Source organism: Quercus robur, chromosome 8 (genome assembly GCF_932294415.1).
Source record: "Quercus robur chromosome 8, dhQueRobu3.1, whole genome shotgun sequence".
NCBI classification, from domain to species: domain Eukaryota; kingdom Viridiplantae; phylum Streptophyta; class Magnoliopsida; order Fagales; family Fagaceae; genus Quercus; species Quercus robur.
Genome location: NC_065541.1, coordinates 14493704 through 14565792, shown reverse-complemented (window position 1 = coordinate 14565792; position 72089 = coordinate 14493704). Strand labels below are relative to the sequence as shown.

At 34.5% G+C, this 72089-nt stretch overlaps 5 protein-coding genes and 1 long non-coding RNA gene across 37 annotated transcripts; 1 reads left to right on the top strand and 5 right to left on the bottom strand.

The window, feature by feature from the left end:
* Positions 1-12330: 12330 nt before the first annotated feature.
* On the top strand, positions 12331-30866 carry LOC126694726 (polyubiquitin). 19 transcript variants are annotated; one of them, XM_050391207.1, is made up of 4 exons: positions 12332-12494; positions 13173-13525; positions 13754-13832; positions 29685-30866. In XM_050391207.1, the coding sequence occupies exons 2-4, from the start codon at positions 13173-13175 to the stop codon at positions 30624-30626; spliced, it is 1374 nt and encodes a 457-aa protein (XP_050247164.1). In that variant the 5' UTR covers positions 12332-12494; the 3' UTR covers positions 30627-30866. The 19 variants fall into 19 exon arrangements, with proteins under 19 accessions (XP_050247169.1, XP_050247164.1, XP_050247165.1 ...); XM_050391208.1 differs by lacking the exon at positions 13754-13832 and adding an exon at positions 29378-29456 and having other exon boundaries at positions 13173-13753; positions 29913-30866; XM_050391202.1 differs by lacking the exon at positions 13754-13832 and adding an exon at positions 29378-29456 and having other exon boundaries at positions 13173-13753.
* Positions 30867-31680: 814 nt separating this feature from the next.
* LOC126695913 (2S seed storage albumin protein-like) lies at positions 31681-32145 on the bottom strand. Its single transcript, XM_050392708.1, has one exon. It carries the CDS (start codon positions 32143-32145, stop codon positions 31681-31683), a length of 465 nt encoding a protein of 154 aa, XP_050248665.1.
* Positions 32146-34804: 2659 nt separating this feature from the next.
* On the bottom strand, positions 34805-39885 carry LOC126694722 (receptor-like protein EIX2). Its single transcript, XM_050391194.1, has 2 exons — positions 36997-39885; positions 34805-35102 (listed from the first exon to the last, which is right to left on the bottom strand). The coding sequence occupies exon 1, from the start codon at positions 39003-39005 to the stop codon at positions 37980-37982; it is 1026 nt and encodes a 341-aa protein (XP_050247151.1). The 5' UTR covers positions 39006-39885; the 3' UTR covers positions 34805-35102; positions 36997-37979.
* Positions 39886-40161: 276 nt separating this feature from the next.
* On the bottom strand, positions 40162-48791 carry LOC126694720 (receptor-like protein 33). 14 transcript variants are annotated; one of them, XM_050391181.1, is made up of 8 exons: positions 47601-48791; positions 45170-47511; positions 44701-44819; positions 43712-44002; positions 41950-42050; positions 41650-41712; positions 41451-41525; positions 40162-40472 (listed from the first exon to the last, which is right to left on the bottom strand). In XM_050391181.1, the coding sequence occupies exons 1-2, from the start codon at positions 48688-48690 to the stop codon at positions 45611-45613; spliced, it is 2991 nt and encodes a 996-aa protein (XP_050247138.1). In that variant the 5' UTR covers positions 48691-48791; the 3' UTR covers positions 40162-40472; positions 41451-41525; positions 41650-41712; positions 41950-42050; positions 43712-44002; positions 44701-44819; positions 45170-45610. The 14 variants fall into 14 exon arrangements, with proteins under 14 accessions (XP_050247138.1, XP_050247149.1, XP_050247142.1 ...); XM_050391192.1 differs by having other exon boundaries at positions 41650-41675; XM_050391185.1 differs by lacking the exon at positions 43712-44002 and having other exon boundaries at positions 41628-41712.
* A 9566-nt stretch (positions 48792-58357) lies between these two features.
* LOC126694724 (receptor-like protein EIX2) lies at positions 58358-62176 on the bottom strand. Its single transcript, XM_050391195.1, has 2 exons — positions 60444-62176; positions 58358-58589 (listed from the first exon to the last, which is right to left on the bottom strand). The coding sequence occupies exon 1, from the start codon at positions 61332-61334 to the stop codon at positions 60447-60449; it is 888 nt and encodes a 295-aa protein (XP_050247152.1). The 5' UTR covers positions 61335-62176; the 3' UTR covers positions 58358-58589; positions 60444-60446.
* Positions 62177-63617: 1441 nt separating this feature from the next.
* On the bottom strand, positions 63618-65006 carry LOC126694725 (uncharacterized). The gene is made up of 4 exons (XR_007645866.1): positions 64829-65006; positions 64529-64591; positions 64330-64404; positions 63618-63928 (listed from the first exon to the last, which is right to left on the bottom strand). It is a non-coding gene; the product is annotated as an uncharacterized LOC126694725 (long non-coding RNA).
* Between the last annotated feature and the right edge of the window lie 7083 nt (positions 65007-72089).

Here is a 72089-nt window from a genome sequence, read left to right as displayed (position 1 = left end):
CAGTAACTGTTTTGTCTACTATAAATAAAGATTAAAGGTATTATCACAAAGGACAACAACAAAAATCTGAAAAACTTGATTCACAATCCCAGTCAATGGAAGGATAACTTCATGTTTGTAAGTGCATTTGCCTCACATGAATTATCTAATTATAGTTTTTGTAATTTAACTTAGGAGTTTGTGTGATTTGAATCTTTCTTATTTGTATGAACTTGAATTAAGATATCTACATATTGTGATTACATTGCTTGTTCCCTTATTTTTCTTAGTTGAATATTTTGTACTTTTGAAGTCCTATTAGTTTAGGTAGTGGCAGAGCCCATCAATTTGGTGTGAAATCTTGTCTTGTAAGTAGTTCTTTCTAAGAAAGTTTGTATTCTCACAAACACATTGTGGCTCTGACTCTAGCCCACTCCCATCACTTTCAATATTAATTAGTTTTTTTTTTTTGGTTGATGAAAATGCACTTTTGGTCCCTAAATTTTGGGCCGATTCTCGATTTGTTTCCTAAATTGATTTCACTCCTAGGTCAGTCATTGATTTCAAAAAATCATTTCTACTTTGGTCCCTGCCATCAACCCAATAACAGAAAATGTATACATGGCAAACGAAATGCATACGTAGCTAATAAAATAATAATAAAAATTTATATTTAGCATTTTTTAAATGCCACATCAACATTTAAATTAATAAAAAAGCCAACTCAGAAAATTTTAAAAAAGAAGTAAATTAATTTTTTTTTTTTAAAAAAACCTTAAATCTAATTTAAACTAAAATCATTTCTTTAAAAATCAAAAATCATTATCTTTTTAATTCTTTTTTATTTTATTTTTATTTTTCTTTAACCTCATCAGCTTTAAAAAAAAATCTCTACACTGAAAGACTAATCTCAAATTCTCTCACTCTCTTCACGCTCAATGAATAGAATCTCTCACTCTCCACTATCCATGGCCAGAGCTCACTCAGCCTTCTTCTCCACCACGCGCCGGTGCTCACAAGCTCACAAGTAGACCAACGGCAAGCAGATCAAGCTTCTTCTCCCTTTCTTTTTCTACAAAAATCTGGTCTGAAGCTCCCTCTCTCTCTTTCAGATTTTCCTCGAATCAAGATCTATCTCTTTCGGCTTTCCCTTTGGGATTTGGGTTTAATCTAGGTTTAGAGAGAGATGGGCCGAGATCGGTGGTAGTCGTTGTGAAGTGGTGGTTGGTCCGGTGGTGGGTGGGGTTGGATTGTTGGATGGGTTTGTTGTCGGCATGGGTTACGGTGGCTTGATGGACTGATTGGTGGTAGCGGTGGTGACTGGTGGTCTGATTTGTTCATGTGGGTTTCGGATTGCAGGATCGGTGGCTTGATTTGGCTTGATAGGTGGGTTTCTGATCTATTCACTTATTGCTGTGTTTATTTTAAATTTCTAGGTTTGTCTTTTTTCATGTGGATTTAATGATTTTTCTGGGTTTATGGGTTTGATTTGTTGGAGGTTTCGGTGGAGGATAGGGATTTTGTATGTATTTTAAGCATCGGTTTGTTAAGATTTTCTGGGGAAAATGTTGATGATTGTTTAAGGAAAATTTATGAGGTTGGTTGGGTTTGTTGTTGTTGTGAGCCGAATTGGCTGGGTTTGTTGTAGGGAATTTAACCAAAATTCCCAACCTGTGAGAAACAAAACAAATAGAGAAAACACACGACAAAGAAAAATAATCACACGCACAAGACAATATTTACGTGGTTCGGAAATTTGCCTACGTCCACAGAGTTGCAGGGATTTCACTATTATCAGGAAAAATACAATAGTGCACAAGAACACTCTCAAGAAACCCAAATCCCAATTACACCCTAGCACTCTCTCACAGAAAAAATAGAATAGAAGCTAACTGCCTCTCTTTTCTCTATTTTCTCTCATACGGCTGCTAACTAGGTTAATTGGAATTACTCCTTTTCTTTTTAAATCTCACGGCTGCACATGCTTGCACTTAATACAATATATATATATATATATATATATGTATATGTTAAAGTCGGCAGAGACAAAAAAAAAAAAAAGGTTTCCTATTACAAATAGGATTTGGTCAACTAAGGAGAATTTAGACTTGACTTGGGCTTGTGGCAATTCAAGCCACACACGGGCCCAACTCAACAAATCTCCACCTTGGCTTGAATTGATCAAGCTACACTAGCAAACTCCTCCATCAGCTCCACCTTAGCCCTTAAGGGCTCACAAGCTGCAAACATCAACCACAATCCTCCATAACACAATCCCTCATCCCTGCAACTCGTCCTCCTGTCCTCAAGCTAGAAGACCAATTGAAGCTGCGCACAGCTTCAACTTCTCAATAGTGACACCCTTAGTCAACATGTCTGCCGGGTTCTTAGATCCACAAATCTTCTCAAGCATTACCAGTTTATCTTCAACAAGGTAACGGATAAAGTGGTATTTTGTTTGTATGTGCTTCGACTTTGAATGAAAAGCCGAATTTTTGGCAAGAAAGATTGCACTCTGACTGTCACTGTGTAGAATGCCCATCTCTTGCTTCTTACCCAATTCATCTAAGAAACCATGTAACCAAATCATCTCCTTTCCAGCTTCAGTTGCTGCAACATACTCAGCTTCTGTACTAGACAAAGTAACAATCTTCTGTAGATTTGAAGCCCATGATATAGCTGTACCACCCAGAGTAAAAACAAACCCTGTAGTACTCTTTCTACTGTCAATATCACCAGCAAAATCAGCATCTACATAACCCTGCAGTTTCAAACTTGCACCTGTGAAGCAAAGACATGTATCTGATGAACCCTTCAGATATCTCAGAATCCACTTGACTGCCTCCCAATGCTGCTTTCCAGGCCTACTCATGAATCTGCTCACAACTCCCACTGCATGTGCAATGTCTGGCCTTGTACACACCATAGCATACATCAAGCTGCCAATAGCTGAGGCATAGGGCACCTTGCTCATGTGGTCCCTTTCTTCTTCTGTCTTCAGTGATTGTTCTTTGCTTAGTTTGAAATGACTACCCAAGGGTGTGCTCACTGGTTTAGCTTCATTCATGTTGAACCTGCTGAGAACTTTCTTCACATACTCTGACTGTGAAAGCTTCAATGTACCATTAGCCTTGTCTCTAATGATTCTCATACCAAGGATTTGCTTTGCAGCTCCCAAATCCTTCATTGCAAACTGTTTGGACAATTGCTTCTTCAGATTATTTATCTCCTTAATGCTAGACCCTGCAATAAGCATATCATCCACATACAACAGTAATATGATGTAAGAATTGTCAAAAGACTTAACATAGCAACAGTGATCAGCTTCACATCTCTTGAACCCAATTCTATGCATAAAACTGTCAAATTTCTTGTACCACTGTCTTGGAGCTTGTTTTAGGCCATACAAGCTCTTTTTCAGTTTGCAAACTAGATTCTCTTGTCCTTGAGCAATGAACCCTTCTGGCTGAATCATGTAAAGGTCTTCCTCTAAGTCACCATGAAGGAATGTTGTCTTCACATCTAATTGCTCAAGATGTAAGTTTTCTGCAGCCACCATTCCCAGTACCAGTCTGATTGTTGACATCTTCACAACTGGAGAAAATATCTCTGTGTAGTCAATGCCTTCCTTCTGCTGGAACCCTTTAACAACTAATCTGGCCTTATAACGTTTGCTACCATCATGCTCATTCTTTATTCTGTATACCCACTTGTTGTGCAAAGCCTTCTTTCCTACTAGCAATTCAGTCAGTTCCCATGTCTGATTCCCCAACAAGGAATCCATCTCATCCTTCATGGCTAACTCCCACTTGCTTGAATTCTCATCTTGCAAGGCTTCATCATAACACTCTGGCTCACCACCATCAGTCAACAGGAGATAATTTAGAGTAGGTGAATAACACTGTGGAGGTCTAATGTTCCTGGAAGATCTGCGGACTTCAGCTACAGGTGTACTCAGATCTACCTATGAATTTACATTCTCTTTATCTTCTTCACCCCTTTTCTGGACAGTACCTTCAGTCAATTCATCTAAGTTGACAAACTCAGATTTCTTTTGATCTATCTCTGTAACATCTGACACTACAGTTGACCTGTCCTTGTACATAACCTGTTCATTAAATATCACATTTCTACTTCTGATGATTTTCCTGTTTTGTTCATCCCAAAACCTATAGCCAAATTTCTCATCACCATAGCCAATGAAAAAACATATTTTAGACTTTGCATCAAGTTTACTACGAGCATCAGAATCAATATGAACATAAGAAACACAACCAAAAACTTTTAAGTGTGAAAACTTTACCTCTTTACCGCTCCAAACCTCCTCAGGAAGTCTGAACTCCATGGGAACTGAAGGTCCTCGGTTTATCAGGTAAGCTGCAGTACTAACAGCATCAGCCCAAAAAGTTTTTGGTAGTCCAGCATGCAACCTCATACTCCTAGCACATTCATTGAGAGTTCTATTCATGCGCTCAGCCACACCATTCTGCTGTGGTGTCCCAGGAATGGTCTTCTCCATTCTAATTCCCTGTGCAGCACAATACTCACTGAACCCTCCATCTATGTACTCTCCTCCATTATCTGACCTCAAACATTTTACTTTCAAACCTGTTTCTGTCTCAACCATGGCCTTCCACTTCTTAAAGGTTTCAAATACATCTGATTTATTTTTCAGAAAATAAACCCATACCTTTCTACTTGAGTCATCAATGAAAGTGATGTAGTACCTTGAACCTCCAAGGGATGCAACCGGAGAAGGCCCCCACAAATCAATGTGTACTAACTCCAATTTTCCAGTCTTCGGTGTCCTGCCAGTTTTCAAGAAGCTCACCTTTTTCTGCTTTCCTAAGATGCAACTTTCACACATGTCAAAATCAATGGACTTCAATTCTGGTAGTTTTCCTTTTGACAGCAGCATCTTCATCCCTTTCTCACTCATGTGACCAAGTCTGCGGTGCCATAGGCTTGTATCAGTACTTGCATCAGCAACTGCAATTGTGTCTCTTGGACTTGAGGTCATGTACAGAGTACCAGTTTTCTTTCCACAAGCCAATACCCTAGCTCCCTTTGTAACCTTCCAAGTACCACCAACAAATAGTATTGCATGTCCTTCATCATCAAGTTGTCCAACAGAAATCAAATTCCTCCTCAGGTCAGGAATATGTCGTATCTTCTCCAGTAACCAAACAGACCCATTGGGCAACAATATTCGAACATCTCCCATACCCACAACATCCAAGGCTGAACCATCAGCCAAATACACCTTACCAAAATCACCTGCAACATAATTCTGTATGATTTCTCGGTGTAGAGTGGTATGAAACGAAGCTCCTGAATCCAAAACCCAATCATCAAGTGGACTGTCTACTGCAAGAAGTAATACATCATATACCTCTTCTGTTACAGCATTAGCAGAATCATCTTCATTCTTCTTCTTAGGACTTTTGCATTAATTCCTAAAGTGACCTGTTTTCCCACAATTCCAGCATTGTACTTGTTGGCCTGATCTAGATTTACTTCTGTTCCGATTAGAATTTCTGGATTTTGATCTGCCCCAATTTGAATTTCTGTTATTACCTCTGCCTCTTGTCTCAAGGTTTAGGGCAGAACCAGATCCTGAGGTTTCACCTGCATCTCTTCTGCGAATCTCCTCAGCCAGAATTAAATCTCGTATATCATTGTACTTGAGTTTTTCCTTTCTTGTAGAATTGCTTACTGCCATCCTCATTGCCTCCCAACTATTTGGCAAAGAAGCCAAGACGATCAGAGCACGAATCTCATCATCAAAATCAATTTCTACAGACGACAATTGATTTGTGATAGTGTTAAATTCATTTAGCAGTTTCTTCATCAAGTGCACTTTATTGTTTGCTGACGGCTTTTCATACATACCAGACAAAGCCTTCATCAAATCTGCTGTGGTCTTCTCCTTTACAACATTGTGTGCAACAGACCTAGACAGAGTTAACCTAATAACTCCCAATACCTGTCTATCAAGAAGAGCCCATTCCTCAGCCTTCATAGCCTCAGGTTTTGTCCCCAAAAGAGGCAGATGCAATTTCCTCCCATAGAGATAATCTTCAATCTGCATCCTCCAATATGCGAAGTCTGTGCCATCAAACTTTTCTATTCCAGACGCCTTTCCTGCTTCCTCTGCCATTGCTCCCACTCAAACCTAACCCTAGGCTCTGATACCAGTTGTCGGGGAGATAAACACCTTAGGGAGCTTTCTTGAATAATTAATATAACATATTGAGACACACTTTAACCCAAAAGGCCTAAGCCCAATGGGTATGTGCTCAATTATGTTATATTAACCACTCATTCTTCTCATATTTATTCAATGTGGGACTTCACTCACACGTATAACCCAACAAATCTCCCCCTCACGTGTGAGTCTGCCTCTTTATGGGCTTCAAGACCTCTTTGTGGGCTTCAAGACCTCTTTGTGGGCCATGAACAAGTCCTACTCACTCCCCCTTGCCTAATGGCTTTTCACTTCATCAGCGCATCATCCATGGGTCTCTCGTACGCCATCTATGGGAATCATGTGTCAACCCCGCACGCACATCCATAGGAACCCCGTACGTCCATGTCCATGGGAACCTCGCACCACACCATTAGTTAGCACCATTAGGAATATTCCTTTGTTGGGCTTTTTTTCTTCTTTTTTTCCTTCTCCAGGATCTTTATGTGTGGGCCATTTAGGTTTTCTCTGTCCCCGCTGGGTAGGGACCATGAACACCTCACCACCTTCGCCGCACACCACCATGGGCTCTGATACCAGTTGTAGGGAATTTAACCAAAATTCCCAACCTATGAGAAACAAAACAAATAGAGAAAACACACGCCAAAAAAAAATAATCACACGCACAAGACAATATTTACGTGGTTCGGCAATTTGCCTACGTCCACAGAGTTGCAGGGATTTCACTATTATCAGGAAAAATACAATAGTGCACAAGAACACTCTCAAGAAACCCAAATCCCAATTACACCCTAGCACTCTCTCACAGAAAAAATAAGAATAGAAGCTGACTGCCTCTCTTTTCTCTATTTTCTCTCATACGACTGCTAACTAGGTTAATTGGAATTACTCCTTTTCTTTTTAAATCTCACGGCTGCACATGCTTGCACTTAATACAATATATATATATATATATATATATATATGTATATGTTAAAGTCGGCAGAGACAAAAAAAAAAAAGGTTTCCTATTACAAATAGGATTTGGTCAACTAAAAAGAATTTAGACTTGACTTGGGCTTGTGGCAATTCAAGCCACACACGGGCCCAACTCAACATTTGTGTGTGTTTGTTTCATAAGAAAATTTCTAGTTTTGGGTGGAAAGAAAATGTTGTGATGAAAATCTTAGGCATTGGCTTTTTAGATGTGAAATTTTTTGGGAAAGATGTTGAATGCCTAGGAATTTTGTGTTCTTGAGTTCTTGTGATCTAGGTTCATGTTCTTGAGTTCTTGTGTATTCACGTTCAAATCTAAAAACTATGTATTTTTATGTTTTTAATTTTGTTTTTATGTTTTTTAATTTCTTTTTCAAATTGATAAATTAATTTTTTTTAATTAGATGATGACATGGCATGTTAATGTGGTTTTTTATTTTATTTTATTAGCCACATTAGCGTCTAATATGCCAACGGTGCATTCTATTTGCCAGGTATGCATTTTCTATTACTGAGTTAACAGTAGAGACCAAAAATAAAAACAATTTTCTGAAATTAGGGATTGACCTAGGGTTGAAATCAATTCAGGGACCAAATTGAGAATCGGTCCAAAATGTAGGGACCAAAAGTGTATTTTCACCTCTCTTTTTTTTCCCCTCTTTCAACTCTATTCTCTCAATCTCTCCTTTCTCTTTCTTTCTCAAGTGTTTGGCTTTTAAGATCGGTAGCTTGCGGTGTGGGCATCGATGGGGGTTGAGATCGGTGTATGACAGCATGCGATGGTTATTGAGATTGGCATTGACATTATGGATTCATAGGTTTAGGTTGTGGGCTTTGTGATTTGTGGCTTATTGGATTTGGTATGATAGGTGGGTTTTTGTTATTGGTGGTGTGGTTGTGGTATGGGTGGTAGGTTTTTGGTCAGTGATTGGGTTTATGTTGTGGGTTTATGGCTGTTAGGTCTATGGTGGTTGTGGTATGGATGGTTGGGTTAGTGTGGTGGGTTTGTGAGAGATGAGTTTGTTGTGATTGTGGTATGGGTGGTGGGTTTTTGGTATGTAGTGGGTTTGTGGTTGAGTTGTGATATGGAATTTTTTCGGGGGACGATGGGTTTATAGCCATGGGTTATGGCGGCTAGTTTTGCTAGTGGTGGTTGCTCTGGTTGTTATTGCTTCCAAGAAGAGAGAGAGAGAGAGAAAGGAAGAGAAATAGATTATGAATTAAAAAAAAGAATAAAGAAAGAATATTTAAATAAAGTGAGAAAAAAATAAAACATTTAATGTTGGGTGTATTATAAAGTGTAGTGTTAAAATAGATAAAGTAAATTTTTGAGTTGCTAAAAACTAAATTTTCTAAAAGCACTGCTTGAATGCTTTAATAAGGTTGAAACTTTGAATTTTTAAATCTTTTCAAACGAGCTATAAAGGAAAAAAAAAAATTACACTCTTTTCAAATATTTGTCTTAACCCAATACCAGACAGGCCCAAAGACACGAATTGAGCCAACATCCTTGTTGATGTGGGACCCTAGGTAGTAACTATTAAGATAAAGAAAATGCCAAAACAAACCAACGGCAAAACCAACCTCCACAGCTCTACCGAGTACCGACTCATTTGGTCTCTCCACAATGACAATATATATCTAATCCCTTCTAGAGTGCCTAGTTTATTTAGATTTGCAATAGCAATGTTGCAATTACACACCCTAATTACATGATTTGCGTAGATCATGCTAACTATAATTTTTTTTGAATGGTCCTGATTATAAATTTAAGGTTCAATTGAAATGGTAAAGAAAGATGATATGACATTTTCAAATTTAATAAATACAATCTAATTATCTTACTAATTAGATTGTTTTGTTAATCTTAAAAATGGGTTATTTAAATAAATGAGATACCACTTTGTTTTTCTTAATAGGATGATACCGCTATATTGGATATATCCTACTTAAAATTTCAAAATATAAAATTAATATTTATTAAAAGATTAATAATTCTAGTTTTAGGCCCAAATTCCACTAAATTAAAAGATAATAGGAAAAAAATTCTAAGTCTTAAAGTTCTATTGAAATCAAGTTCTAAAACCTCCAAAACCCTTCAAGAATTTCAACTTTTAAAAGTTTATCAAACCAAGTTCTGAGACTCTGAAGAACTTCTATAGCAAAATCTTCAAATATAAAGAATATTTGAAAAACATATGTTCAAATCATTCTTTCAAATCTCAGAGTTTTACTAGAATCAAGTTTCAAAACCTCTAAAAACTTGGGAACTCTAATCAATTGAAAATTTATCTGATTCAATCTTTAAAGCCCCAAAGATCTTCAACCTACAAGCTTTCGAATGTGAAGAACATTTGAAAAACACAAACAAAAAATCCTTAACAAGCACACAATCAAATATTCATCTCAATTATAGTTCAAAGATGTTTTAATCTGCTTAATGATCAAAGCATAGAATACTTTATGTTCAAATTAAGATCGCATTAATACTGATAAGGGTATTTTTAGATCTACAAAGCTGACAACACGAAGCATAAGTGAACGAACCAAATGTCTGATTGTTTAGCCTGACAAGACCACCTTGCAACATAGTAGATGGTCTTATTAGGCTAACGACATGATAGGACTAATGAACACATTTACGTGGGCAGACGGATCCAGAGGAAGCAAACCTCAGTTAGATGGACCTTAATATGGACAGACCAACAAAGTGGACGAGCCTCAGGCGAACGGACCCAAGAAAGGGGGACGCACGATACTCACATGACTTCCACGTGGCTGGAAGTGCTCATCAAGAATCCTAATATGGAAAAGCCTTGCACTCTACGCCCAACCATAATTGAGGGTCATCTACAAGGAAGACCATCCCGAAAAATCCAAAAATTTGATGGAGAGTTCTCCCCATAAGGAAAGGCCTTCCTCCTCAAGAAATTAAGGTCAAATCTACACCACTATATAACCCCCAAAACCCTCTCTCACAAAGGTACGCATAATTTACCCCAGCTCCCGCTCTCTAGAGTTGTGAAGAGTTCTCTAACTTAACTTTCGGAGGGTATTTGGCCGGTACCACACCAATACTCTCTGTAAGGTCTTCTTTTTTTGTGTTGTGTAGGTCTAGTATCGAGTACGTGAGGACCGTGTGACTTACTGATGATTTTTTTGGTATCATCAAATACAATTATTAAATTAGTGATTTTTTAAAAGAAATTGAATTAGAGAATTATTCTTTTGTAATAGAATAAAACTACAGAGATTTATATCCACCCATTTATAAATCAAAATTTACAGTTATGAAACACTTTCAAATATTTAATTTCCAAACTTGAAATTTTATATTTACAAGTAACTCTACCAAGAGTTCTTAAAATCTTATATAGTCATTTAAAATGAGAAAACCGTATTTTACCACATCATCAATATTATAAAAAGACATCAAATTGTTGATAGCCAACATTTAATGTTATGCCAAAATCCAATACACTTATTTCAAAATAGATTAGAGAGTGTTTTAGGCCTCGTGCTTATCTCATGTGTGATTACAATTAGATGATAATAATCTCATACATCTAACATATACGCTATATTTCTTATAATGTGTGGTCCTTAGAGAATTCAAATCACCCTCTACACGGTTTTAGCCAAATTAATCCAAAAACATCACTTTTGCTATTTTAATAAACATACACTTACATTAACCTCAATATTTATTTCTCTACTTCATTTAAATATTATTTTTTCCTTTCTCTTATCTCTACCCAAGTTTCATCCAAAAATGCATAGTCACCGCGATTGTACAATTCATCCTAAATTACCACTCACATAAACCACCCCAAAATGCCACCTACACCCCCAATTGCCACCCACACAAATCATCAAATTGACAAAAGGCTTAACTTTCTTGAGGAGTTAGTGCAAACCCAAAAGAAAATCAAAATTTTTGCTCCCATAAACCACCCCCAAACAGCCATTGCTTGAATCCATTGAAGGTAAATCCTGGGTTGGAATGATGTTGAGTAGATTCAAATCCCAAAGCGCCACTTGCATCACCGTACTGATCGTCGCTCACCATTGCTTGAGGAGCATTCTTGAAAAGCATAGTTGTTGATGAACAATTCTCAATAAGTGTATTAAGGTACTATTCATTTATTAGTACTATACAATGAAATGGTGAATCTGATTTGTGGTTGTTTAGAGGGAGTTTTTGTGTGTTTCTGTGTGGCTCTAATAAGATGCTTGGCGGTGCTCTAAAAATTATATATGTGACTCATATTATACGAAAAATGAAATCAAGGGTGTAATAGTTCAACTAGTATCTCTTAGTATGCATTTGGATGTTTCAAGTTTTTTTTTTTTTTTTTTTTGGAAAAGCCGCATTTTTATGGCTGTTTTTAGTTTTCAGTAGGTTCCATGTACTGTTCATGGGATCTACAAAACTCTTTATTTAGCAACTTTTTCATTAAAAATTGGTCTTACGGTATTATTTACATATTTAAAAATTATTTTGCTACAGTATTTTCAGTTTTCAACAAAATAAGCGGTATCCAAACAGACCCTTAGTGTTTTTAGTTAAGTGTTCAAATTGAACTTTCCCAACTATTGGGACTTTAAAAAAATGTGTTTTTAGTTAAGTGTTCAAATTGAACTTTCCCAACTATTGGGACTTAAAAAAAATACAAAGAGGCGATGCATACAAGGGATTTATAAGATAGTTTCACGTGTATTTGGACAAAGTCACTATTTTAAAAATTGGACTGGACTGGTTAGTTCAATCGGTTGAATCAAAAATTGAACCTAAAATCGGTCCAATCAAAACCAAAAAAGGCAAAAAATCAATCAAACCCAAAAAAAAAAAATCCATCAAGAACCGAGTTAAACCTAAAATCGATCATTTTTTTGGTTCTTTAACCGATTCCGTTTTTAAAACTATGAACAAAGCCCACAGTTTAGAGTGCAAAATGATGAGAAACATTAAAAACAAATAAAAATCAAAACAAAAAACAAAAGAAACCCACAATATGAAAGAAGCGCGTGGTGGAAGGTGCGTGGCGTGAGGAAAAAGCTATCCCAAAAAGCAACAAGAGAGCGGATGATTCGTGAAGGAAGTAGAGGGAATTCAATCTTGGCGTGTAGTACGAATACCACGTGGAACCACACTGTTGGCTGAACCGTTCAACAATTCCTTAGTCTAATCAACAATCCCATTCCCACCTATAAAAGCACCACCTCCAAGTCCCTAATCCTTCACAATACTCACAAAAAATTCTCACAAATCTACAAAGCGTAGCCTTTCATTCCCTTTGATTCTTTGAAGAAGCTCTCTCTCTTTCTCAAGGTATTTTCAGATCCTCTTCTTCATTTTAGATTTATTCTGTTTATCTATGACTTCTAGATAGACAATTAACAAACGTGACTTCAGATATATAGGTGTTTTGTGCGATTTCTTGAATATTATAGTGATGTTTACCTTTTTGCTTGTGGGGTTTGTTTCCATTTGATTTATATGAGATGGTTGAGGAGTTAAGAATTTTCTCTCAATTTTATTGGTTGATTTCTTCTTTGGATTGTTTAGATAATTAGATCTTTGCAATGTTATACTTAAATTTTGCTAAGTTTACTTCGGTGCTACACTCTTTGGGTTTAGGTTTAGGTTTTCACTAATCGTGTTTGACAATTTGTTAAAAGATTTTCTCAAAATTTTATTGATTGATTTCCCTTTTGGATTATTTAGACAATTAGATCTTTGCAGAATTTAGACTTATTTTGGTAAGTTCACTTTGGTGTAGTGAATTGTAAATATATCTAAAGAGATACTTAATTGAATGTTTTAAATTGCAACAGCAGTTCGCTCTTGTACATAAGAATCACACCCCATTAACCTTTATGAAGCGTTGCCTATTATTCTTCAAGTTCTTGTTTTAATCAATTTTCAATGTATGTATGTGTGATTATTCTTGTCTGACCCAGTTAGGATAAAATTCGTTTCTAACTTATATTTTGAATAATTAAACAGATGCAGATCTTTGTTAAGACTCTGACCGGCAAGACCATCACCCTCGAGGTCGAAAGCTCAGACACTATTGATAATGTCAAAGCTAAGATCCAAGACAAGGAGGGTATCCCACCAGATCAGCAGAGGTTGATCTTTGCTGGTAAGCAACTCGAAGATGGTCGCACTTTGGCAGACTATAACATCCAAAAGGAGTCCACACTTCACTTGGTGCTCCGCCTCCGTGGTGGTATGCAAATCTTTGTTAAAACCCTTACTGGGAAGACCATAACTTTGGAAGTTGAAAGCTCAGACACCATAGATAATGTTAAAGCTAAGATCCAAGACAAGGAGGGTATCCCACCAGACCAGCAGAGGTTGATCTTTGCTGGCAAGCAGCTCGAAGATGGTCGCACCCTTGCGGACTACAACATCCAAAAGGAATCCACCCTCCACCTGGTGCTCCGGCTCCGAGGTGGAATGCAAATTTTTGTCAAGACCTTGACTGGAAAAACCATTACTTTGGAAGTTGAGAGCTCTGACACCATTGATAACGTCAAAGCCAAAATTCAAGACAAGGAGGGTATCCCACCGGACCAGCAGAGGTTGATCTTTGCTGGCAAGCAGCTTGAAGATGGTCGCACCCTTGCCGACTACAATATTCAAAAGGAATCCACCCTCCACCTGGTGCTCCGTCTCAGAGGTGGAATGCAAATTTTTGTTAAGACCTTGACTGGAAAAACCATTACTTTGGAGGTTGAGAGCTCTGATACTATTGATAATGTCAAAGCTAAGATCCAAGACAAAGAGGGTATCCCACCGGACCAACAAAGGCTGATTTTTGCTGGCAAGCAGTTGGAAGATGGAAGGACCTTAGCTGATTACAACATTCAAAAGGAGTCAACCCTGCACTTGGTGCTGCGATTGCGTGGAGGAATGCAAATTTTCGTGAAGACTTTAACTGGGAAAACCATAACCTTGGAGGTTGAAAGCTCGGATACTATTGACAATGTGAAGGCAAAGATACAAGACAAGGAAGGTATCCCACCAGACCAGCAAAGGCTTATTTTTGCAGGCAAGCAGCTTGAAGATGGAAGGACTCTTGCAGATTACAATATCCAGAAGGAGTCTACCCTTCATCTGGTGCTTCGCCTTCGTGGTGGAATGCAGATTTTCGTTAAGACCTTGACTGGGAAGACCATAACCCTGGAGGTTGAAAGTTCTGATACAATTGATAATGTGAAAGCAAAGATTCAGGACAAGGAGGGAATTCCTCCAGATCAGCAGAGGCTTATTTTTGCAGGCAAACAGCTTGAAGATGGAAGGACTCTAGCTGATTACAATATCCAAAAGGAGTCTACTCTGCACCTTGTCCTTCGCCTCCGTGGTGGTTTCTAAGCATAGGTTGTGGTTCTGTGGTATACGTGTGCTGCTATTTTCGTGGATCTGGTTTCAGTGTACTTGCCATTGTTTAATAGCTTCTAATTATTATGTTCTGAGATTGCTTTTAATTTACTGTTGTTTGGTTATGTAGTATCCTAAACTCGTTGAATGGCCTTATCATGGTCATTTTATTAAGTCATTCGAATAAAGTTCTCTCTTTCATTTATGCTTATCTTGTCTTTTTTTATGACACACGAAAATAATAATAATATTAGTATTTTAAATCGAGTTTATAATATATTACATAACTAGAGTATATTTACAAAATGACCTAATTTTTGTAGTAGTAAGCTGAAATTATAAGCAGCAGACACTAGACACACTTAGGGATAAATAACATTATATATATTTTTTGAGTAAACAGTAATACTTATTAATAATACTTATTAGAATACAAACGAAAATAGTAATATTAATGTTTTAAACTAGTTTTACAATTCTTTACATTCCATTCTCCCTATATTGTCTATCTGGTATATTTTTCTTTATCATTGTTGTTGCTGGTAGCCTCTGCATTTGGAAGTATAGCGGCACCTTGAAGTTCGTCTGAGTTTTGTCACGTGTGATTAGCCTAATGCTTTGCTTCATCCTATACATTTACGAATAAGAAATACATATGGTGGATTTTTTGGATGGATAGTAATGCATTGTACTCTTATATATACGGCCTATACTGTATAGGCTAGCCGAAGCACTTGGGCCAGGGGATTAGGATTTGTGGGCATGCTAGGGCTTGCATGTCTATGTATATATGGTTAGGACCTAGGAGCTTAATTTATAATAGGAAAAAAGGGGAAGAACAAGGCTGATGCGACTTTAGAGTTTAGATTAGAGAGGGGGTACAGTAGCATCATACTGGATGATTTATCAAACAAACGTCTGATTGAGGCTTTTAGAGAGAGCTTATTGGCCTTTTAAGATTTTAAGAAGCATGAACTTTGAAGCGAACCCAATTCTAGAATTTGCATTTTATTTATGGCTTTTATATAAGAATAAGAAGTGTTAAGTCCATAATATTTTCACAATAAATTTTAGGTTGTAAGTTGTTATTAATTCTAATTTGAAATCACCACTAAAATAAATTTTTTAATCACGAATAACAACTAGTAACAACTTGCAACTTGGAATTTTGTTGTGAAAATATTATGAAAATGTTGTAGACATAGTACTTGTCCTTTTATATTTTCCTTAATGGATTTTGTTAATAAATGACTTAAAGCTAGTGGTTAAGATGCATTTAATACTTTATTAAATAATTTTTTTTTAATACATACATACACATATCAAAAAAGCAAACACAACCACAATAAATTTTTTTTTTAAGCCAATGAATTATTAACATTTGTATTTTATTTTATGAAAATTGTGCATTACAATTCATAATTGAGTATTTATTAATCTTTAATATATGTCCTTAGTACATTAGTTAACAAGGTCCTTTATTTATTAGTTCAGTATATTGAGTGATTATAGTGTTTATGAACCAAAGGATTCAGCATCATCATCCCTTTAATCCTCCTCCCTATCCTTGAAATAGGTCAAGATTTTATACTTGTTCTTTTTTTAAGAAAACAAACCAGATACCATTAATCAAAACGTAGGAAAATCTACATTATATATATATATATATATATATATGGAGAGATTTTAGATAGAAATATCTCTCAACTCATAAAGAAAAGAGATGTTCATAAAATAAAATCAAAAAAAAAAAAAAGAAGAAAAAAGAAGAAGAAAAAGAAAGAGGCAAGGAAGATGAAATACCAAAGAAGGAGAGTAGATTGGGCTAGGCACGACAAGATGATGCTTCTTGTTGCTTGTGGCGGTGCCGGCATGGCATCACTTTCCAGGAAAAAAGGAGTTGCAACTTATGAGACACTCTATCACAGTCTCACTTGCTATTCGACTAGTATTTTAGGGTTTTCCTTTTTGTAAATTTGAAGAGATTTTATAGACTAGAATCTGGTTCTTATTTTTGTGTTTATATTTGTTTATGAAAGGCTTAAACCATGGTGTAGGGTCCAATAGTTTATGGGTCCGGCCCACGCGCTTATGGGAAGCCCACCGGACCTAAACTGAAGGAGGCCAGGGCCCAAGCTCGAAACTAGGAAACATAAAAAGTGGCCCGAAGACACAGCCGAGGACGGTTTCGTCCTCGGCAGGTCCAAAACCTCATGGATAGAAATGGAACACGAGTAAGCTATAAAGATCAGAAAATATCCTGGGGAAGTTGTCTTTAATACCCTTCCCTGACATGACACTGCCCCTAACAGAGCCGGGATCTTAGGCTTTATGGATCATCTCCAGCAATTTTGGGATTAGACTGATGGGACAGATATCTGTCCTGGAAAGATCGACCCTACACGTGGACGAAGGACAACGAACGTAGGCTAGTATAAAAGAGAATGTTAGGTGACCAAAAGGGGGATCTCTCTCCCATCTAGCTTCTTGAGAAAGACTTGATGAAAGAGAATGCCTGGATAATATACGCCAGACACCACATAAAAACCCTCTGACGGGTAACCGGGGACAGCACCATCGCTCCTCGGACATGATCCGAGGAGCCAAATCCTCCTAGATACAAGATTGAAGGGCCTGAATATCCAGCCCAAAGCTCTTTCTCATATTGGTTCACCTATAGTCCGGCCCGAAATGTCGCCCTGTGATCCAACGCTGGCCTTTCAAACCCACTCTCTACAAATATTATTGTGAGGGACTTTCCGTGTGCGAGCCCAACATCGTTGTTGGGCCGTTAAAGATTTTGTGTCCTTACAATTGGCGCCGTCTGTGGGAAGGCTTGCGCGTTGGCGCAGGAGGCGTTTGAGTCAACTCTCTAGCCAGCTGAGGTTTGTGGGATTTCCTCCATCTCCGGCGACATGCAGTCGTTGCTCCGACCCGAATTTTTGCTAGGGGCTACGCCCTGCAGTGTCAACAGCGCGGGCAGCTCTAGGGGCTTCCGGCTTCAGGCCAAATCCCCCCGCCATGGTCTAGGGGCTGATCTTCGACAGTTTTGGACAGAACCAAGGCCTTGCATGGTCCTCGGACTCAAGCCTATGGGGAAACCAAGTACAAAAAAGAAATCTTACAAGTTTTGGACAGAACCAAGGCCTTGCATGGTCCTCGGACTTAAGCCTGTGGGGAAACCAAGTACAAAAAAGAAATCTTACAAGTTTTGGACAGAACCAAGGCCTTGCATGGTCCTCGGACTCAAGCCTATGGGGAAACCAAGTACAAAAAAGAAATCTTACAAGTTTTGGACAGAACCAAGGCCTTGCATGGTCCTCGGACTCAAGCCTGTGGGGAAACCAAGTACAAAAAAGAAATCTTACAAGTTTTGGACAGAACCAAGGCCTTGCATGGTCCTCGGACTCAAGCCTATGGGGAAACCAAGTACAAAAAAGAAATCTTACAAGTTTTGGACAGAACCAAGGCCTTGCATGGTCCTCGGACTCAAGCCTATGGGGAAACCAAGTACAAAAAAGAAATCTTACAAGTTTTGGACAGAACCAAGGCCTTGCATGGTCCTCGGACTCAAGCCTATGGGGAAACCAAATACGCAAATGAAAAACCAGATACACAAAAGCACGATCGGAGTACCCTACTTCCCGTTCGATAGATCGGATGGATTGTGAGGAGGTCATCATTCTTGGGCGACATTTGCGCGTTTATCACAAGAGTAGTCAACGGCTACCCCGGTCAGTTTCCTAAGTTTGATTTATTACAAATTATCGATATAATGCCTGATAGTGCTGATAGATGAGAGTTGATTAGATTATGCTTCAAAGTAGCTTTGTTACAAATATTCTCAAAGCAACACATACATAGAGCACATTCGTTCACAAAGTTGTATTGCCCAGTAGATCAACGCTGAAAACATGTAAATCAATTTCCATTTTTATTACAACGAAGAAATAGTACAGTGTACAATGAAAAGCTGGAATCAGCCTACGTCAAAGCTTACTACATAAGCGAGAAAAAGAAAAATACAAGAAAGCTGGAGAAAGCCGAGGAGGTATGTCGGAGGAAAGGTTGGCTACAGCTCCGAGACCTTATTCTTCCCCCGCGCTCTTACATGCCCATAACTCAGGCAGCCAAAGAAACCCAACTTGAGCCTGACACCGTTGAAGGAAAGGTGCAGGGAGTGGGAAACTGAGGGGCTTTCTCTAAATATTCGCCTGCTGCTAAGCAGAGGCGCTGATGGAGAAGAATCTTTCTTCTGACATACCAAAGTGCTGGCATGAACAGAGCTTGCTTCGGATTTTGACTAAAAGAAGGAGAGACGCCGTTCCCCCTCGGTGGAGATGGAGTACTCTCCTGAACTTGTGCTTCCTGTGCCCATACCTTACTGTTATAAGCCTTATGAGGACACGGCGCTTCTGCGGCGGAGAAAGTTCTTTCTTCCCAACCCTCGCTTTCAACATGTTATGCCAAGAAAGGAGAACTCCGGATATGGGAAGCGTGATGTGAGAGAAAACTAAAAGGATGGGTGTATATATAAAGCAACCCTCTCTCCCTCCTATTTAATTGAAAAGACAAGATAATGGCAGTCAACTCACGCGGCGTCCCAAGGAGCACTACAGACAAAGTGGTCTTGGCTCAACTTCCAACGTCAACTGCAGCCAAGAGACTCAAGGAGCCTCGTAAAGGCGCGCCTCGATCCTTGGGGCGTCAGAGAAGTACTGCATGGCCAGAGATTGCAGAAATATCTCTTAATCCGCGGATTCATTGAATTCGCAGCCCAGGCCCGCTTTGCGTGAAGGCCCAGGGACACCCTGTTTGGCACCTCGGGAAATGCTCAATGAAAGGGAAAATCTGAGCTCAAAGTCTTGGACAGAACCTAAGGCTTACATGGTCCTCGGGCTCAAGCTAAAAGGGAAAACCAAGTACTGATGCAGACATTGGTCTTGGACAGAACCTAAGGCTTGCATGATCTTCGGACTCAAGCTAAAAGGGAAAACCAAGTACTGATGCAGACATTGGTCTTGGACAGAACCTAAGGCTTGCATGATCCTCGGACTCAAGCTAAAAGGGAAAACCAAGTACTGATGCAGACATTGGTCTCGGACAGAACCTAAGGCTTGCATGGTCCTCGGACTCAAGCTAAAAGGGAAAACCAAGTACCGATAAAGACACAAGTCTCGGACTCAAGCCTAAGGGAAAAATCAAGTACATAAGATAAAACGCATAAGTCCTGAACAAAACCCAGGTTTTGCAAAGTCCTCGGACTCAGGCTTCTTGGGAAATCAACTGCCCGAATGAAGAAATTTCTCAGCTTAAATACTGGAAAAGGTTAAGGCTCGCGTATCATGGAAATGGCAGAACAACCTAATGATCGTCAACCTAAGGAGGCCATTCATCCGGTGGGTAACACGTCCTCGGATAACTACTTCTTACACCTTATCGAGCATTTAATACCCATCACGGCTAATTTTAAGATAAGTCTCATTCCTCATTGGTCGGATTGTTATGTTGAATAATAATTTTGTTAAAGTTATCGTGGCATCTTTTTATCAACGATTACTTTGGCCTTAGTTATTATTGATTCAAATGCTATACTATTATGCTGAGCAGCGCTTTCACATTTGTTAGAATATATAAACAAGACATACGAAATAGAGTAACAATAACTTTTATTAATATGAAAAATTGTTACAACGTACAAGGAAGGGCTTAAACAAGCCTATACAAAAAATGAACTGCTAAAACAGTAACAACATCCGTAACACAAATGAGTAAACCATCAGGTGTCTTCTGAACTCGCCTTCAAAGTCTCTCTGAAATCTATGCCTCAGTACTGCTCATATCAGGAGAAGAACCTTATACAAAAATAATGAAGGAGAAGGAAGAAGAATTGGAACACATGGAAGCACTTCAGCAAACTCTTGTCGCTGAAGAATGCAAGGGAAAAAGAAGATGGAGGACATGAGCGGGAAGGAGGAGAAGAAGAGGGAAGCAATGAAAAGAAAGTAAAAGGAGCAAAAGAGGGAGAAGGGGAGCCATATTAGGTATGCTCATGAGAGAGCAGATGGAGATGACAAGGGAGGTTTTCGACTCAGTCACACCAGAAATGGGGTGTGACGAGTCCCTGCTTCGGATTTTGGCTAAAGGAATGGGGAGGCAAATCTTAAGCCTCCGCCATCCTTGCCCCGACCGAGCCATCTCGAGTTTTGTTAGGACATGGCGTTTCTGGGAAAGGAAGGATTTGTTCATGGTGGATTACTATGAGAGAGGTATTATTGAATAGGGAGTAACCGGATGGAGGAAGTGGATTCTGGGAGGAACGTGAGGGATTCGGATATGAAAAAGTCACCCTCTGTCTTCTCTCTTTATATAGGGGACGAAGAAGAGGGTATGTAACGCACTCAGATCCCCAGGGAAATCCAGAGTCTAACGCGCCGCTTCGTTCTCCCACACCATCAGTAACCGTTATATCTGGGAGGTCTCGTAAATGGGAAGATATTAAAGACACGTTGCAGATAACCACGCGGCATAACGGCAACGTACGCAAATCCAGGAAAAACGGCTCGTAGACCGGTACGTTCCTTGGGGAGGGGAAGAGTCGCCAGTGTTGATCAAGATCCGAAGAAAGTGAACGGCAATAAGGGCTTGACATCATCAAAATCCACCTGTCCTACCATGACGTTGGACAGCAGGATTTTGAGGGGCTAATGTGGGGTCCAATAGTTTATGGGTCCGGCCCACGCGCTTATGGAAAGCCCACCGGCCCTAAACTGAAGGAGGCTAGGACCCAAGCTCGAAACTAGGAAACATAAAAAGTGGCCCGAAGACACAGCCGAGGACGGTTTCGTCCTCGGCAGGTCCAAAACCTCATGGATAGAAATGGAACACAAGTAAGCTATAAAGATCAGAAAATATCCTGGGGAAGTTGTCTTTAATACCCTTCCCTGACATGACACTGCCCCTAACAGAGCCGGGATTTTAGGCTTTATGGATCATCTCCAGCAATTTTGGGATTAGACTGATGGGACAGATATCTGTCCTGGAAAGATCGACCCTACACGTGGACGAAGGACAACGAACGTAGGCTAGTATAAAAGAGAATGTTAGGTGACCAAAAGGGGGATCTCTCTCCCATCTAGCTTCTTGAGAAAGACTTGATGAAAGAGAATGCCTGGATAATATACGCCGGACACCACATAAAAACCCTCTGACGGGTAACCGGGGACAGCACCATCGCTCCTCGGACATGATCCGAGGAGCCAAATCCTCCTAGATACAAGATTGAAGGGCCTGAATATCCAGCCCAAAGCTCTTTCTCATATTGGTTCACCTATAGTCCGGCCCGAAATGTCGCCCTGTGATCCAACGGTTGCCTTTCAAGCCCACTCTCTACAAATATTATTGTGAGGGACTTTCCGTGTGCGAGCCCAACATCGTTGTTGGGCCGTTAAAGATTTTGTGTCCTTACACATGGGTTTATTGATTTTTTTTTTTTTTTTTTGTGTTGCTTAGTCTATTTGAATTAATTTTTGTAGTTATTATTTGGGCTATTTTTTGGTTTTAGAAATTGTATGGGCAAGTTTTATTTTGTTGGGTTCAAATTCTAAATAAACCTTAATTACACCAACTATTTTAGAAAAAAAATGAAAAAGTGAGGGGGCAATGCCAATGAATAGGTCCGTCTCTGCATGCCAGTACTTACTTTTAAAGAAATTACATCTTTAAATGTGCTTGAAATTTGTACTTACTTGAAATAAAGCACTACTTTGAAGCGACGGGAGCATTACCTAAGTTTTTTTCCCCCCACAATATTGGGACTAATTCATATTTTTAATGTGATAGTGATAGACGTAGCTTCTCAATGTATTTTATTTACTGTATTTGAGGGAAAGTGTTTTTGGGTAAAAGAAAATATGTACGACTCCAAACAATAAGTTAATGAAGCTGAACACCGGAAAGAAATCGCCTTATATAAAAATATAGGTCAAAAGTACAAATGGTCCAAAATTCAATATTGCCCTTTCGTTCACTTCTCTTATAATATATATATATATATATATATATATATTTTTTTTTTTGACATAAACTTCTCTTATAATTGATTCTTAAAACTTGATATTTTTGAATTTCCAAAATAGCGCCGTCTTTAAGACAATGTGGCACAATGTGCCAGAATTAGATAAAAAGAAAGTAAAAGTTATAAATCATAGGCGGAAACCATAAGCTAGCTAGGGAAGGTTCTAGAGACGTCAAAACTTACTAGTGATAATACCAAGGTATTTATATATTCTCAACATCAATTGTATCCTCAATAGTAAACGCCAACTCAAAACAAAATTGTTATGAAATATTGTAAGATTTTATCATTGATATATATCATTGAGTTTTTCAAAACCTTTTCTAGTTGTTCATCCAAAAAAAAAAAACAAAACAAAACCTCTTCTAGTTCTACAAAAAGCTTTAAGAAAATGTCTAAAACGAGTTTTTGACAAAGAGCTTTTGGGGTTAATGAACCCTCTCAACCCAATGCCAGACAGGCCCTTACACGAACTGACCCAACAACTTGTTGACGTGGGTTAGGTAGCATCATCCAATGATCCGACGTAACTGGTTGCGACTTGCGAGGTAGAGAATACCTCATCAAAAAACAAACAAAAGATAAAGAGAATAGTAATACCGCCAAAATAATCCAACGCCAAAACTGACCTCCACGGACCACGGCTTTATGACTCATTTGGTCTCTCCACAATGACAATATCCAGTCCCTTCCAGAGCGCGTGTCTAAAAACTCATGTCTCAATGTGATGAATTTATTTTTCTTGTTTACTTTATTCAGATTTTCAATAGCAATATGCGGATGAAAAGAGTAACACCCCCTTTGCATTTTTTTTTTTTTGAGAATGAAGACTATAACTTTTATAAAATCAGCCAGGTTCGGCAAAGAGTACATCAAATAAGTGTAGTGGAACATCCTCCACCCACACTGACAAACCCCTGACATTTTTTACATGTTTAGCTAAGTTATGAGCTATTTTATTACCACTTCTAGGTACATGGGAGAAGTTTATGCAAGTACTTGACACAAGCATAGATTTTGCTGACTCCAGAAGGTGGCCAAATGAAATGAATGAGGCTTCATTGCTGCGAAGGGAGTTAATCACCACTTCTGAATCTCCTTCAAGAACAAAATCAGCTATACCCAGTTCTTGAGCAAAAACCAAAGCCCTTGCATTTGATGATGCAAAATTTATCATCTAACTTTCATAAGAATTTATTTCAGTATTCTAATTTTACTTTTATTCATTTTAATCCTCTAAGTTTCAAGTTTATTCAATTAAAGTCTCTCAGTCGATTTTCATTAATTTTTTTTAATTTGAAAATATTTTTCAATTATTAATTGAATTTTTCTAATTTAGAAAATTTGAATAAAAAAATTAAAAATTTAGACAAATTAATGGCAACATTTAATAAACGTTTATGGAGAAGCCTTTATTGAATAAACTTGAATTTTAAAGGACTAAAATAAATGAAAGCAAAATTAGAAAACCGATTTGAATTCTATTGAATTTGGAGGGTAAGTTTTGCATTTTAGCCTCTCTCTCTCTCTCTCTCTCTCTCTCTCTCTCTCTCTCTCTCTCTCTCTCTCTCTCTCTCTCTCTCTCTCTCTCTCTCTCTCTCTCTATATATATATATATATATATATATTTGTTTGAGCATAATTTTAAGATACCCTTGAAATGGGAAAGAGAGATGGGAGAACCTTTTAATTATACAATCTAATTATCTTACTAATAATCTCACTATTATAGGTTATTTTGTAAGGCATTTATTATCATAAAATAAAAAAATGAGATACGCTAATGTGGCAGGTGGTCTAGTGACTAGGTATTGGGCCAGAACGACTTCAGTTTTGTGTTCGAGTCCCCTTGATCCCCAATTGTGAGCGCTTTGGTGTTCCTTTTCCTTTGTATTTCCCTGGGTGTGCAGGGGTTGCCACTCTCCTCTTCTACTTTTTTTTTTTAAAGAATAAAAATGCTATATCACCTTTTTTTAAGGGATGATACCATTGTATTGCATATCCTTCTTTTTTTTTTTTTTTTTTTTTTCAAGGGGTATATTATATTGGCACATCTAACTTAACAATATTAAATATGCAGTTAAATAATGATTATATATAAATAAATTATATTAAAAGGTTGACAATTCAAATTTTAGGCCTGAATTCCACAAAATTAAAACATAATATGAACATTCATCACTTAAAACTTAAAGGTCTAAAAGAATCAACCTTTAAACCTCCAAGAACTTTAACTTTTGAAACTATATTAGATCAAGTTCTAAAATCCTGAATAACTTCTACATTAAAATCTCTAATTACAAGAATATTCGAAAAACATTCATTCAAATCATTATTCCAAGTCTCAGAGTATTACTGTAATAAAGTTCCAAAGCATCTAGAAACTCAAGGAACTCTATTCAAGTGAAGATTAGTTTGATTCAAGCACTAAAACCCTAAAGAACTTCTACCTATATGCCTTCAAATACCAAAAAAAAATCAAAAATCAAAATATGCTAAAAATGCAAAGAGCAAATAGTCTCAAAGAAGCACACAATCATAGATTTATCACAATGCTGGGTCAAAGATCTTTCAAACCACTTTCTAGTTTAAGTATAAGATACTTTTTGTTTGAGTTAAGCCTGCATTGACGCAATTCTTGAATTGAAGACATTTTAAAGGTGATTGAAGTAAAGGATTATTATTTAGTAATATAATAAAAATACATAGAATTGTACTTGTTTATTTATCAATAAAAATTTGGATTTTTTAAACACATCCAATTGTTTGATTTTCAAATTTGAAATTTTGCGTTTACAAATAATTCTACTTAAGAGTTCTTAAAATTGTATATAATCATTTTAAAATGAGAGAATTGTATTTTACCACATTATTGATATATTAAAAAAAAGGATATCAAAATGCTTATAGCCAACGTTTGTATGTACAATGAGATAATAACGATCTCATAAAACTAGCATATACTTTATATATGGTCCTCATAACTTTGTGTGACTAATATATTATAAGAGAGATAATGCATATGAGTTATTCCTAAGATACCATCTCATGCATTTGGACTCGGTTAAACAAAATGAAACAGTGCCAACTCAAGGCTTAGGTTTTTTGTTTAAACTTTTTTTTTAAATGGTTTTAAGGATCCCATTAAATAATCAAAAGGTCCCAAAATTGTACCCAAAAAAAAAAAAAAAATCTAAAAATTGAATAATTAGAATTGGCACATATTTTTTAAAAAGTATATGTGGGTTTTGCATTTTTTTCCCCACTTCCAAGAATGCTCCAAATTTGAGTCAATAGTAACTTTTTATTTTTATTTTTTTATTTTATAGAAAAGAGTCAATAGTAACCTAACACAATTAAAACCCTAATATGTGTGAGAGACCGCGCCCCCGACCCTTTTTTGTTATGGTGTTGGGCCAAACTCATATGAATGGGTGGAGTCGTGTTATTGTTTCTCAAAATGGAGGTTCGATTGATTATATTTTCCCTTTTAAATTAAGGGTTTTATAATGGAGTCACTGCTTACTTAATTATTGCAATAAATAAGAAAACCAAAATTGAAAAATTCCTCATTTTATTAATTTGAAATTGAATTTACATTAATTATAGGAAAATTAATTAGCTTTGGTCCTAAATACAATCTAAGATAAAGTACATGACTTTGTTTTCTAGTTACAATCTAAAAATTGAAAATTACAAGGATAAACATTGATCTATCAACTTTTGATCTAAGCTTGGAGGCTATGTTACAAGGTAGGAAGGTGTTAAGAACCCATCTTACTCGGTTAAACTGGTCTTCTAGATTATGGTGGTCAACATTCATATCACATCATCCAATATGTTATTAATCTATTTGCATGTTGAATTTCATGTGTGTGCATGTGATAAACCCTAATTCAATTTATTAAGCATTTCATTTGAATTGAAAAATAAATTCTAGTGAATGTGTATGGATGGTGATATTCTAAATTCAAGGATTTGAAAGAATTATTAAACAAACATCTTTTTCATGTTTTTTATGTGGATTTAAGATCAAAACTAGTATTATGCATGAATATATGATGAACAACCAAGTACATGTGAATAACACATAAGAACATTCAAACATATTCAAGAGAATTTGAATAATTACTATCATGTTTTAATCTTAAATTCTTATCATGGCAACATAAAAAAACAAGTTAGGAAAATAGATTATACTTTCATGCAAGATCTATACGGTGGAGGAGGAGACTCTTGATGGAGGTTTTAAGGGTGGAGGAAAAGAAGAGTTAGGAGAGGGAGAATGAATCTCACTCAATACCTTGAGTCTCAAGAATATCAAGATATGATAAGACTACTCTACTTCACTAGAATTCAAGAGAGGAGAAGAGATTAGGGTTTTGTGTGCTTTAAAATAGAGGAGGCTTTTGTGTGCTTTAAAATAAAGGATGAGAGGTTTATATAGTAGTGTTGGAAAAAATATGAATGGAAGGTCATTTAATGAGGGTTGACAAGAATCATAAACCTAGACCTTATTTTAGCCTTTGGGAAAATCGGGTGCATTAAATTTAGAGATTGATGGGAGTGAGGAATAAGCAAAATTCTGTTTTCCTGTAACTATTGTAATAGCCTGTAGAGCCAAATTTAAAAAAAATCATATCTTCCTCAATTCTGATTAGAATTGTCTTGTTCTTGTGCTCAAATTGAAGTCCCGGATGTCTAGTTTCTGGGAAAATTAACCTCATTCACAGATTTAAAATATTTTGAGAGATATCAATGAAATGGTGAACAGAGGTCATTTGATAGAAAATAATTTCAGTACAATTAACATTAATAAGTCCCAAATTAGTTTCCAATTAACATTAATAGGCTCCAATTACTCCCATTTTAGACTTAATTAGTTCCAAATTAACCATAATTAAAAGATAATTGCACAAATTACTCATTGAATAATTAATAATTAATTATCTAATTAATTAAATGTGTGCAACCTTACCATAAAATATAGTCATAGCCAATCAAATTATGACACGTTATTAATCTCAAATTGATTATAATTATAACCAATTAGAATTAATTTTTCATAATCACATATAGTCGGACTCAATTTGTGATAATGCATCTTAGCCATTAAAACTTGATTTGATGATAACTTTCAATTTGATAGTTTGATTAGGGCTTATGACCAGTCAATTTGATCGTTATAATATTAAAATCATTTTGGTGAAATGAGATTAATGATCTAATGACCAAAATCAAGATGCATATTTTTAATGTGAAATTATCCTTTTACCCACCATGTGATGTTAAATGAGGGTTGCAAAACGTGGTGTCAACAATATGTTTCATAAAAAAAATTGTTTTGAGTCTGTTATGAATGTAGCAAATAATTATTGACAACTAATTTTTTTAACAAATTAAAAAAAATATGAATAAAATATAAATTAGCAATTTTGAATCTCAAAATTTACTAAAAATAGAGGAAAAGGAAAAAAAAAAAAATCACAAATATGGAAGAAGCGCGTGGTTAAAGGAGCGTGGCGTGAGGAAAACCTGTCCCCAAAAAGCAACAAACAGTTCATCAATCTTTATCTACTACCTCAGGTCACCAGAAATCAGAGGGCGGAGGATTCGAGAAGGAAGTCAATCTTGGCATGTAAATAGGACTACCACGTGGCACAGTGCTGATGGTTGAACCGTTCAACAATTCCTTAATGTAATAGGCAATCCCACCTATAAAAGCAGCCCCACCCCCCGTTCCTTTAACACAACCCAACACAAACTCAATAGAAATTCTCACAAATCCACACAGCGTAGACTCTCGTTCAAACCTTTCGAACAAGCTTAGATCTTTCGAAAGCCTCTCTTTCTCTTAATCTCAAGGTATTTTCAGATCCTTTCTCTCTCGATCTTTTATCTATTGAAATTACTAGCTAAAACTTTTAGGGTTGGATCTATTAGAATTGATTTGTTATTTGTGATATGTGATTTATTGATAGCTGTTTGATCTGTTTGAATTTTTGTTTGGTCTCTCTCCTAGGTTTTAAAAGAAGAATTTGTTTTGACTTCTAGATAGAGAAATAAGTATGAATTTTTATTAGCTTGAGAAAAATTGTCGAACATTAGCCTTATGGGTCAATATGAGACTGATTTTTTGGCCTTTATTGATTTTGATTTATATGAACGGTGTTTTTTTTGTGGGGAATTGAGAAGTTGTGCAATTTTTATGTAGTTGTGAATTGGGTTTTGTCTGTGGTTTGTGTTAGGTGACGAAGATATTGTAAAAGATTTGGTCTTGGCTAATCATAACAAATACTATCCTCTGAAATTGTTTCTAAATTGATTTACTATTTAATATTTTTGCTAATGGTAGTTCGGTGTAGTTTTGGGTTATAGCCTCAGGGCTCCAACAAAAGGTAGAAATTTTTAGGATTATTATTTTTTGGTTGAATTGTATATGTATCATGTAAGAGATGCTTAATTGAATATTATACGTAGTTGCTGTTTCCATTCAACCTTGATGAGTTATCAAACTGATTATTCCTCATGTTCTTGTTTCAATTTTGAATGGAATGTATGTGGGGTTGTTCCTGTCTGAACCCAGCTAATACAACATTTGTTTGTAATTTTGAATGAAACAGATGCAGATCTTCGTTAAGACACTCACTGGCAAGACCATCACCCTTGAGGTGGAAAGCTCAGACACCATTGACAATGTCAAAGCTAAGATCCAAGACAAGGAGGGTATCCCACCAGACCAGCAGAGGTTGATCTTTGCCGGTAAACAACTCGAAGATGGTCGCACACTTGCCGACTACAACATCCAAAAGGAATCCACCCTCCACCTGGTGCTCCGGCTCCGAGGTGGAATGCAAATTTTTGTGAAGACCTTGACTGGCAAAACCATTACTTTGGAAGTTGAGAGCTCTGACACCATTGATAACGTCAAAGCCAAAATTCAAGACAAGGAGGGTATCCCACCAGACCAGCAGAGGTTGATCTTTGCCGGCAAACAACTCGAAGATGGTCGCACGCTTGCCGACTACAACATACAAAAGGAATCCACCCTTCACCTGGTGCTCCGGCTTCGAGGTGGAATGCAAATTTTTGTGAAGACCTTGACCGGTAAAACCATTACTTTGGAAGTTGAGAGCTCTGACACCATCGATAATGTCAAAGCCAAAATTCAAGACAAGGAGGGAATCCCACCAGACCAGCAGAGGTTGATCTTTGCCGGCAAGCAGCTTGAAGATGGTCGGACCCTAGCCGACTACAACATCCAAAAGGAATCCACCCTCCACCTGGTGCTCCGGCTTAGAGGTGGAATGCAAATTTTTGTTAAGACTTTGACTGGCAAAACAATTACTTTGGAGGTTGAGAGTTCAGATACTATCGATAATGTTAAAGCTAAGATCCAAGATAAGGAGGGTATCCCACCGGACCAACAGAGGCTGATTTTTGCTGGCAAGCAGTTGGAAGATGGAAGGACCTTAGCTGATTACAATATTCAAAAGGAGTCAACCCTGCACTTGGTGCTGCGTTTGCGTGGTGGAATGCAGATATTTGTGAAGACTTTGACCGGAAAAACCATAACCCTGGAGGTTGAAAGCTCAGACACTATTGACAATGTTAAGGCTAAGATACAAGACAAGGAAGGTATCCCACCAGACCAACAAAGGCTTATCTTTGCAGGAAAGCAACTTGAAGATGGAAGGACTCTTGCAGATTACAATATCCAGAAGGAGTCTACCCTTCATCTGGTGCTGCGCCTTCGTGGTGGAATGCAGATTTTCGTTAAGACCTTGACAGGGAAGACCATTACTTTGGAGGTTGAGAGTTCTGATACAATTGATAATGTGAAAGCAAAGATTCAGGACAAGGAGGGAATTCCCCCAGACCAGCAGAGGCTTATTTTTGCAGGCAAACAGCTTGAAGATGGAAGGACTCTGGCTGATTACAATATCCAAAAGGAGTCTACTCTGCACCTTGTCCTTCGCCTCCGTGGTGGTTTCTAAGCTTGGATGGTTGTGATTCTGTGTTCGAGTCCATTGCCTTGAGTATTTCTATGTTGGTGCTTTTTGGTTTTTGTCTATCTGTTACCAGTTTACTTGCCATTGTATAATGGCTCCTAATATGTTCTAAACTTGCTTTAATTTAGTGTTGTTTGGTTATGGTCGTGGCATCTTAAACTCGTTGAATGGCCTTATATTGGTCATTTTATTAAGTAATTTGAATAAAGTTTCTTCTTTCGTGTATGATTATCCTGTCTATCTGGTATATTATTCTTTATTATTTGGTTTTGCTGGTTTAGACTTTAGAGCAGTTAGTTGATGGTAGCCTTTGCATTTGGAAATATAGAGGCCCCTAGAATTTCATCTTAGTTTGTCATGTGTGATTAGCTCGTTGCTTGTGTAGAGCACTGAACTCTCTTTTTCTCTGTTATGCTGCTTCATATTTACGAATAAGAAATACAAGTTTGTCTGCATAGATGTTTGGAAGAGATCATTTGGTTGATTATTTGGATGGGAATGGACTGTTATATAATGTAAGTTGCCATGGAATTTTGATCCACGCATTCCATTCTATGCTTGTAGTAAGATGGTGTTTGGTTATGGTGTGGAGTTTGCAAGGCCAGTCCAAGTACTCATACGTTATTGAATGATAAGAGTTATGAACCATCCAAAGGGAACAGTATGCTCTCTCGAATGCTTCTGCCCCCCCTTGAAATACTGATACGCGTTGTGCCGATGGTCTATAGTTGGTTACTCTCTTAGCCCAGTCGCCACATGAAAGATGGGATAATGGAAGTGTTTTCGAGCCCTTTTGCGTGTTCTAAAGTCCTACATCATCCATTGGTGTTTTCAAAGGTTTATTAGCAATTCCTGATCTCCTTTTTTAAGTGTATATGCAGCATCCCATGATATGGATATGGCCAATTGAAATTTCGAAAAGTTGTCTTGATAAAAATAATTTCGAAAAAGTTGTCAGTGCTTTCTAGTTGCTAGCATTTTTCACTCCTATATATCATATAACTCTACTGGAGTAAACTTGAAAATGCACTGCTTTAATTTAGAAAGCAAAACCACACCCAGATGGTATTTCACAGTGCTGGGTTTCCAAGCCACACATCTCAGGCAACTCCCTAACCCTCTGCAATATCTCTCTCATCCCTTGGCCTTGCAATTGTCCCTGTTGCATTTGCTCCTTGAACACTTCAACTACCCCTTCACATTGGCATTTGTCATCCAATTGCCTCAGCTGCTCGCAGCATAGCAGAGCTGCTTGCTGCCGCTCTTCCTTTTCATCACATCCTCTTCGCAAGCTTAGGTACCCTTCGCTTGCACGCTTTAAGTATTGCACACACTGGTTGAGGTCCTGCCTTTGGACTTGCTCACAGCATGTCGACCTCACCGGAGCTCGCATGTCTGCATCCCTGTATCCATCGACCTCAATGTTGGCAACGCTGTAGGCACAGGTGTTGGCAACGACTAGGAGGAATGTTAAAATAGCTGCTAATAAAGTGAGCTTAGCCATGAGTATACTGCTTAATTGGGTTGTTTTTGGTGACTGGAATTGGTGTTGGTGATGAGGTTTTTGTAGAGGATTTTGGGCTCTGCATGTAAGGTACGTGGTGGAAGGGTGGGGTAGCTATGTCTGGTTTAATGGTTGTTTGCTTTTGGTTTGGTTATTGCATGAATGGATTTGTGTGGCATGCTAGGTGGGTTTGCATGGTCTGATCACTGTGCTCATGTTGCCAAGTAGCTAGCTAGTCATGTGTTACGCAAAATTGCAAATGCTTCTGTCAACAAACAATATTATTTGAGAAAACTGAAAAGGGAGTGGGAACTAGTTTTTAGAAAAATAATGCAATTTTGAATTTGTCTGAAACAGTGTCTTTAGATAATTTCCCAACTCAAGAGTTTGTTCTCGAATTATAGGCACTTCACTTCTAAGATACATATAATTCTTCTTTTCTTTTTCTTTTTTTAACCAATAAAAACTCAACCTACAAACATCAATTTTTAATTTTCTTCTAAAATAATTTCTTCCGAATTGTAATTTCACTATTTTAATTTACAGACATTGAAGAAATTTATGATTTTTCATTTGAATTGGGGCTTCCTAAAAATTATGACTTGTCAGATCAATTCATGACCTTTCAAAGAAAAAAGTCAACTTTTAAGAATGAGTTATCTTTTTTCAGAAAATGACTTCCACAAATTAGTGCATCTCACTTATTCCAATTTCCAATGAACTAAAAATAACATTCAATCTTGATCGTATATGTATGCACATATTTTAGTGCTACATGTTTATATATTCTAATTCTCTCTCTCTCTCTCTCTCTCTCTCTCTCTCTCTCTCTCTCTCTCTCTCTCTCTCTCTCTCTCTCTCTCTCTCTCTCTCTCTCTCTCTCTCTCTCTCTCTCTCTCATATATGTGGGGATAAGAGAATTGGATAAGGGTATTGGGCCATGGACCACACTCAAAGATGCCAAAGAGCCTGAGAACAACCAAGTATTAATAAGGGCAAATAGGTTATGGGGTTGAGAACGAGGACAAATAACAACAAATAGGTGATGTTGTTCGAGGAACCAAACTTCCTCGGAAAATAGAATGGAAGTTTGAAGCCCAACCACCCAACAAATACCGGGCAAAGCGCAACCATGCTTGGAAGGATAAGCTTCAAAGAGGTGTGTCAACAGAGAATTGAGAAATTTTTAAGAAGAAGGCTGCTACCACCACATTAAATGTATTGCACCTAATCAATTGGTCACATTAATGTGGAGGTGATATCTGAACAGTACTTTTCAGCCTTACAACTACACACAAAGACTTCAAGAAGGTTTTGATGGGACAAGCATCTAGAAGATTAGTTGTTTGATCAACAAGTGGAAGACTAAGATGGGAGAAGGAGTATAAAACTGAAAGGATTCCTTTACATTGAGGAGACATCTGAGAAAAGAAAGAAAAGAGAAAAAGAACTAAATGTAACTAAAAACTCTGGGTATTTGTACAAGTCTGAACTTCATATATATAAGAACATACCATCCTCGGATTTGACGGAGGAGCATTTTTCTCTTCAAATTATACCTCTCAATTACTATAACACTAAACCAATTCATTGTGATTTTTACCAGATTCATTAAGTTTTCATCTATTAAACCCATTCTCTTACAAATCTATTGTTATGGGTTTGTTGGGCCATTGTTCACATCCATTGGGCTTTGGGTCAATTTGGGTCCTTCAACATATATTATATTTATTTATTTTATTTGTGTTTGCGTTACTTTATATATCCAAAGAATGCTTTCTAAACTTTGTATGTGAGACAATAAATATAATTTCTTAAAGTGTGTGGGCTTAATGAATGCTTGACAAGTAATAAACATATTTAACAAGTATTGAAATTGAATGTGGGTGATTCTCAAAAAAAGAAAAAGAAATTGAATGTGGGCAGGCACTAATTTTTTGTAAAATTTCAAATTTCAATGTCCTTCCTACTAGATGACTAGAAATTTTAGATTTTTTTGATAAAGTGTGAATTATTCCAAATGCCATAATTTGGAACCTTAAATAGTTGATTTACTACAAATTTCTTATATTTCTATGCCAAAATGCCAATGCTCTCTAGGAAATGTCCATAAGTTGTTCGGACTAAGAGTTTAGCATTCCTTTATTATATGGTTTAGGGCCCATATAAATCAAAATCTACTCAATCCAAACAATTTGATAGGAAGAGAAAAACGTAACTCATAGGCTGATTCAATGGGCTTTTAGTTGTAACTTTAATGAGCCATTCAGTCTCGGGCCCTTTTTATAAGGTTTGGCTTATCTTTAGTATTTTTTTTAAAATAACAGATCTTTTTGTTTTAAATATACAATGACAAGTGGTAATGAATTTTAATCTTTATATTTTATTTAGTTAGTGGATAATGTGACAGTTTTTTATTAAAACAAAATGAGATTCCTTTTAAAAAAATATTGGAAGTAAGCCAAACTTTTTTCTATATACTTCATTGAGCAAAAGAAATAGGAAGTGCTGTTTAACTTGCATGAACTGTAACAGTGGCAAGTGGTCTTAGAAAATTTTATTTTTGATAAATTGATAATGGGAGAGGGGAAGGTGGGGTTTGTAACACAAACATAGAATATCACATAAGGTAATCACTTGAACCCCACAATTGGACTTGATTCTTTTTTAGTCAATAGGGAGGTCTTATTTATTTAAGTAAACTGTTAATTTATACATATAGAACGTTTGTAGAGTACTCTCGTAGGGTACCCAGATACATGAAGTCCCATATGTAACAGTAGTACACAATAAGGAAAAGTTTATCTCTTATATTTGAAAACACAAATTCAAAGGCTACTAACCATAGAGGGGGCCACTACACTTCTTTTGAGCTTGACATCATAGAGGGCAGCTTGTCAATGATAGTCGGATTTCTTCCTAAACTCCTAAATCAGCGAGGTCACAGCTTCACAGCACTGTGATCAAGATCAAAACACAAAAAGAAAATTCTGAAATCAAGAGTATTCAAATAATGATACATTAATTTTTGTAGTTTTTGTGTTATACCCATATAAAAATGATCAAAGATCAATAGCTATGTCATCAATTAATTATTTAAATTCAAGTTTATTGTAATTTAAAATAATGCATAAAAGATGACTTTATAGATCGAATGGTAAATTACATCTGATTGGCATAAAAATTGGCATGCATGTTAAAAACGTATAGATCATGTAATTCAACGGTTGAAATTTCAAAATATGAATTCAATAACAAATTATTAAATGCTGTAATATTGATTAGAGTTATACTAAGTGTAACTTGAATCCAACCCTATATGTGTGTGTATATATTTTTTATATTAATTGAATGTGAATTTTAACAAATCAACCATTTGATTATATTATTTTCGTGCATTCTCCATACTTGCAAAATTTCAAGATAATTAAATATCAATAGTCATGTCATCAATTAATTGTTTAAATTCAAAATTTTAATTTAAAATAATATATAAAAAATGAGTTTATGGATTGAATAATAAATAATAATGGATTGGCATGAATATTAATATACATGTTAAGAACCTATAGAATATATAATCCAACAATTAAAATTTTAAAATATATGTGTATATGATTATATTCAAAAAAAACTTAACGCCTCTGCAAGTGGTAAAGACTTTACAAAGACTTTATAACTCTCTGAAGTCTTAAAAAGAATTTTGGAGACTTTACTCTTAAAGTCTCCCCTACGCTAGAAAGAACTTTTCAATATAGAAAAGTTGTTTCTTTAGTATCTAATTTCTTCCCTTGCACAGTGCACACTAACAATAAATAAACTAATAGCTTTTAATTTTTTTTTTTTTTAAGGAAAGTGCCATTCAAGGGCCCCAAAATCTTAAAAAAACAATGTTTGTGTGAAGAATTCAGTGGAATAGAAGACATTGAAATCTAATACCTAATATTTGTGTGTGCCAATTATTTTATGCGTGGAGTGTTATAGGTATCTTTGCTGTTTGCCACCAGATGTTTTGGTTTAAATTGATTTATAATGATTAAAAAGAATTTACCATTTTAATTAATTTAAACATTTTGATTAAATTTTGTCCATTATTTTTATTCGAGAAATTATCATTTATCTCCATGTGGTTTGTCTTGGTATCCATATTGCTTTTATATGGTGAGCATTACAACTTATATATATATATATATTTTTTTTTTTTTGGGAATCATGGTGAGCATTACACATAATTCCATAGTAATATTTTTTTATGAAACTTAATTATGGATACCAAGGTATTATAATTTATCTCCACGTGGTACCATTGGTGTTATGTTCACTATGAAATTGAAACTTTTAAGAATTCATTAAGTCCATTTTTTTTTTCAAATTACAATGGGAGAGAGGAGATTTAAACTCTAGATGTCTAGATTGTATATACTAAGAATATGAAGTGCCAACTTACATGACCCTTGACATGTTAAGCTGCTTATAATTTTCTATCAATAGTAATATCCCTATGGAATTGAAAACAATACGTGGGTGAGAAATCATGTTATGCATTCATTGTATGGGAAAAAAATCACTTGGCTACACCTATTTAATTACATTTAGCTACGAAGTAAAACATATATTGAGAGTGGTCACCAACGAGAACAAGTCTATATTAATTAAGGAAATAGAAGTATTTATTATACATATCTTAATGTACACATTTTTACACAATTAAAAAAAAACAATTGAAATCATTACCTCATACTTCAAAATCATGATGAGTTGTGTAAAAGTGTGTGCATTAAGGTGTGTGTGCGCAACAATATTTATCCTTAAAGGAAATAATGCCTGAAGGAAGACTATAGAAAATGATACCTTTCACTTGCAAAAATTGCAGCTTCTTAGGTTTTGCAGGAACCTATTCGCCTTTAGCACCGTAGTCACATAAACCCAATCCTTCATATCATCAAGAAACCTGAAATAAACATGCCTCCAGGTCCGATTGAAGAAAAGAACTCCACAAACTACCCAAAAACCAATTGCAAATCCAACTCCCATATCCATATAGAAGCTAGAATTTCCATAGTCATCATCATTTTTGCCAACTGGTGTTCCATTCAGAGATACGCAGGTTTTCGGAAGAGGATCACCACAAAGTTGAGGATTGCCAATGTAACTGAGAGCATCAAAACTTTGAAGTTGGGTGCCCAATGGAATTGCTCCAGAGAAATGGTTGTATGACAGATTCAAGTAACTAAGAAAAGACAAATTAGACATACTCGAAGGAATTTCACCAAATAGATGGTTTCTTGAGAGATCAAGTGATTCTAAGGATTTCATGGACCCAATATCCTTTGATATCTTTCCTATCAAATGATTCTGAGACAAGTTTAGAGATTGCAATTTGGCAAGGAGGAATATTTCTGTTGGGATTGATCCAGACAAGTTATTACTTGAAAGATCAATTGCCCTTAAATATTCAAGATTCTTCGTGTATTCTGATTCCCTACCTTTTGTCATCAGCATGAGATTCTCCAAGTATAATCCATAGTCATAGTCTAAACTACCATACTCATCATTGTGCCAATTATCTGATGCAACCATGGCACTGATATTATTCAAGCACTTTGGTATGGATCTTTATAGGCTATTGTTGGAAAAGTCCAATACAATAAGAGAAGAAATTTGGCATATTTGTGGTGGAATATTGCCACTGAATTTTATTGGATCATAATTGAAGAACCCTTGTCCATTCTCCCATCCAGTTTGGTATATTTCCAGCAAGCTGGTTTACTCCCAAATCAATTAGCTTCAAGTCTTTACAATTTTTCAATGAATGAGGTATGTCTCCAAATAAGCTAATTGTTGGCCAAGTGCAATGATTGAAACCTCAATAACGAACCCAGTGAGTTTGGAATTTTCCCAGACAGGATATTGCTCCCCAAGTTTAGGTGAAGCAAAGATTGCCAATGCCTCCAGCAATCAGGAAGGTCTCCAGACAAATTGTTACGTGACAAGTCCATGACTTCCAATTTATTTTCTACATTCACCACACTGCAAATGGAAGGAGAAATAGGCCCTGAAAAAGAGTTGTTGGCAACATTATACATGGTAATATGTGGTGATATAAGTGGCAGCTGACCCCTGAAGTGATTAGAACTCAAATCAATGAAACTAGAGTTGAGCAAAACATTGGATAGGTCCCCACTGATAGCATTGTTAGGGAGTTTAATACACTTCACACAAGCTGCAAAGTTCCAAAACCAATCCGGAGCTGCATCTACAAGTCCTGCCTTCGAAATGTCTATATACTTGAGAGATTTCTGTGTTTGTAACCATGCAGGAAGTTTGGGGCCCAACTTGCAAGAACCGATGCTGATCATTTGAAGCTGGAAAGGAGGAATCCAGTGGGAATTCACATTAATGATGAAAGCATTTGCAGCCATGTCTAAGAGCTTTAATCTTGAAAGCCTAGAGAAATTCACTTCAGATACAACGCCTGACAAATAATTGCTTGCAACAGACAAGGCCATCAAATTTGGAAGTTGCCAAATACTTTCTGGCAGAGTTCCATTCAATTGATTTTTTTCAAGATCTAAAAATGTTAAAGATGATAAGTTTCCTAGAGTTGCAGGAATGGGACCAGAAAATGAGTTATTAGACAGATCAACAAATTCTAGATATATGAGGTTCCCTAATGATTCTGGTAGTAACCCAGTAAATTTGCTTACTGACAAGTCTAAGTGGAGCACGTTACTGAGGTTAAACAACCAATTAGGTAATTCACAACTAAATTTGTTATAGGAAAGATCAAGGGCTGTCAGAGATATAAGATTGGCATACCCATAAGATGGACTGATGTTATCAAGTTGACAAGCAGACATGTATTATTCTGAAAGGGAAGGGATCATAGTTATGTATTGAAGCCAATGAGTTTCTCGGTGAAGATTAATTGCACTTAATTTAGGGTATTTTAAGGAAGAAAAATGAGAAACCCATCTAAGATTATCCACATAAAGATCATTATTGCCTGCTAGATCAAGATGATGAAGGCTACATATTTCCAGCATAATTATGTTGAGGTCCTGTGAGATTGACAGTAACCGAAATATTTCTATCTTCAAAATAGTTCCGAATACCATCAAAATTATTCCCGCTCAGGTCCAAATAATTCAGAAATTCTAATTTGAGCAGTGAAAGCTCAATATTACCTTTCAGCCGGACCATTTCACCTGTCCCATTGCATTTTCTTTGTGTCACAATAGTTTTTTTTTTTTTTTTCCTCTATTGGGAATTTTAATAGATTGTATAGTTACTATACCCTGAATCAAGTGAACTGGAATAGAGTTCATATTCATGTCTAAGAATGAAAGAAAGAGAGAAAAATATTCAATACGAACATACACGTTAACTATCAAACGCTAACTTATTTTAGTTTAGAGCTAAAGCTTTTGATAGTTGTCCACACATCCGTTTCAAAATGAGGACATACCAATTTGAAGTCATGTAGATCACACACTAGATATGTTGGAAGGCCATATCAAAGGCTTAGGGGTGGGAATTAATGGATCCTATGAATTCCAGTTTGCTGACAAACTCAAAAGGTACAGGGAAAAATGGGCTGTCTCGTAAGCTAAAGCATGAAATTGCTAAAAATACAGGAACCTTCTATTCTCATTCTAATGAATAAAACAATATCTGATGTTATAATAAGATGATAAATACTTCTGTTCTCATTCTCGTTCTAATGAATAAAAAATCAGAAGGGAGGAAAGGGGAGGGGGGGGGGGGGGGGGGGTGGGCAAGAGCATAAACAAATTCAATGAAGTAGGAAATGAGCAAACAACAAAATTTACAACTTGAATAATTAAACAGGAGCAAGTTCACTTCCTGGTTTTATAGAATTGCTGACTCTGTACATAAATTTTTTTTTCTTTTTTATTCTACTGTGTCCATTATACATGGAGTTGTCTTTTTACAATAAAAATTATCTTACCAAAAAAAAACTTAAGCAGGAACTAATACAAATTCAAATAAATATGAACACAAACTATATAGTCCATTGTATTAAACATATACTTGCTTATAGTCCATTTATAATCAATAATTGGATGTGTCATGTGCTTTCCAATACATACAAAACATAAACTAGAATAATACTTTCAACTGTTTAGAACATGCAACATTCAAAACTAATTGATTTTGCAACTTGAGTAGACTTATGATCAAACTCATAGTAATCCCAATTATTTCAACTGCAAATCATCTTCCTTTGGCAACCACTCCCAAATTTGAAGCAACAAGCTGCTTAAGTAGTCTTATGACGATACTTATTATGCCCGGTTCTTTTCCTAGTAAGACATAGCACGAACCTATTAGATCCAAAACAATGGAATATCATAAACTCTACAAAACCAAAGTCTCAACAAACAACTATCTATTTTTTGGCCAAGAAAAGTAAGGTAAAGAAAATGTACAAGACGTAGCACGGATCTGTCATAAATTTTTTTCTTTTTTATTCTACTGTGTCCATTATACATGGAGTTGTCTTTTTACAATAAAAATTATCTTACCAAAAAAAAACTTAAGCAGGAACTAATACAAATTCAAATAAATATGAACACAAACTATATAGTCCATTGTATTAAGCATATACTTGCTTATAGTCCATTTATAATCAATAATTGGATGTGTCATGTGCTTTCCAATACATACAAAACATAAACTAGAATAATACTTTCAACTGTTTAGAACATGCAACATTCAAAACTAATTGATTTTGCAACTTGAGTAGACTTATGATCAAACTCATAGTAATCCCAATTATTTCAACTGCAAATCATCTTCCTTTGGCAACCACTACCAAATTTGAAGCAACAAGCTGCTTAAGTAGTCTTCTGACGATACTTATTATGCCCGGTTCTTTTCCTAGTAAGACATAGCACGAACCTATTAGATCCAAAACAATGGAATATCATAAACTCTACAAAACCAAAGTCTCAACAAACAACTATCTATTTTTTGGCCAAGAAAAGTAAGGTAAAGAAAATGTACAAGACGTAGCACGGATCTTATGTTCTAAATATCTTTTGTCATAAGGTTAAGCCTGCAGGTTATCATAATTTCTTCTCTTATCCAAAACAATGGATATTAAAAAATCTATTAATATGATTGGTTGACACAAGAAGACCAAATATCATCTTTGGATTAATCAATCAAATTGTTGTCTTAATGTCTGAATTCAAAACTTGCACTTATTTTTAGCACTTCAAAATCTAGAAGCACTTTCAAAGACGCTTTTCTGAACATAACCAAAATGAGTTACCTACCCTATTAGCAGTAGCAGAGTAACATCTTGATGACTTTGACATAAGTATAGTCTGTTGTAATGGCAGCTCCGCATTCTTAGTCAAACAGATAGCCAAATAAAGATTTGAAACAGTTAGTTTTACATAAAGAAGTAAATTCCTAATCATAAATGAAAGCTAACAATAAAATTTTAGTACATGCCATAGCAGAGGAGCTTACTTGCTGCCTTATAATTTAACATGTCCCTGCAAGTGTTGAAGTTGAAACTTGAAACTAGGCACTCTAAAAAAGAAAAAAGAAAAAAATGAAATGTATTTTGTTACTATTGAATGGAAAGGAAAATTTGGCAAGCAGAGTATGTTATTTTAGTGTTGATCCTCCCATTCATGGATATTCACTAGAACATCACTAATGCAAAAGATCCACAAAACAACATTTCTATGGAATTGCCTCAGAGTTTTAAACTCTCACGAACACTTCAAACAACCTAAAAAGAAAAATGAAACAACAAAACCAAACCTTTAGATTAACAGGACCTTCCCAGATTTTAGCACGTTTAGCATTATATGATTCGGCCTGCCTCGATTGATCTTAAGCATTTTGGTCTCTAAGAGTTGAACCTAAAACACATAAATTTGCTTCAACATTAAATTTAATATTATAACAATAGAATATATGTGTGTATAAATAACAATAATAATACCTATAAAAAAAAACAATAATGATGATAATAAAAAAGGCAAAATAAAAAAAATAGCCATAAGAATGACCCCCCCCCCCCAATAAAAAAAAAAAAGATACACACACTTGCACAGCATGTAGAAATCTCAATCACCTCTGTCTTTTAACACGTAAAGGATATGAACCTTGATTGTTCCAAGACCTATCTCAAAAGTTGCAGTATCTTGCACTTTCTATCCAAATATAGAAGTTTGATTAAAAAAAATGACAAAAGAAAAGACGGAAAATGCTAAAACAGTAACCATGGGAGCAATGTGATCAATAAAAAGTGTTGGCCAAATTTTGCCCCTATACATTTAATTGTGTCACTTTTGTCCTTCAACTTTTAAAATAGAGGTCCTTGAACTATTAATTATGTCAATTTCATCCCTCAACTTTCAAAATCAAATCAAATGTATCCTCAAAAGTTGTCTTCATTTGAAAGATGAGGAACAAAATTGATACAATCAAATGTGTCGGGAAGAAATTAAAACAACCAGATTATTAGAGGATCAAAAGAGAAGTTTGGCCAAAAAAGTGTTACTTTAGTGAGAACATTAAAGTTTGACTGCAAGGGAATTCAATTTTGAGTGCAAGCTATTTTCGTAGTTTTTTTAGCAAGGTAGAAAATAAGAAAAATGGTCAAGGCCCAATGGGAATAGTAGATAATCGTAAACTTTTTTCTTCAAATGAATGTTTTTTTTTTTAAAGTAAACAAACTATACTAACAACAAAACACTAGCAGCTAAAAGCTGAAACACCTAAATAGAGCAATCAGCAAACATTTTTTTTTTTTTGAACCATACTTAAAAATAATTACAACATAAAACTATTCACTAAAATTTTTTCACTCTCTTCACAAACTCAACCTGAGCATTGTTTCTTCCGATCAAAAGCAGGATAGCATCCTCAGACTTGACATTGCCGCTAAATACATCGGCATTTCTTTGAAGCCAAATTTAACAAACTACTGCAGATTAACCAAGTCTGCATATGGTTCTTTTAAAACTTTTACCCTTCAACCTATCCATACCCTACAGAACCACTTATGCAAGCTATATAATTGAGATTTTATTAGACTTTAACTTTCTCTCGTAGACTCTTTGATAAAGGAAACTCAAACAACAATTGATGATTCCTACTCCCAAATTTAATAATCAACTGATAATGACATGTCACCTTGATCATTTTAACAACCTATCTCAAGTGGAAAATTTCTCTAAGAAAAAAGAGAAAGGGATGAATGAATGAATTTATCAATGAAACAAACCATACAATAAGCAAACACTAGCAGAAGACACAAAACATGAAGCTGCACCTAAACTTAAAAAGAATCAAACTTGCAGAGCAAGCATAAAACTAAGAAAGAATTTTTTTCTCTTGAAAAAATCAAACGAGGCCTTTATGCCTCCTCAGACTTGACATTGCCAATGAATACACAAGCATTTCTTTTAAGCAAAAATAGTAACCCACTACAGACCTAGCAAGTTTGCTTATATTGCTTTTAAAACATTTTCCTTCCACTTTTCTTTACCCACATAACTACTTTCAAAACATTTACCTTGGATTTAATTAGACATCATGACTTGCTCCCATAACCTCTTTGGAAAATGATACTCAAAGCAAAGAACAAGTGTTATCAAGACAGGTCGTGCTATCAAGACAGGTCTTGCAGAAGACACAACATGTCACCTTGATAACCCCATTTTAACAAATTGTCTCGAGTGGAAAGTCTATTTCTCAAAGCAAGTCAGCAACTAATGGAATGCTAGGAATACAATATGAATGTTGGATTAATTTCCACAACTTCATTTCAGAACATTTGGTCTTGATTTACTCCCAAGCTGATTTCCTAGAGAATTGCAAAGTTTAGTAGATTAAATAAAGTTTAGCAGCTTCTTCTTAATGTGATTAATCTCACTACATTCTACTCACAACTTGTTTCAAGGCAAAGATCTTTTAATACATTAATCACAAGGGAAAATGGGATGCACCTTGAAATCAAACATAGAAGAAAACTAACCTTTTGCAAAACAACTATTGCTAAAAGGGAAAAGGAATGTAAAATAAAAAAAGACAAAATGAAACTAGGAAAGTTTCCACTATAACTGTATATAGTGAAACTATACAGCCAAAAAAAGAGAAGAAGAACACAGTGAGATACTTTATTTATACCTTCACTCCACATTCATATATCAAAACTTGAAGATCGTAAATAAGAGAATAAATCATATCAAGTCTACACCTACAAGTTGACTTACAGCTCACCAAATTTCTATATATAATCTCAAAATCATCTTGAATCTTCAATCAAATTGAATTCACATTTTTTTTGTTTTTTAGTTGAAAAGTGACCATACTCACATTCATCATAGATAGCAAGTGTATAATTAAAAACCAGCATAAATTCCACAACATTGAAATATTAAGAATCGCATTCACCAAAGAATAAAAAAAGGGGCATGAAAAACAAAAGCAAAACTTAAATATATATAAGGATATGGTACCAAACCCAACAATAAAAATAAGAAAGAGAGAATGAGGCCTTACTGTCTACACAGAGGTCTTGAACTATTCAAGAGCACAAAGGTTATTGATATGTTTTGAAACATCAGAGGCATCAACCTTGCATGTTACTGGGCATTTGATGCTAAAAAAAAGCATGAACTCTGCAACCAAAGTAAACAAATCAGATCAATAAAATACAAAAATTATTATAATAACTTTTTTTTGATAAGTAAGAATTATTATAATAACTGAAAACTAGAATGCAAGTGGAAAGGAATCTTGGGCCTATCAATTATTTTAGTAGTGACAACAACAACTAGCTGCATTAAAAAAAATATATATATATAAATAAATAAATCAAATACTTATTTTATAAATAATAATTACAAAGCTCAGCAGCTTGATTTCCCTATGAATGAGCCTTTTCATTTAAAGAGAGAGCAAGAGAGAGAGAGAGAGAGATAAGAAAGTGAAAAAGGCACACAAAGATGTAAGTAAAGAAGGAGGATACCTTGGCAAAGAATGGTGTCCTGTGTCATTGGGGACCATGAAAGAAGGGTGATATTCTCCTAATCACCATTATGTGTTGTTTCCATTGTTTGAAAAATGAAGAAGAGAGTGAATGAGAAGCTTCATCCAAATTCTGATGCATGGAAAAAGTTGGAGGAGAGCTTCGTTTTTTTCCACTGGGCTTCGCTGTCTGAATCAGATTCGGAGTATGTTTCTTTTTTGCCATTGGAGTTGGATTCCAGTATGTCCCTAATTTCCTCCAGAGTTAAAAAAATTCCATGATTTGGAAATGAAAAAAGCCGCAACATATGCATTCTACATGGACTCCCAACCATTTTATGAAATCGAAGTCATTTCCACGAATTACAACATTGTACAACATGACTTTGAAATCTTCTTGAAAAAAAATCTAGCAAAACTACCTACAAATTGTTTTGACCAGTTATTTTCTTCCACCACGTCTGTAGGCATTATTCTTCAGCATTCTGAGCATGATATGTTGCTCTAATATCACCATTCTCACAATCCACTTTGGTTTTCCAATTTTAAACATAAGATACCCCATCAATATTCCAAATATCACTCCACATCCATAACCTATCGATACAGCTTGCCAACCAAACCCATTTTCAAGCTCTAAATTGTCTTCTTTTAGTAAGGTCGATGGTGGTGGTTGCTTTGTCTCATTGTTGCATGTTCTTGACAATGGAAATCCACGTAATCCCAAGTTTTTGATGTACGAATCATTATTGAATGTGTTGAACTGCTTTCCTAAAGGTATGCATCCTGTAAGTTGGTTATATGATAGATTTAAAACTTCAAGCCACGGTAGCTCTGCCAATTGCTTGGGAATCTCGCCTCTGAGTTTGTTGAAAGAGAGATCTAACCATTCAAGATTGGTCAAATTTCCAAACGATGAAGGAATATAACCTATAAGGTTATTGTGAGAAAAGTTGAGCCCCTTGAGTGATTTAAGCCTTCCAAGTGTCTTCGGCATCTCCCCTATGAATCTATTGTTTGAAAAATCAATAGTTGTGAAGACAACAGTTTGGATTCTCAGCAACTCCCTATACGACCCTTTTATCATCACAATCAAAGATTCCTGATAATAATAGTCTCTTGTATAGTTCGATCTAACTTCACTTTCATCCACATTCGTCATGGCTTTCAAATATTTGAAATATTTTATTGGCAAAGAACCATTAAACTGATTGTTGGAAATGTCTATGATTCGCAAATTTGGGAAAGGAAGTTTGGTTTTAGGATTACCTATACAACCTTCAAATCTATTTGATCTTAAGACAAGAACCCGCAAATTGGGAAGACTTTCCAACCAATAAGGGAAGGTTCCATTTATCTTATTGTTTCCAAGATCAAGAATTTCCAAGTTCCTACAATTTGCTAAAGATCGTGGCAATTGCCCTTCTAACTGATTGCCATTAAAGTTAATATTCCTGAAATTATTTCCCTTAGCAAATGTGGCTGGGATGGTACCACAAAGGTTATTCATTCGCAAATCCAACACTGAGAGGACACTAAAATGTGCCAAACACTTCGGAATCACGCCACTTAAGTTGTTATGAGACAAATCTAGAACTTCAAGGGAGCTTGCATTACAAATTAAAAGGGGGATTTCTCCAATTAAACTGTTATTGGAGACAAAGAAATATCGAAGGTTATGAAAATTAAATGTGGGAAATGGTCCTTGAAGCAAGTTGGCCCGAAGATCAACATGATATAATGAATTTCTCCCCACATCCCCCAACCATCTTGGAACTTGACCATAAATTATGTTATTGGAAAGGTCTAAGGATTCTAAATTTGTTGTTGTTCTTAAGAAAATTGGGAATTCACTAATGTTGGAAGAAGACAAGTTCAACTCCAGAAGATTGGGCAAGGTAAAAGTTACATTGTTGATGCTGAGTAAGTTATGTGATAAATCAAGATATTGGAGATTTTTGAGCTTTGAAAACATTTCAAACTCCAACATAATACTCAATTTATTTGATGAGAGATATAGACTAGTAAGGTTTACAAGTCTAGATATTGACCTAGGTATAGAGCCATGTAGCTTATTATAACCCAAACCAAGATACCTTAATGAATCGGACTTGAATTCACCAATCTCACCAATAAATTCATTATCATTAAGGCTTAACACCTCCAAAGATGGCAAACTGAACAACCAAGATGGCAGTGTTCCATTTAGGGAATTTGAACTTAAAAAGAGGTTAATTAGATTCAAACCACTTACATGACTAGGAAGGGGACCAACAAGTTGATTGTTGTCAAGGTATAAAGTTGAGAGATTGGGCAAGTTCAATAGTGACAATGGCAGCAAACCTGTTGAAATATTCACCAATAATTAGAAATTGTTCGTTCATGCTAATGCCAAAAACATCTAAAATTTACAAGTGGTAATAGAATCTCACCGGTGAAACTATTAAATCTCAGATTCAAATAAGTAATTTGAGTGAGGTTTCCAATTGATGTTGGAATTGGCCCAGTAAAATTGTTGCTCGACAAATCCAAGTAAGTAATTTGTGTAAGGCTTCCAATCGATGTTGGCATGGACCCAGTAAAATTGCAACTATTGAGATTCAAATGCTTCAAGGATTTTAGACTGCCGATAAAATCAGGTAATTCTCCTGAAAAACTTGTGTAAGGGAGATATAAGAACGTTAGGGAACTACTGCTATTGCAATTAGAGTTTGGAAGAGAACCCTCAAGATTGAAATTAAGCCCTAGATCAAGGGTTTGTATACTCTGAAGGCAGAGGATGTTATTTTCGAGTTTTCCCCGCAAGTCACACTCATGGAGACTAAGAGTTGTCAAAGAGGAGGATAGATTCATCAAAGAAATAGGTCTAATTGAGGACATATATGTCCAATCCAGAAGAAGTTCCCTTAACAGAGTTAGGTTATCAACGACTCTTTTCCAGACCGGTGTTTCGATGATTAATGGATAATTGTAAGAAAGATCGAGTGAAACAAGGGAAGACAACTGGGAGATTTCATATGGGATTTTGCCAGAAAAACCGGAATGAGAGAGGTTAAGATGAGTCAAGGTCTTAAAGTTGCCAAACTCAGATGGAATTAGGGAGTGATTGAAGAAATTACCAGCAAGATTCAAGGACCTGAGATGGCGAAGAAGGAAGAGGGAACTGTTGGAATGAATGGAGCCATTAAGCCAACTGCAACTAAGGTCAAGACCAATAACATGGCGTGTCGCATTGTCACACTCGACACCATCCCAACTACAGCAGTCCTTATCCTCCTTCCAAGAGGCTGTCTTTGGATACGAATTATAACACATTTGAGTATTTGGTCTAAAAGATCCATAATATGAATCGGTTGTATCAAGAGAAGGAGAAGCGGATCTGTCAAGAGAAAGGGAGTTACTAAAATGGAGTAGAGCAGAGCATGGTGAGTTTGAAGAGAAGGATGAAGAAAAAGAGGATGGAAAGAGCAAGGAGAGTAGACAGAAGAAGAAGAAGAGTTGATACTTGAAAGTTAAACCCATTTTGATGAGATGAGATGAGATGAGATGATACCCTTCAGCCTTCAAGGAAGCAAAAGAGTGAATATAGGTGAGTGCGGCGTGTGGGATAGGATGAATATTATGAACATTTATATAGTGCTACCAAGTCAACCCAAGTCTTCTACTTTTCTTTCGGCTTTATTTTTTTATTTTTAAAAACTTGATCACAGTTATTGAGTTATATACGAAACGACATGGCTTTATTTTTTTTATTCTTCTTTCAGTTTATTTATTTATTTAAGGAAAGATATACTTTATTGTATATTAAAAAATAATATAATATTGCGGATAATAATAACAATAACTTTTGCAAAATAGACAAGGCATCATATCTCTATGAAAAACAGGATCTATCAAGCTGTGATTTCAACCGTTGAGATTGATCAATCGGGTTTTTTATAGAGATGATGCCTCGGCTGCAAATTCCGCCTAGTCATAGATATTCTTCTGAATTGTGCAACCTTTCTCTTTTTTTCGAAATTAAAGTGTTTAAATGATACATTGCTCAAATCATCTTTTAAATATTTTCCAAAAGCTTAGGATGCTCCACCACCAATTAACTCTATTCTTGTAGCTGATTTTGGCTAGTTTTTTGCTTTTTCTTTAAATGCAAGTATCTTCTTCTTAAAAAAAATTTCAAAAGTATTATAAATTTTTTTTAAAAAAAATTATTGATAGATCTTTACCAATGATACTGAAAAAAAAAAAACTTCATTTAGTGTGGAGGTGTAAAGGCACGTGATAATGTTACCAACATAATAAGTAGATATTTTTATACATAAATATTACTTAAATAATATTTATTTTTTTATTCAAAAAGTAAGATTTCTTTCTTAAATACACAGATACTAAAAAGAGAAAGGAAAAATTTTGTGAAAACTTTAGAGTATTTGTTTAAAAAGTAAAGTGGACTTAAACATGTAATTGTATTTAAACTTCAGTCTATAAAGTTTGGTTTCACAAGCGCACAAATTTTTTTTTCTCATCTCTAAAGTCTTTACTTTTGTAAGTGGGAATCCTTTTAACTATTTGATTAGTTAAACGATATTTGTCCCCTTTGTTGGTAGGAAAAGTCATTGCAATATAAGAGCAAAAGGTTGTGAATATTTGAATGAGAAAGAAAAAAGATGAGTTGAAATGGGAATGTTAGTTGGTAAGAGATGAGGAGCACTTGATGGGAGTAATTATATATGAAAAAAAAAAAAAAAAAGGAAACAAAGTTGAGTCAACACATGCAAATAGAGATTTTTTTTTCTTTATTTGAGAAGAAGAAAATAAAGAATCTAAAAACTTATGAGTGATTCCTGGAAATGTTACACATTGTAGTAAATTTGTCATACATTTTTTTTAATAAAAGGAAACTTGTCTACATTTTTTTTTAATAAAAGGAATTGAAAATAAGGGAGAAAAAAAATTAGCAAAAACCAATTTCAAACATTGAGCCTACTAAACCAAAATATTACAACTTGAAAAAAGAATTATAACTTTAATAATATTGCTAAGAGCCTTATAAGTTATAACTCAAGTGGATTGAAAGGTCTTTAAGCACAATAGTCTGAAAATGAAATTCATACAAATTTAATAATTATCATTCATGCACAGATTGAAAGGTCTTCTTCCATGAAGTTTCCAGGGGTGCAGTCTTTCCACACGACCACAAGTCTTCAGCTATCTAGAAAATTAAAGTGAGAATGACAAAATAATGAGCTTTCATATTCTTACTTTTTGGACAACACAATAATTTTCCAAGTCTTTGTCTTTCGTCTTTATTCAATCACCCTTCACTCTCTATACACATAAGACTAGACAACTAGCTAGAGTAATTTTACTCCATTTCCTCTCCAATAATTCTAGTGCCACGAAATGTATCATAACTTACAACTATTTTTAAATAATTATTTATATGTTCCGTTTTAATGGGTACATAATAAAAAATATAGTATTAATCAAGAATGTATATGAAATAATGCTTGGACAAAACCATTACTCAAATCTATTCAGTCTAGTACATAACACTAATTTTCATTTGAAACTTTGAACTAAAGAATGTCACCATGTTTCTATATAATAGCTGAAAAAATATATTATTATCTAGTTTAACTGTTTAAGCTTCTCTAGTGATAATATATGTTGTTGTTGATGATCTTTCCTTTAACAGAAGAAGGAAATCTTTCCTTATCATGAGTTGAGTAGTCTTCTTTAACAAGGAGATTCTTTTTCTTTTTTGAGAAACAAACACATATACACAAGGGAAATGAAAAGAGGTTCTAACACAAAGGTTTATCACAAACTCCACTAAAAACTCATAGTAACTTTTAAGAGTTTAACCAATTTCAAACATCTAGCTAGCGACACCAAAATATTACAGCTTGAAAAAAGAGCCATAACTTTAATAGGATTGCTAAGAGCCGGTTTATAATAAAGACATACATGATTCAAATCCCTCCACTCCAATTACTAACTTATCAAAATAATAATAATAATAAACAATATATGTAGTTATTAGATTATTTTAACACGCACTGTACGTACTTTAAATGTCGACTTCTTTGGGTATAGTAATATGAAATTCATGCAAATTTAATAATTATCATTCATGTAGAGATTGAGAGGTCTTCTTCCATGAAGTTTCCATAGTTTCAGTTTCCACAAGCCTTCAGCTTTCCAGAAAATTAAAGTGGGAATGAGAAAACAATGAGCTTTCATTCTCTTACTTTTTGGACAACACAACAATGTACCAAGTCTTCGTCTTCGTTGTTATTCATTCACCATTCACTCTCTCTATGCCTACGTAATTAGGCTAGACAACTAAAGTAATTTTACTCCATTTCCTGCCCAATAATTCTAGTGCCATGTAATGTTTCATAAATTGCAACATTTTAAAAATAATTATTTATGCGTTCCGTCTTAGTGGTTGCATAATAAAAATATAGTATTAAATTATTAATCAAGGATGTATATGAAATAATGCTTAGACACAACCATTACTCAAATCTATTCTATTCAGTCTAGTACGTAACACTAATTTTCATCTGGAACTTTGAACTGAAGAATGTCATCATTTTCTAATTGCTGGAAAAATTATATTATTACCTAGTTTAAGCTTCTCTAGTAATAATATAAGTTGTTGTTGATGATCTTTCCCTTAACAGAAGAAGGAAATCTTTCCTTATCAGTTAAGTAGTCTTCTTTACCAAGAAGATTCTTAATTGCTAATTATAAACCGATTTAATAAACTAGAGATTGATATATGACTAGGAGCAGGAGTCTTTGCAGTCAATTCATTTTTCGGTGGATAAGAATGCCATTTACTAAAAATCTGGAAATTTATAAACAAAGAGACACGCACACCAAAAAGGCAAAAACACTACAAACATTTTCCCTGGAAACCAAATCAATTGAGCTCAAAACCGTAAAGTCTCCCAGATCAATAATCGAACAAAAGGGAATGTAAATCAAGCAATGTAAAAAGAAGCAAAACAAACATAATACAAAGATGAAATGTGGAGAATGAGAGAGTCTAAAACTTAAAAATTAAAGATCTCAGGAAAATCTACAATTTATTGTTCGTAACACTAATTTTCATTTGAAACTTAGAACTGAAGAATGTCACCATGTTTCTAATTGAAGCAGGAGTCTTTGGCTCTTTGCAGTCAATTCCTTTTTCGTTGGGTTAAATTTTCTTTCCCCTTAAGAGCACGCAAATTGACTTAGTACCTTTGCCTTTTTGATTGGGGGTGACATGCTGTACAAACACGCAATCCTCATTTCACAAAAATCATATAAAAATTACCAAATTAGAGTTTTAAATTATAATTAAATTTTTAAAAGAAGTCTAGGCACAACTGCAAAAAATTTCCATGTAACTAAGTCACACTCAGGAATATTGGACCCTTTTTCCTTGGTATAAATAGGGGGGTCCCAATGGGATGAGGGGGCTAACAATTTTCTCTCCAAAAAAAATTTATTGTAGGAACATAAAAGTTTTCTATTGTAGACTTTCACGCTTAAAGAACCTGACTTGCCAACTAATCAAACTAGAGTTTTTAGTACCTACAGCAATTTCACAACATCAAGAACAAACCCCAATGTATACAGTGTCAAATTCCATAGTCTCTAGTTACATCAAATGAGCGTTTAATTTTTCTCGCAAAGTATTGAATAGTAAAACTTCTGGGCCATAGTCTCAACTACAACTCTCAATCATGTTGTACTTGGATGACACATTTCCACAACATATCATTATGAGATGCAGAAAAAATTTGGAGTGTACACAACGTTTAGTGTGGATGGGAAGAAATTTCATCCTATTCCAATTGGTTAAGTATGTAAGGGACCTATTCCAATTTAATGATCTTGGAATTATGTATACAAGCAATAATCAAGGAAACTTCCGCCTAAAATAAGTCAGACTTTTGGCAAGAGAAAAAATTGATGTTTAGACAAATCAAGCTAAGGCCAACCAAAATGGACCATATTCTTAATTCCTTTCTTGATTTGTTCCATGTATAAGACTTACTGTCAATACTTGGTGTATAAAAGTTGAAAGCTTGAAAAAATGAAGTCCATCCTCTGAAAGCTTGAGAAAAAATTCATTTAAACCAACACAATATAGAAATTATAAAGGAATCAGAGAAAAATTGTCAAAAATATAAAAAATTTAATCTGTGCTTAAATTCTTATAAGGATGTCTACATTCGTTTCTTTTGGCTAATATGTCTTTACTAAATCAAAATCAAACCACAAAAATCATATTAAAATCACCAAATTAGAGTTTTAAATTATAATTAAAATTCTAAAAGAAATATAGGCACAATTGCACAAAAATTCCATGTAACTAAGTCACACTCAGGAATATTGGACCCTTTTTCCTTGGTATAAATAGGGGGGTCCCAATGGGACGAGGGTGCTAACAATTTTCTCTCCAAAACATTTATCGTAGGAGCATAAAAGTTTTCTATTATAGACTTTTCACGCTTAAAGAACATGACTTGCCAACTAATCAAACTAGAGTTTTTAATACCTACAGCAATTTCACAACATCAAGAACAAACCCCAATGTATACAGTGTCAAATTCCATAGTCTCCAGTTACATCAAATGAGTGTTTAATTTTTCTCGCAAAGTATTGAATAGTAAAGCTTCTGGGCCATAGTCTCAACTACAACTCTCAATCATGTTAGACTTGGATGACACCTTTCCACAACGTATCATTATGAGATGCAGAAAAAATTTGGAGTGTACACAACGTTTAGTATGGATGGGAGGAAATTTCATCCTATTCCAATTGGTTAGGTCAATAAGGGACCTATTCCAATTTAATAATCCTGTAATTACATATACAAGTAATAATCAAGGAAACTTCCGTCTAAAATAAGTCCGACTTTTGGCAAAAAAGAAAATTGATGTCTAGACAAATCAAGCTAAGGCCGACTAAAATGGACCATATTCTTAATTTCTTATCTTGATTTGTTCCATGTACAAGACTTACCGTCAATGCTTGGTGTAAAAAAGTTGAAAGCTTGAAAAAATGAAGTCTATCCTTTGAAAGTTTGAGAAAAATTTTATTTAAGCCAACACAATATAGAAATTATAAAGAAATCAAAGAAAAATTTTCAAAAATATTAAAAATTTAATCTATGCTTAAATTCTTATAAGGATGTCTACCTTCGTTTCTTTTGGCTAATATGTCTTTACTAAATCAAAATCAAACCACAAAAATCATATAAAAATCACCAAATTAGAGTTTTAAATTATAATTAAAATTTTGAAAGAAATCTAGGCACAATTGCACAAAAATTCCATGTAACTAAGTCACACTCAAGAATATTGGACCCTTTTTCCTTGGTATAAATAGGGGTGTCCCAATGGGATGAAAGGGCTAACAATTTTCTCTCCAAAACATTTATCGTAGGAACATAAAAGTTTTCCATTGTAGACTTTTCACACTTAAAGAACATGACTTGCCAACTAATCAAACTAGAGTTTTTAATACCTACATCAATTTCACAACATTAAGAATAAACCCCAATGTATACAGTGTCAAATTCCATAGTCTCCAGCTACATCAAATGAGTATTTAATTTTTATCGCAAAATATTGAATAGTAAAGCTTCTAGGCTATAGTCTCAACTACTACTCTCAATCATATTGGACTTGGGTGACACCTTTCCACAACGTATCATTATGAGATGCAGAAAAAATTTGGAGTGTACACAACGTTTAGGATGGATGGGAAGAAATTTCATCCTATTCCAATTGGTTAGGTTAGTAAGGGACTTATTCCAATTTAATGATCCTGGAATTATGTATACAAGTAATAATCAAGGAAACTTCCGCCTAAAATAAGTTGGACTTTTGGCAAGAGTGAAAATTGATGTCTAGACAAATTAAGCTAAGGCTGACCAAAATGGACCATATTCTTAATTTCTTATCTTGATTTTTGTTCCATGTGCAAGACTTACCTTCAACGCTTGGTTTATAAAAGTTGAACATCTAATCTAAAGTACATCCTCTGAAAGCATGAAAAAATGAAGTCCATCCTCTAAAAGCTTGAGAAAAAATTCATTTAAACCAACATAATATAGAAATTATAAAAGAATCAAAGAAAAATTGTCAAAAATATTGAAAATTTAATCTGTGCTTGAATTCTTATAAGGATGAACACAATAGCATAGCCTTTTTTATAAAATAAATAAAAATAAATCTATGCTTATTTTGTATGTATGATAAAGTCCTATCACAAAGTTTTTTGAGACTCATGCAAATTAGTGATTAGGAGTTATAAAGGAATAATCGTCAATATATATATATATATATATATATATATAAGCAATGATCTCATGCTGGGGTGCATGAAATCTTGCCAAGTGGCGCTCTAATTTTGCATTTAACATTTTTTTTTCCCTTTCATTGAGTTTTTTTTTACTGTTACCCAAAAGTTTACATTGACTTATTTTACTGTTATCTCATTAGTCTCTCATTAATTGCCTAAGCTTACACCACACTTTTCTCTCTTCTACATGTCTATTAGCATACCCCCATTTTCATTAATATTTTTAAAAAAGCAAAAAAATAATAATAATTAAGAACTAATAATAATAACTAACCAAATAAGTCCTTGGAGAGAGATAGAGAGACACAAAAATGTTGTGAATTGTTAAATAAAATGCATTGTTTCACTACATATTATCAAAATAAAAGACCTGAGACTAACAAAACAATTGAAAGAGAGAGAAAGAGAAATCTAAGGGGGCCACCACCTCTGTCATATTGGCCTCCCACCACCATCAAGACGCCGAAACCCCTACGAGTATTTTTTTTTTCTTTTTAAATTAGGGGATTAAATATGATTTAGGTTTGGGTAATTTGTTTGGATAGTTTTTGTTTTTGGTATATAAGTAGAGAGAATATTTAGTACGCAATGTAAAACCATATTCTACCATGATTTTAAATCATCTATAAGACACATGCATACACACTTGCCCATACCATGTATTAATGTCGTGTTATCGATTAATGTTGCGTTATCGATGAGTGGAAGATAGTAAGAAAGTTGGACATACTTTCATTTTATAGTATAAAATATGTGAACACAATACAAATTAATTGATTTTCATTGTCCCGTTACTCTTTTGCATTTATTTTTGGTTTCATGATTTTTTATAAAAATTGATCTTACCTTGAGAAGGCTATAAATATGCAGTGAAATTACTAAACTAATTTTTAATATCTCAAAATGTATATGTTTTTTTTACTCTAATTTAGTTTATTTTTTCTTTATAATATTTGTACAACACTATCCAAAACCATCCTATATAAAATATTACAAAATTATCTGTGCATTGCACAGGCAACTCATGTCATTTTAAAAAGGGACAATCTGCCTCACTTACTAAGGTATGAGAAAAATACTATCTTTATATGAAATATATGGGTTGATACTAACTTAATCATCAGGGGCCCCCTCATCAATCATAATAAACCCGATGGTCTCTTTAATCAACTTTGTTTTTTCTTGCAAATCTTAAAATATAATCAAAAGCTTTGAATTGAATGAGTGACCCAACTGATAATTTTTGGTATCATTAGAAACAAAGAATGAAAATTGAAATTTAGCAAGTGAGCTTTCTAAGGAGACAACGATCTGAGAGAGAGAAAAAAAAAATCAATTCTGGATCCAGACTTCAAGAAGGTTTTGATGGGACAAGCATCTAGAAGATTAGTTGTTTGATCAACAAGTGAAAGGCTAAGATGGGAGAAGGAGTATAAAAGGGAAAGGATTCCTTTACATTGAGGAGGCATTTGAGAAAAGAAAGAAAAGAGAAAAAGAACTAAATGTAACTAAGAACTCTGGATATTTGTACAAGTCTGAACTTCATATATATAAGAACATACCATCCTCGGATTTGACGGAGGAGCATTTTTCTCTTCAAATTATACCTCTCAATCACTATAACACTAAACCAATTCACTGTGATTTTTACCAGATTCATTAAGTCTTCATTTATTAAACCCACTCTCTTACAAATCTATTGTTATGGACTTGTTGGGCCATTGTTCACATCCGTTGGGCTTTGGGTCAATTTGGGTCCTTCAATATATAGTATATTTACTTATTTTATTAGTGTTTGCGTTACTTTATATATCCAAAGAATGCTTTCTAAACTTTGTATGTGAGACAATAAATATAATTTCTTAAAGTGTGTGGGCTTAATGAATGCTTGACAAGGAATAAACATATTTAACAAGTATTGAAATTGAATGTGGGTGATTCTCAAAAAAAGAAAAAGAAAAAAAAGAAAAAGAAATTGAATGTGGGCAGGCACTAATTGTTTTGTAAAATTTCAAATTTCAATGTCCTTCCTACTAGATGACTAGAAATTTTAGATTTTTTTGATAAAGTGTGAATTATTCCAAATGCCATAATTTGGAACCTTAAATAGTTGATTTACTACAAATTTCTTATATTTCTATGCCAAATTGCCAATGCTCTCTAGGAAATGTCCATAAGTTGTTCGGACTATGAGTTTAGCATTCCTTTATTAAATGGTTTAGGGCCCATATAAATCAAAATCTACTCAATCCAAACAATTTGATAGGAAGAGAAAAACGTAACTCATAGGCTGATTCAACTGGCTTTTAGTTGTAACTTTAATGTGCCCTTCAGTCTCGGGCTCTTTCTATAAGGTTTAGCTTACCTCTAATACTTTTTAAAAAAGAACATGTTCTTTTTGTTTTAAATATACAATGACAAGTGGTAATGAGTTTTAATCTCCACATTTTATTTAGTAAGTAAATGATGTGACAATTTTTTTATTAAAACAAAAGGAGATTCTTTTAAAAAAAATATTGGAAGTAAACCAAACTTTTTTTCCATATATTTCACTGAGCAAAAGAAATAGGAAGTGCTGTTTAACTTGCATGAACTGTAACAGTGGCCAGTGGTCTTAGAAAATTTTATTTTTGATAAATTGATAATGGGAGAGGGGAAGGTGGGGTTTGTAAGTTGTAACACAAACATAGAACATCACATAAGGTAATCACTTGAAGTCTTGAACAGTTGAACCCCACAATTGGACTTGATTCTTTTTTAGTCAAAAGGGAGGTTTTATTTATTTAAGTAAACTGTTAACTTATACATATAGAACGTTTGTAGAGTACTCTCGTAGGGTACCCAGATACATGAAGTCCCATATGTAACAGTAGTACACAATAAGGAAAAGTTTATCTCTTATATTTGAAAACACAAATTCAAAGGCTACTAACCATAGAGGGGGCCACTACACTTCTTTTGAGCTTGACATCATAGAGGGCAGCTTGTCAATGATAGTCGGATTTCTTCCTAAACTCCTAAATCAGCGAGGTCACAGCTTCACAGCACTGTGATCAAGATCAAAACACAAAAAGAAAATTCTGAAATCAAGAGTATTCAAATAATGATACATTAATTTTTGTAGTTTTTGTGTTATACCCATATAAAAATGATCAAAGATCAATAGCTATGTCATCAATTAATTATTTAAATTCAAGTTTATTGTAATTTAAAATAATGCATAAAAGATGACTTTATAGATCGAATGGTAAATTACATCTGATTGGCATAAAAATTGGCATGCATGTTAAAAACGTATAGATCATGTAATTCAACGGTTGAAATTTCAAAATATGAATTCAATAACAAATTATTAAATGCTGTAATATTGATTAGAGTTATACTAAGTGTAACTTGAATCCAACCCTATATGTGTGTGTATATATTTTTTATATTAATTGAATGTGAATTTTAACAAATCAACCATTTGATTATATTATTTTCGTGCATTCTCCATACTTGCAAAATTTCAAGATGATTAAATATCAATAGTCATGTCATCAATTAATTGTTTAAATTCAAAATTTTAATTTAAAATAATATATAAAAAATGAGTTTATGGATTGAATAATAAATAATAATGGATTGGCATGAATATTAATATACATGTTAAGAACCTATAGAATATATAATCCAACAATTAAAATTTTAAAATATATGTGTATATGATTATATTCAAAAAAAACTTAACGCCTCTGCAAGTGGTAAAGACTTTACAAAGACTTTTAAGTCTTAAAAGAGAATTACTTTACGCTAGAAAGAACTTTTCAATATAGAAAAGTTGTTTCTTTAGTATCTAATTTCTTCCCTTGCACAGTGCACACTAACAATAAATAAACTTATAGCTTAAATTTTTTTTTTTTTTTTTGGGGGAAAGTGCCATTCAAGGGCCCCAAAATCTTAAAAAAACAATGTTTGTGTGAAGAATTCAGTGGAATAGAAGACATTGAAATCTAATACCTAATATTTGTGCGTGTCAATTATTTTATGCGTGGAGTGTTATAGGTATCTTTGCTGTTTGCCACCAGATATTTTGGTTTAAATTGATTTATAATGATTAAAAAGAATTTACCATTTTAATTAATTTAAACATTTTGATTAAATTTTGTCCATTATTTTTATTCGATAAATTATAATTTATCTCCATGTGGTTTGTCTTGATATCCATATTGCTTTTATATGGTGAGCATTACACTCTTTTTTTTTTTTTTTGAGAATCATGGTGAGCATTACACATGATTCCATAGTAATATTTTTTTATGAAACTTAATTATGGATACCAAGGTATTATAATTTATCTCCACGTGGTACCATTGGTGTTATGTTCACTATGGAATTGAAACTTTTAAGAATTCATTAAGCCTTTTTTTTTTTTTTTTTTCAAATTACAACGGGAGAGAGGAGATTTAAACTCTAGATGTCTAGATTGTATATACTAAGAATATGAAGTGCCAACTTACATGACTTGACATGTTAAGCTGCCTATAATTTTCTATCAATAGTAATATCCCTATGGAATTGAAAACAATACGTGGGTGAGAAATCATGTTATGTATTCATTGTATGGGAAAAAAATCACTTGACTACACCTATTTAATTACATTTAGCTACGAAGTAAAACATATATTGAGAGTGGTCATCAACGGGAACAAGTCTATATTAATTAAGGAAAGAGAAGTATTTATTATACATATCTTAATGTACACATTTTTACACAATTAAAAAAACAATTGAAATCATTACCTCAAACTTCAAACTCGTGATGAGTTGTGTAAAAGTGTGTGCATTAAGGTGTGTGTGTGCAAAAATATTTATCCTTAAAGGAAATAATGCCTGAAGGAAGACTTCATAGAAAATGATACCTTTCACTTGCAAAAATTGCAGCTTCTTAGGTTTTGCAGGAACCTATTCACCTTTAGCACCGTAGTCACATAAACCCAATCCTTCATATCATCGAGAAACCTGAAATAAACATGCCTCCAGGTCTGATTGAAGAAAAAAACTCCAAAAACTACCCAAAAACCAGCTGCAAATCCAACTCCCATACCCATATAGAAGCTCGGATTTCCATAGTCATCATCATTTTTGCCAACTGGTGTTCCATTCAGAGATACGCAGGTTTTCGGAAGAGGATCACCACAAAGTTGAGGATTGCCAATGTAATTGAGAGCATCAAAACTTTGAAGTTGGGTGCCCAATGGAATTGCTCCAGAGAAATGGTTGTATGACAAATTCAAGTAACTGAGAAAAGACAAATTAGACATACTCGAAGGAATTTCACCAAATAGATGGTTTCTTGAGAGATCAAGTGATTCTAAGGATTTCATGGACCCAATATCCTTTGATATCTTTCCTATCAAATGATTCTGAGACAAGTCTAGAGATTGCAATTTGGGAAGGAGGAATATTTCTGTTGGGATTGATCCAGACAAGTTATTACTTGAAAGATCAATTGTCCTTAAATATTCAAGATTCTTCGTGTATTCTGATTCCCTACCTTTTGTCATCAGCATGAGATTCTCCAAGTATAATCCATAGTCATGGTTATAGTCTAAACTACCATACTCATCATTGTGCCACTTATCTGATGCAACCATGGCACTGATATTATTCAAGCACTTTGGTATGGATCCTGATAGGCTATTGTTGGAAAAGTCCAATACAATAAGAGAAGAAATTTGGCATATTTGTGGTGGAATATTGCCACTGAATTTATTGGATCTTAATTGAAGAACCCTTGTCCATTCTCCCATCCAGTTTGGTATATTTCCAGCAAGCTGGTTTACTCCCAAATCAATTAGCTTCAAGTCTTTACAATTTTTCAATGAATGAGGTATGTCTCCAAATAAGCTAATTGTTGGCCAAGTGCAATGATTGAAGCCTCAATAACGAACCCAGTGAGTTTGGAATTTTCCCAGACAGGATATTGCTCCCCAAGTTTAGGTGAAGCAAAGATTGCCAATGCCTCCAGCAATCAGGAAGGTCTCCAGACAAATTGTTACGTGACAAGTCCATGACTTCCAATTTATTTTCTACATTCACCACACTGCAAATGGAAGGAGAAATAGGCCCTGAAAAAGAGTTGTTGGCAACATTATACATGGTAATATGTGGTGATATAAGTGGCAGCTGACCCCTGAAGTGATTAGAACTCAAATCAATGAAACTAGAGTTGAGCAAAACATTGGATAGGTCCCCACTGATAGCATTGTTAGGGAGTTTAATACACTTCACACAAGCTGCAAAGTTCCAAAACCAATCCGGAGCTGCATCTACAAGTCCTGCCTTCGAAATGTCTATATACTTGAGAGATTTCTGTGTTTGTAACCATGCAGGAAGTTTGGGGCCCAACTTGCAAGAACCGATGCTGATCATTTGAAGCTGGAAAGGAGGAATCCAGTGGGAATTCACATTAATGATGAAAGCATTTGCAGCCATGTCTAAGAGCTTTAATCTTGAAAGCCTAGAGAAATTCACTTCAGATACAACGCCTGACAAATAATTGCTTGCAACAGACAAGGCCATCAAATTTGGAAGTTGCCAAATACTTTCTGGCAGAGTTCCATTCAATTGATTTTTTTCAAGATCTAAAAATGTTAAAGATGATAAGTTACCTAGAGTTGCAGGAATGGGACCAGAAAATGAGTCATTAGACAGATCAACAAATTCTAGATATATGAGGTTCCCTAATGATTCTGGTAGTAACCCAGTAAACTTGCTTACTGACAAGTCTAAGTGGAGCACGTTACTGAGGTTAAACAACCAATTAGGTAATTCACAACTAAATTTGTTATAGGAAAGATCAAGGGCTGTCAGAGATATAAGATTGGCATACCCATAAGATGGACTGATGTTATCAAGTTGACAAGCAGACATGTATTATTCTGAAAGGGAAGGGATCATAGTTATGTATTGAAGCCAATGAGTTTCTCGGTGAAGATTAATTGCACTTAATTTAGGGTATTTTAAGGAAGAAAAATGAGAAACCCATCTAAGATTATCCACATAAAGATCATTATTGCCTGCTAGATCAAGATGATGAAGGCTACATATTTCCAGCATAATTATGTTGAGGTCCTGTGAGATTGACAGTAACCGAAATATTTCTATCTTCAAAATAGTTCCGAATACCATCAAAATTATTCCCGCTCAGGTCCAAATAATTCAGAAATTCTAATTTGAGCAGTGAAAGCTCAATATTACCTTTCAGCCGGACCATTTCACCTGTCCCATTGCATTTTCTTTGTGTCACAATAGTTTTTTTTTTTTTTTTTCCTCTATTGGGAATTTTAATAGATTGTATAGTTACTATACCCTGAATCAAGTGAACTGGAATAGAGTTCATATTCATGTCTAAGAATGAAAGAAAGAGAGAAAAATATTCAATACGAACATACACGTTAACTATCAAACGCTAACTTATTTTAGTTTAGAGCTAAAGCTTTTGATAGTTGTCCACACATCCGTTTCAAAATGAGGACATACCAATTTGAAGTCATGTAGATCACACACTAGATATGTTGGAAGGCCATATCAAAGGCTTAGGGGTGGGAATTAATGGATCCTATGAATTCCAGTTTGCTGACAAACTCAAAAGGTACAGGGAAAAATGGGCTGTCTCGTAAGCTAAAGCATGAAATTGCTAAAAATACAGGAACCTTCTATTCTCATTCTAATGAATAAAACAATATCTGATGTTATAATAAGATGATAAATACTTCTGTTCTCATTCTCGTTCTAATGAATAAAAAATCAGAAGGGAGGAAAGGGGAGGGGGGGGGGGGGGGTGGGGGGTGGGCAAGAGCATAAACAAATTCAATGAAGTAGGAAATGAGCAAACAACAAAATTTACAACTTGAATAATTAAACAGGAGCAAGTTCACTTCCTGGTTTTATAGAATTGCTGACTCTGTACATAAATTTTTTTTTCTTTTTTATTCTACTGTGTCCATTATACATGGAGTTGTCTTTTTACAATAAAAATTATCTTACCAAAAAAAAACTTAAGCAGGAACTAATACAAATTCAAATAAATATGAACACAAACTATATAGTCCATTGTATTAAACATATACTTGCTTATAGTCCATTTATAATCAATAATTGGATGTGTCATGTGCTTTCCAATACATACAAAACATAAACTAGAATAATACTTTCAACTGTTTAGAACATGCAACATTCAAAACTAATTGATTTTGCAACTTGAGTAGACTTATGATCAAACTCATAGTAATCCCAATTATTTCAACTGCAAATCATCTTCCTTTGGCAACCACTCCCAAATTTGAAGCAACAAGCTGCTTAAGTAGTCTTATGACGATACTTATTATGCCCGGTTCTTTTCCTAGTAAGACATAGCACGAACCTATTAGATCCAAAACAATGGAATATCATAAACTCTACAAAACCAAAGTCTCAACAAACAACTATCTATTTTTTGGCCAAGAAAAGTAAGGTAAAGAAAATGTACAAGACGTAGCACGGATCTTATGTTCTAAATATCTTTTTTCATAAGGTTAAGCCTGCAGGTTATCATAATTTCTTCTCTTATCCAAAACAATGGATATTAAAAAATCTATTAATATGATTGGTTGACACAAGAAGACCAAATATCATCTTTGGATTAATCAATCAAATTGTTGTCTTAATGTCTGAATTCAAAACTTGCACTTATTTTTAGCACTTCAAAATCTAGAAGCACTTTCAAAGACACTTTTCTGAACATAACCAAAATGAGTTACCTACCCTATTAGCAGTAGCAGAGTAACATCTTGATGACTTTGACATAAGTATAGTCTGTTGTAATGGCAGCTCCGCATTCTTAGTCAAACAGATAGCCAAACAAAGATTTGAAACAGTTAGTTTTACATAAAGAAGTAAATTCCTAATCATAAATGAAAGCTAACAATAAAATTTTAGTACATGCCATAGCAGAGGAGCTTACTTGCTGCCTTATAATTTAACATGTCCCTGCAAGTGTTGAAGTTGAAACTTGAAACTAGGCACTCTAAAAAAGAAAAAAGAAAAAAATGAAATGTATTTTGTTACTATTGAATGGAAAGGAAAATTTGGCAAGCAGAGTATGTTATTTTAGTGTTGATCCTCCCATTCATGGATATTCACTAGAACATCACTAATGCAAAAGATCCACAAAACAACATTTCTATGGAATTGCCTCAGAGTTTTAAACTCTCATGAACACTTCAAACAACCTAAAAAGAAAAATGAAACAACAAAACCAAACCTTTAGATTAACAGGACCTTCCCAGATTTTAGCACGTTTAGCATTATATGATTCGGCCTGCCTCGATTGATCTTAAGCATTTTGGTCTCTAAGAGTTGAACCTAAAACACATAAATTTGCTTCAACATTAAATTTAATATTATAACAATAGAATATATGTGTGTATAAATAACAATAATAATACCTATAAAAAAAAAACAAATTCCGCCTAGTCATAGATATTCTTCTGAATTGTGCAACCTTTCTCTTTTTTTCGAAATTAAAGTGTGTGTTCTTTTTAATTGTTTAATTAGTTAAATGATACGTTGCTCAAATCATCTTTTAAATATTTTCCAGAAGCTTAGGATGCTCCACACCAATTAACTCTATTCTTGTAGCCGATTTTGGCTAGTTTTTTGCTTTTGCTTTAAATGCAAGTATCTTATCTTCAAAAAAAAAAAAAAAATTGCAAGTATCTTCTTCTAAAAAAAAAATTCCAAAAGTATTATAAATTAAAAAAAAAATTATTGATAGAACTTTACCAATCATACTGAAAAAATAAGACTCCCTTTAGCGTGGAGGTGTAAGGCACATAATAATGCTACCAACATAATAAGTATACATTTTTATACATAAATATTACTTAAATAATATTTTTTTATTAAAAAAGTAATATTTCTTTCTTAAATACACAAATACTAAAAAGAGAAGGAAAAAATTTGTGAAAACTTTAGAGCATTTGTTTAAAAAGTAAAGTGGACTTAAATATGTAATTGTATTTAGACTTCAGTCTATAAAGTTTGGTTTTACAAGTGCACAAATTTTTTTTCTCGTCTCTCTCGTCTCTAAAGTCTTTACCTTTTGTAAGTGGGAATCCTTTTAACTATTTGATTAGTTAAACAATATTTCTCTCTTTTGTTGGTAGGAAAAGTCATTGCAATATTTTTTGAGAAAGAAGTCATTGCAATATAATAGCAAAAGGTTGTGAATATTTGAATGAGAAAGAAAAAAGATGAGTTGAAATGGGAATGTTAGTTGGTAAGTGTGATGCCCCAATTTGATTGATTGATTGTGTGATGTGTGTGGGTGTGTGATGAGTCCTACATCGGGTATTTACTGGATTGAATTGGGCTTTATTAACAACTACAAGGAGCCTCAATTGTGACTAGTCCTTTTGAGATATAGCGCAGATGTGGTTAGCGCTTTTCCTTGGGTCGTTACATATGGTATCAGAGCCGGCCCGGTAACCTCGTGTGGGCTCAGAGACACTACCCCACAAAGTGGGCCCTAACGAAGATGTTAGGGATTTAAGTGGGGGAGATTGTGATGCCCTAATTTGATTGATTGATTGTGTGATGTGTGTGGGTGTGTGATGAGTCCTACATCGGGTATTTACTGGGTTGAACTGAGCTTTATTAACAACTACAAGAAGCTTCAATTGTGACTAGTCCTTTTGAGGTATAGTGCAGATGTGGCTAGCGTTTTTCCTTGGGTCGTTACAGTAAGAGATGAGGAGTACTTGATTGGAGTAATTATATATGAAAAAAAAGGAAACAAAGTTGAGTCAACACATGCAAATAGAGCTTTTTTTTTTTTTTTTTTCTTTTTCTGAGAAGAAGAAAATAGAGAATCTAAAAACTTATGAGTGATTCCTGGAAATGTCGCACATTGCAATAAATTTGTCACACATTTTTTTAATAGAAGGAAACTTGTATACATTTTTTTTTAAATAAAAGGAAATTAAAAATAAAGGAGAAAAAAATTAGCAAAAACCAATTTCAAACATCTAGCCTACTAAACCAAAATATTACAACTTGCAAAAAGAATCATAACTTTAATAATATTGCTAAGAGTCATATAACTCAAGTGGATTGAAAGGTCTTTAGGCACAATAGTATGAAAATGAAATTCATGCAAATTTAATAATTATCATTCATGCACAGATTGAAAGGTCTTCTTCCATGAAGTTTCCAGGGGTGCAGTCTTTCCACACGACCACAAGTCTTCAACTATCTAGAAAATTAAAGTGGGAATGACAAAATAATGAGCTTTCATACTCTTACTTTTTGGACAACACAATAATTTTCCAAGTCTTCGTCTTTCGTCTTTACTCAATCACCCTTCACTCTCTATACAAATAAGACCAAACAACTAGCTAGAGTAATTTTACTCCATTTCTTGCCCAATAATTCTAGTGCCACGAAATGTTTCATAACTTACAACTATTTTTATATAATTATTTATGTGTTCCGTTTTAATGGGTGCATAATAAAAAATATAGTATTAAACTATTAATCAAGAATGTATATGAAATAATGCTTGGACAAAACCATTACTCAAATCTATTCAGTCTTGTACATAACACTAATTTTCATTTGAAATTTTGAACTGAAGAATGTCACCATGTTTCTAATTGGAGCAGGAGTCTTTGGCTCCTTGCAGTCAATTGCTTTTTCGTTGGGTTAAATGTTCTTTCCCCTTGACAACAAGCAAATTGACTAAGTACCTTTGCCTTTTTGACTGGGGTGGCATGTTGTACAACACGAAATTCTCATTCCACAAAAATTTCCACAAACTTTAGAAATCCCTAGACTTTTAGGTGAAAGAATGAAAATGTGATTAACGCTTTCTTTATAACTCCAAAATCCAAATCCCATTGAGCACATTCCATCTTGTAATTTTTTTTTAAAAAAACTTTTTTGGCCTCACTATTTTGTTATCATTTCATATAAATCAAGTACAAATTTAGTATCGAGATCTTTTGCTAGTACCTCTACTCCCTAGGAATTCTTCCTTATAATAACACAACCCCTTTAGCAACCTCCTTGGCAAACCTATTGCCCACACCAAGGAGAAGGTATTTAGTATCAAAAGATACTATGGGTCTGTTTGGATAGAGGTTATTTTGCTGAAATTGAAAACTGAAAACTGAAAACACTGTAACAAAATAATTTTTAAAGGTGTAAATAGTACTATGAGACTCATTTTTAATGAAAAAGTTGATAAAAAGTGGAGTTTGTGGGACCCGTAAACAGTGCATAAGTGCACTGTTCACAAAAGACCAGGTCAACAGTTGCGGCTGAAAAAAAAAAAAAAACCGCATTAAAACGCAGACACGGCACGTTTAAGTGCTATCCAAACCAACATTATATCAACGGTATCAAAATCCAATAAGCGAGAGATGCGGTTGCAAAAAATAATAACCCCACTAACAACTAAAAGACATGTGTTAGTGGATAATTATTTTAGTACACGTCTTTTATTTATTGAATTTTAATACAGATGATATGGTATCATTTGATACAAAATACTTTTTCCACACCAACACTTCTCTTTCAAAGACACCACTAACTAATTCCTAGAAAACTATGAAATCTATTATCTAAATTTATGCATTTTCTTCGGTTTAGTTGTCAAAATTTGGGGTTAAAAATAAAACCTCAACTTAGGTAGATAGTTCTTCCTAGTCAATGCTCCATTTGGTTGTTGTGTAAACATAAGAAAGAATAGTAATTTACGACAAACAAAATACACTTCCATTTTATGATAAAAGCTTCAGGATTTCATTTTTCTTTACTTTCTTATACTTTCTTAGAGACTGGACAATACAAGTGGTGAAAGGAAACTGATGAGTCCAGGAAAATCAATTGGTTGTCCACTTTTAATGGGAAAAAATATCACCAGCAAGTCATTAAAGAAAGATAAGTAACCATTCAAGCACATTCAACATATTCAATGATGACCATTGCTCAAAGGCCTTAAACTCTCATCAAGACAATGGTCGTCACCCATCATCTTCCCACATTTCTCACATATCCACCATTTTGCAATGACCCGCCATTTTTGGTCTCTTGAATTCTCTCTCTCTCTCTCTCTCTCTGAATTGACCCGTCATCTCTCGTCACCATTTGTGTGAGTATTTTATGTTAATGTATTGTTGAGACTGAGGGTTTGGTTGAAATTTTTCTGATTTGTGGTAAAAGATTTGATGAAATTAAGATTTGATTGTCTGATTTGTTTACATGTATTGGCGTTTGGTCGCAAAGAAAATGAAAGAAAAAAAATTTGCAAAGTAATGTTTTTGAATTCTTTTTTTCTTTAAAATTAATAATCTCTATGAAAAACCTGATTGATCAAGCTGTGATTCCCAGCATTGAGATTGACAATCAAGTTTTTCATAGAGATGATGCCTTGGCTATCTTGCAAATTTCACTCAGTTGTAGATATTCTTCTAAATTGTGTCTTCTTCTTTATTTTTCTTTTTCTTTTTCTTTTTTTTAAAAAAAAAAAAATCAAAGTGTGAGTACTATTTAATTGTTTGATTTGTTAAACGATACATTGCTTGAATCATAGGTTAAAGATTGTCCAAAAATATTATAGATTTCATAAATTTTTTTAAAAAAAACTAATAAAAACATTATTGATAGATCTTCACCAATGACACAAAGAAACAAGACTCCCTTTAGCGTGGAGGCCTAAAGCCACATAATAATGTGATTGGCACAATAAGTAGACCTTTTTATACATAAACATTACTTAGATAATATTTATTTTCCATATATTATTTTTAATTCAAAAAGTAAGATTTCTTACTTAGATACACAAATACTAAAAAGAGAAGGAAAAATTGTGTGCAAACTTTACAGCAATTGTTTAAAAAGTAAAGTGAGCTTAAACATGTAATTTTGTTTAGACTTCAGTCTATAAAGCTTGGTTTCGCAAACTCGCACCATTTTTTTCTAGTCTCTAAAGTCTTTACCTTTTGCAAGTGGGAGTCCTTTTATTTGATTAGTTAAATGATATAGATTGTGAATATCTGAACGAGGAGATGAGAAGGAAAGAAAAGATGAGTTGAAATGGGAATATTAGTTGGCAAGAGATGAGGAGTACCTAATGGGAGTAATTATATATGAAAATAAGGAAACAAAGTCGAGTTAGCATATGCAAATGGAGCTTTTTTTTTCTCTTTTTTTTTTTTTTTTTTTTTTTTGGGTTGAGAAAAAGCAAATAGAGAATTTAGGGTAATTATTGGATACTCCCAGAGTACCATAAATGCGTACTCCTCCCTCTCTCATAATTGTGGGTCCCACTAATTAAATTTATGGTTGGCCTTATAATTCATGTGAAAGGGGAGAGTACACATTTATGGTATTCCCGAAGTATTCAATAATTTTCTGAGAAATCTAAAAACTTATGAGTGATTCCTGGAAATGTTGTGCATTGCAATATATTTGTCTACATTTTTGTTTTTTATATAAGGAAACTGAAAATTAAAAGGAGAAAAAATTAGCCAAAACCAATTTCAAACGTTTGGCCTACGACACTGAAATGATATAGCTTGAAAAAAGAGCCATACCTTTAATAGTATTACTAAGAGCCTTATAACTCAAATAGTTGACACCTTCTAATGTTTAGAACAAAGACATATGATTCAAATCTACGCACTCCAATTACTAACTATCAAAATAAAAAAAATAAAAATTCATCAACAATATTAGTAGATATTAGATTCTTTTAATACGGACTGCATTTTAAACATCGAGTTCTTTAGGCATAGTAGTATGAAAATGAAATTCATGCAAATTTAATAATTATCATTCTTACACAAATTGAAAGGTCTTCTTCCCAAGGATGTCAATGCCATACTGGAGGCCGTACCAGTTTGGCCACCGGTACGATATATTTCGAATACCGGTCAATACCGGTGTACTGTTTCGGGTTTACCGCTATTTTTTATATTTATAAATAAATAAATAAATAAATATATATATATATATGTATATATGTGTCTGTGTATATATATATATATATTATAATAAATATAAAAGTTTACCATAAAACATTTTCTCAATTCAGAACTAATTATTCATGGTTTTAGACTTTAGTATCAATTAAAAGGGAAAAATAAAATAAAAAAAATAAAATAGAGAGCTTAAAAGTTACCATTGCATACTAAGAAAACAAATAATACTAATAAGTTAATGCAAATAAGTTATCATTTTGTCCTAACAAAAATTCAAAAATTACAAAACTTTAAAAAAAAAAAAAAAAAAACTTTTTTCTGTACCGACCGGTACGCCCGGTACCAGCCGGTATTGCCCGAAATTGGCCAGAATAGCCAGTATAAGGCCGATACGCCCAGTATTTTTTCCGGTACGAAACAAGGGGATCGAGTGTACCGGATCACTGGCCGGTACGGTACGGAATCGACAACCTTGCTTCTTCCACGAAGTTTCCAGGGGTGCAGTCTTTCCACATGACCACAAGGCTTTAGCTTTCTAGAAAATTAAAGTGGGAATGACAAAATAACGAATTTTCATATATATATTCTTACTTTTGGACAACACAACAATTTACCAAATCTTTCGTCTTCGTCTTCGTCTTTATTCAATGACCCTTCATTCTCTATATGCCTACAAAAAAGACTAGACAACTAGCTAGAGAAATTTTACACCATTTCCTACGCAATAATTCCACTTACAACTCCATTTAAATAATTATTAATGTGTTCCGTCTTATTTGGTACATAATAAAAAATATAGTATTAACCAAGGATGTATATGAAATAAAATAATGCTTAGACAAAACCATTACTCAAATCTATTCAGTCTTGTACGTAACACTAATTATCTTTTGAAACTTTGATGAATGTCACCATGTTTTCTGAAAAATTATTAGATACTCTTGAAGTACCATAAATGCTTACATAAATGGTGAGTCTCATCATGAATTTAATTAGTGGGATCCACAATTTATGTGAGAGGAGAGAGTACGTATTTATGGTACTTCGAGAGTACACAATAATTTCCCATGTTTCTAATTGTTGGGAAATTATATTATTATATATTTTAAGTTGCTGTAGTGATGATATATGTTGTTGTTGATGATCTTTCCTTTAATAGAAGAAGGAAATCTTTCCTTATCAGTTGAGTAGTATTCTTTAAGAAGTAGATTCTTATTTGTTAATTATAAACTGAATTAATAGACTAGAATTCAACTATTTCTTATCAAATCAATAAATATATATACTACAATATTTGCCAATAAAATTACAAATAGTGGCATTATTAATTTAAAAAGACTAATAAAAAAATAGTTGAAAGATTCTGCATTTGTACAGAGATAGATCAAATCGAATTGGAAAATTGGAAGTGAACAGACAAAGGAATTGAGAGAGAGATTGATTGAAGTAGGAGTAGGAGTAGGAGTAGAAGTCTTTGCAGTCAACTCCTTTTTTCGTTGGGTTAAATTTCCTTCTCCCTTACAACACGCAAATTGATTT

Bases quoted from the DNA above. Each gene is read 5' to 3' on its own strand.
- LOC126694726 (XM_050391196.1), top strand. From the start codon at position 13,173: ATGCAGATCTTTGTTAAGACTCTGACCGGCAAGACCATCACCCTCGAG. The intron at 13,754-29,377 runs GTTGATCTTTGC...AGACCAGCAGAG, and splicing joins ATCCCACCGGACCAGCAGAG to GTTGATCTTTGCCGGTAAAC.
- LOC126695913 (XM_050392708.1), bottom strand. From the start codon at position 32,145: ATGGCTAAGCTCACTTTATTAGCAGCTATTTTAACATTCCTCCTAGTC.
- LOC126694722 (XM_050391194.1), bottom strand. From the start codon at position 39,005: ATGTCTGCTTGTCAACTTGATAACATCAGTCCATCTTATGGGTATGCC.
- LOC126694720 (XM_050391181.1), bottom strand. From the start codon at position 48,690: ATGGGTTTAACTTTCAAGTATCAACTCTTCTTCTTCTTCTGTCTACTC. The intron at 47,512-47,600 runs GTGAGATTCTAT...ATATTTCAACAG, and splicing joins GAGATTTAATAGTTTCACCG to GTTTGCTGCCATTGTCACTA.
- LOC126694724 (XM_050391195.1), bottom strand. From the start codon at position 61,334: ATGGGAGAATGGACAAGGGTTCTTCAATTAAGATCCAATAAATTCAGT.